Consider the following 67344-nt stretch of genomic DNA (forward strand, 5'->3'; position numbering starts at 1 on the left):
GCCCACGCGGCTCTACTTTCCTATATTTCCAAAACAGGCACGGGTCACAGCTACTGCCACCAATTCTGGGCACTTGGGAAAATCTGCAGTATAAATCAGGTTTGGTCTGAGCTTTTCCCACTTCGTGTTTAGGATTCAAGTTTCCTTAGGATGGTTTCTTAGTTAATATTTGCTTTCCAGCTCCATCAATTTTTTTTTTTTTTTTTTTGCTAATGGCTGTTTTTATTGTGACTTTATGCTTTTAAAAAATCTCTTTATTGTCACTTTTAATGGTATTCTAGGAGGGAATAAAAGTAGATTTGTGTGTTTGTCTTCATTAATTAATTCATCACTTTTTGGAAGCATTTTTCTTATCCTAATTTAAACTCTCTCTTCTTACCATTCAAATCCTTAGCTCCCGCATTTGTCCTTTGAACTAAGTATTTGAATAAAATATATATTTTTACTGGTAGGTCTTTGGATAAGAAATATTACTGTTGCATCCTTTAAGTGTTTTAAATAGCCAAAATGATCCCTTTTCTCAGCAGTTCAAAATGGGGATGGTTATACTTACACATATTCAAAATGATGTATATAGAAAACTAGCTACTGCAGCTTTGTTTGCAATACCGAAAACTGCAAAAACCCTAAAGTTCTATCAATAGAAATCTTGTTAAATAAAATGTGCCATCTATTTGGTAGTATATCATACAGTTAAAAAGAATGAGGCAGATCTTTATGTTCTGCTGTGGAAGTCCTCACAGTCATAATGGAGTAGGCATAGTATACTATCATTTGTTTAAAATAAATATATAATCTACAGTGCAGACGACAGTGGTAGTCTTCTGGGAAGGGAACTAGGTGAATGGGAGACAGGGAGACTTAGCTTTTCCTTGTTTATCCTTTGTACCATTTGAATTTTATACCACATTCTCATATCATTTATTTCAAACATATAATTTAAAGTATTAGTGAATCATTTTTGAAAGGGTGGACTCCAGCTTGCTTAGTATGTGTGAGGCCCTGGGTTCAATCCCCAATACTTGAAAGAAAGAAAGAAAGAAACAAAGAAACAAAAAAGGATGGGCTTCATGACCTTTACCTGAAATGATGCTCTGCACAACTCCAGCAGACTGCTCTCTTCATTTGCTCTTTTGCCCTTTGCTGGAAATTATTGTTCGTGTCAAGTCATTATGCATCTCTTTGTTATAGCTCTCCCATTTTTAAAAGCAGCATCAACATTTTGTACAAAAATCGCACCTCCCCACCACCACTTTTTGGTACCAGGAATTGAACCCAGGGGCGCTCAACCACTGAGCTATATCCCATACCTTTTAAAATATTTTATTTAGAGATAGGGTCTCACTGAGTTGCTTAGGGCCTCACTAAGTTGCTGAGACTGGCTTTGAACTTGCCATCCTCCTGCCTCAGCCTCCCAAGTTCCTGGTATTACAGGGGTGCCCCACTGCTCCCAGCTAAAATTCCCATTATGTGTTTTCATTTTTGTTTTATTGAGCCTTTTCAGGGTGCATTGTGAATACAACTTGCAAAGAAGAGGAATAGTGAGTGGAGAATATGTGACTGAATATGAGAAGAAAGTATATGGGAAGGAGTAGGAGGCTCCCATCATTTACAAAGTACAGATTCATTTGAATTAGTGTCCATTTTTTAATAAAATGTTAAAAGTCCCTGGAAAGGTAAAGCAGAACTCACAGAACTGAAAGAGCTTAAAGATCAACTAGTCCAAACCTTTATTGCATAGATGATGAAACAGATCTTGCCTGAGGTTTCAAAGCAAGATATCAGTAAAGTCTGGATCCAAATTCAAACCTTCTCTTAAATTCATTTGAGCAACTACACGGTCCAGCCTCTCAAAGATGAGGTCTGGCTCAATTAAAAGATGGAATCTTCTCGCATAAGACAGATATAGTGGGTTCTGTACCGGGTGAAGATGTGAGAGAAAGCAGAAAGTGGGAAAAGAGGTGGTGGACAAGTTTTGCCTCTTCCTAAATGTGTCTGGCGACAGGACAGACTGTGTCAATGGAAGTCTTCTGCATCGGCCGAAGCCCAGTTAAGATAATCAGAAATGGGGTTGGAAGGCTACAAACCTCAACTTCCTCTTCCCCAGCCTGGTCTCCCTACTTCACAAAACCAACTGTACTTTAGTTTATAACTCTTATGGACCCTTTCACATTCCCCCTTTCCACATGTGGAAAAGGAAAATTTGAAAAGGAGCATGCAATTCAAACATGAGAGAGTTCATTATTCTCAGGGTATTTTCAGTTGATTCCCCAGTATCTGCTGTGTCCGGAAAGTGAGAGTCATTTAAGGTAACCATGGAGATACTGCTGTCCTCGGTCTTGTTTCCTTCCTTTTCTTTGCTATTAAAATCTTTCACTCTCATTTCAGTAAGACACCCCACCTCTGCCGGCGTCTGGAATCCGCAGTTTCTCTCCCCCTTCGAGGGCATTCGAGTAGGGAGCAGGAACACATTAAAATACACACACACACACACACACACACACACGCACACACACATTTTTAGTTGTCGATGAACCTTTATTTTTATTTTTATGTGGTACTGAGAATCCAATCCAGTGCCTCACACATGCTAGGCAACTGCTCTACCATTGAGCCACAATCCCAGCCAAGGAACACATTTTTAGCCCAGAAGTGCGTGTACGCACAAGAACGAGTGAAGTTTTTATCCAAGGGGGATCAGTACCACCTACTAACTCCGGAGCCTCAGCCCCCAGGGTTCTGGCGCGCGGCCTCAGTCCAAACTACAAGTCCCAGAAGACCGCGCGGTGATGGTGTTCTTTATCATCCTTCCCTCGCTCTCCCGGAGTGCGGAGAGAAAGGTTCCGTGCGGGGTGCACTGCGCGTTGGTTTGTTTGCAACGGCAGTGACGGAGGCTGGCAGCCCGGCGGACTGCAGGCGGGGGCGTCAGGAGGCGGATTCCGCCTCCCTGAAGCACTGGGGGGCGGGAAGGAGGGGGGCTGGACCAGCGGCCGAGGACCCGGCCGAGAAGACAGTGCGCTGAGGAGATGGAGGGCGACGGGCTGCCGTGGGGCAGCGAGCCCGTATCGGGTCCGGGCCCTGGAGGCGGCGGAATGATCCGCGAGCTGTGCCGGGGCTTCGGTCGTTACCGCCGCTACCTGGGACGGCTGAGGCAGAACCTGCGCGAAACCCAGAAGTTCTTCCGCGACATCAAGTGCTCCCACGACCACAACTGCCCCTCCTCCCCTACCGGCGGCGGTGGGCCCGAGCCCGGCCCTGCTGGCGATGTCGCCGAAACCGGGCTGCAGGCCGGTAAGGAGGGCAGGCCCGAGGGAAAGAGGCAAATCGGAGGGCGAACCGCACCCCTACCCCTGTCCCTGCTCAGCAACCCCGGGAAGAGGCGGAAAGTGGGAATTGGGCTGCGTGGCGGGGCCTCCGGGCCTGGGCCGGCGGGATCCGTGATGCGGTGGGAGGGCATCCCTGGAGGAGGGGGACCGAGGGCTCCGCCGGGGATCTGGGAGCAAGGGGCGTCCCGAGTGCAGGAGCCACGACCCTGGGGACCCGGCTGTGCGCCGGCGGGACCGGGGAGAGTCTGTGTGGAGAGGGTGGGTGTTAATCCGAGGAGTGGGGAAAGTTGCTTTGAGTTGGGGGGTGGGTGGGCACTTGTGGGTCGGAGCCCCAGGTTAGAGATGGAGGAGAGGCAGTCGTCAAGGTGTCCAGAGTCTGAGGAAGCCTCAGGACTATAGCGGCGTGTGTGCGTGTGTGTTTAAGTATATAAAATGCTTGTACACCCTTCTTGAGGCAGCTCTGTAGAGAAGGAGTGTATTCTAATAGGGTCGGGTGTCGCCAAAGGAAATCATATCTGATGGGAGTCAGGGAATTGCCCAGAGATGTTGCTTGTGCTTAATGGTGAAGAAGTTAGAGGGAAGGAAGGGATGTTTTAGTCAAGCTCTTGGAGAACTAGCTACTTTTGCCCTTGTTGACATGATTCTTTCTGGGATGTGCCAGAGACCCCAGAGCACTTAAAATTGTGCTTGGTCTTTAGTCTTTCCTAACTTCTTGTTTTAAAGTCGTGTTGGGGGTGAACTGGAGGGTCAGTTGACTTCTGCGTCTTAATAGATATAGATTGAAAAGGGGAGACTGGCATTCCACGTAGAGATTTCAGGGACAACATCGGTTTAATTTAGTAATTGTTAAGCCAAAAATGCATATTAAAATCATACCAGTGGATGTTTCAGACTTTCTCTCAGATTCAGATTAAATAATTGTGGGAAGGGTTCGTAAAAATCTAATTAACATGAAAAGACCTCGAGATTCAGATTTAGAGGTCTGCTAACATTATCAGAAACATGAATTTAGATACTGATAGCAAATTTGAACTTGATGTTAAGAACTTGCAGGAATTGCTTTGAGTTTGTGTGTTGGACCTTATTTTCTCAAAAATGTGTGTTTAATATCTTGAATTTGAAATTCCAAAGTTGGTGATAAGAATGAGCTGGTTGCAGTGTGCACACACTTGAAATCCCAGCAACTGGGGAGGCTGAGGCAGGAAGACTGAAAGTTTTGAGTACAGCCTCAGAATTTTAGTGAGGCCCTCAGCAATTTAGGGAGAGACCCTGCCTCAAAATAAAAAATAAAAAGGGCTAGGGATGTAGCTCAGTGGTAAAACACCCCTGGGTTCAATCTCCAGTGGGAGCAGGGAGCTTATATGATTCTGATAGTGTCCTAAATGATACCATTTCATTTAGTAGGCCTGAATATCAATTAAAAAACTCTTATTTACCTTAGGGGATAAGTGGGATTAGGATGATGACTAGTTTTTCTGAAGTTGTGTTTTTGACATCTTATGTCCAGGGATTTGCTGTTCTAGAAAGAACTTGTAGAGGGAACTGTTTTCTTTGAGGCTATCAGAAAACAGCTGATGAAAATAGCTATGGCTTCAGAGAGGATCCCCAGAATGTGTACTTTCACCCCTTCTCTTAGTGGTGTTTTCCAGAATCTTGCCCTGCTCAGAAGTTTTTCTCAAAGCTTTTCTTAGCTATTGCTGTCTTATTTTAGTTAATTAGTATTTTTAAATTCTTAAAAAAATTTTTTTTTTCCTTTTTCAGTGCTGAGGTTCAAACCCAGGACCTCTGGCAAGCAAATGCTGTATCATTGAGCTACACCTCCATACAGGCTGTCTTATTTTATTTTATTTTACTTATTTTTCTTTGGTGCCAGGGATTGAACCCAGGGCCTTGAACATACTAGGCAAGTACTGCTGATCTACATCCCCAGGCCTTTTTGTTTTATTTTGAGATAAGGTCTCACTAAATTGCCCAGGCTGAGCTTGAACTTGCAATTCTCCTACCTCAACCTCAAGATTACAGGTGTGTGCCTCCTCACTCAGCTCCTGCTGCCTTATTTTACACAACTATTTTGGAATAACTCCTAAAAAAAAAAAATCAAAGAATAGAATCACCATAGGGAGATGCAAGTTTTTAAGCCAACTTTGTTGGCTCTTGTTTTTATTTTTTAAAAACCAACTTAAGCAATACAAATATACCTTTGTATTTTGCCTCATTGGCTTTTCTAGTTGACTGCATCATGAATTAGTTTTTGCATATTTAGCTCTCTTCATCCTCTGGAATCTATCCATCCCAAATAAAAACTTGAGAGGGTGCAGATGACAAGATTGGGGGCAGTTTGATTTGTTCCATAAGATGCTACCCTTCCTGTGAGTTGTCTTTGGGATGTAGGATACATCAGGGAAAATTAGATGGTTCTTACTATGTGTATTTTAGGAGTGCCATTTAATCAGCTATTTAGGTAATTACGTTAGAAAGTAAAAACCCACTGTGTAAAAGACAACTAGCTCCTGTTCTCTCCTTTTACAGCTATCTGTGTAAGGTCAATGTCATTCAGAGACTATCTCAACTTTCTTTTTGCTGGTTTCTGATTAATAGGAACCTGGAATGTTAAGGAAAGGAATACTCAATTCTTAACAAACCTCGAGAAAGTTTTAATCATTTCAGAGTGGAAGTAGATTCTGGGCTTGAGGCAGTATGCTATTTAAGCAATTGAAGATTAGGGACAAACTATAAATTTGAAATTGTTGAGCTATAAGGATGGTAACAATAGAAAAAAAATTATGTCTTTATGTACTATTTATAGTGCCATATAATGTCAAGAAATTTTGTTATTTCACTTTCAACCACAAAGGATTGTGAAGAACCCCAAAATAATAGTTCCCTCTTTTTTATTTTTCCTGATACTGAGGGTTGAACCTAGAGCCTTGCACATGCTACATGCCCAGTCATTTTTATTTTTATTTTGAGACAGAGTCTCACTAAATTGCCCAGGCCGTCCTCAAACTTGGCATTCTCCTGCCCCAGCCTCCTGAGTAGCTGGCTTTATGGGCATGCGCCACCATACCTGGTTTATTTCCCTCTTAATTTTGATTGTTGATAGTGTAGAGAATACATAATATATGTGATATTTTAGAAGTTAAAATTTAGAAGATTAAAAGTTAAAAAGTAGGTGGAATAGGACTCCAAAATGATTTTTTTAGAGTAGCTTGGTTTGTATAAAGAAAATGGAATTGTGAGTGAAGTTTCCTTGATTGCCTGATATATCCTACCTTTCAAAGATAGAGGGATGAGACCCCCTGTATCTGTTGATTTTTCTGTCAGAGGGTTCAGAAGTAATGAGATAAAGACTTCGAGCACTTCTTTTTTTTTTTTTTTTCTGATTTTTTTTTTTAAGTTGTCTATGGGCTTTATTTATTTATATGCAGTGCCGGGAATCAAACCCAGTGCCTCACACATGCTGGGCAAGTGCTGTACCACTGAGCCACAATCCCAGCCCCAACTTTGAGCACTTCTGAAGAAAGACTGGATAGAATATTGCAAAGCAAAGAGGAAAAAGTGTTTTTCTTGTTTTATGGTCCAGTAGAGTTCCTGATTTTGCAGTTTGTCATAAACCTCTGGATTTTAAGAAATTGGAGTGACTCAATTCACTCCAGAGGAATGCTGTTCTTTGTGCTGCCTGCCTTTCTTCCATCCTGGTTCCACTCCCTACTAACTGAATGACAAATTTCAACTGTGCCATTCCATAGTCTTCATCTGGAGAAGGGAATTTGAATAGTACTTACCTGTAGGATTGTTGGGAGTTAATATATGAACAGGTTTAGAACAGTGCTGCTCAGGTGCCATATAAATATTAGCTATTATTCAGTAAAAACTTGAATTCCTGGAATGTGTTGGTCAGTGTGCTATGCATGGGGGTAAAGAGTAAAAGATGTTGACTTTGGCTTTGAGCTAGTGGACATCAGTCTTTTTCTTCTGTCTTCTATACTTTTCTCCTAAGGAAAAAAAAATTATAATTATCCTCATTATAGTGTACTTATTTGTTTATGTTGGATGATAGATAATAGGACAAGGTAGACCTGAACTTGGTCCTCAAAAAAGGTGTAATCTAAACTAAACTTTACCCACCTGCAGCACATAAAGCAGGGGGGAAACCATAATGGTAAGGTGTGACTGATTAGGCATTTTTCTTTTTGGTACTGGAGATTGATCCCGGGGGTCCTTTACCACTTGCTCTACATCCCCAGATCACTTTATTTTTTATTTTGAGGCAGGATCTTGCTAAGAAGCTGAGGGTCTTGCTAAGTTGCCCAGGCTGGCTTGCAACTTGGTGATCTTCTTGCCTCAGCCTCCTGAGTTTCTGGGGTTACCGGTGTGTACCACTGTGTCGGCACCAGATTATAGGCATTTTATATGAATTAAAATTCTTAGGTTTTTATAACTCTTTTTGCCTTTGGTTAGCTGATAGCTATGTTTCCCCAATATTCTTCATTCTCTTTTTGGCATACCTCGTATAAACTGGTTGCCAGAATTTAAAAGAAAGGAAAAAGCATTAGTGCACTTATTTAAAACAGACATTGTCTTAGAAATTTGTGTGGATGATAAAGTTTAAGTCGCAGAGCACCATTTGGGGGAGGTACAAAACACTGGGAGAGAGGAGATTCTTTTCAGCCTGGTTTTGTGTACCTGCCATCTTTATGGGGCTAAGGGTTGGGAATAACATTGGGTTGTAGGGTAAAACCCCGAAAGCAATGGAATGGCTGTGCTTTCTAGCAGTTTGTGATGTATAGAAGAGCTGCCCATGCATTACAGGCTCTGTAGAGACGATCCTGTAGTTGAGGTATTTATTTTTATTGCCTTAGATTAGCAAAACCCCATCTTTTCAAGTATATCTGAAACTTTTTCAATTTTCTACATATGTGGAAGCAGCATACAATGGTTAAAAGCAAGCATGAGCGTTTAATCAGAGCTGAGTTTGTATTCTATTTTGTATGTATGTATATATTTATTTATTGGTCCTACGGATTGAATCCAGGGGCATTTTACACTAAGCTACATCCCAGTCCATTTCTTTTACTTTGAGATAGGGTCTTGCCTAGGTGCTGAGGATCTTGCTAAGTTGCTCATGCAGGCCTCCCTAGTAGTGGGGTTTGTAGGCATGTACCACCACACAACCTGTGTGACTTTGGCAAGTTACTTAGCCTATTTGAATCTTCTCTGTATAAAGTAGAAGTGATACACAATGCCACATGTTGTGTCATTCTATTTATATGAAATGTCCAAAATAGGCACATTTGTGGAGATATAAAGTGGATTAGTGGTTGCCAGGCAACGTGGGGAGAGGCAAGTAAGGAGTGACTGCTGGTGGGTTTGAGGTTTTGTTTAAGGTGTTGAAAATGCTCTGGAATTCAGTAGTAGTGATGGTTGTACAACCTTGTGGGCATACTAAATTCACTAAATTTTACACTTAAAAAGGGCTAATTGTATCAGGCACAGTGTCACACACCTATAATCACAGTGATAACCCCAAGGGACTCAGAAGGGAGGCTGAGGTACAAGGATCACACATTTGAGGCCAGCCTGAGCAATTTAGCAAGACTGTCTCTAAATAAAAAATAAAAAAGGCTTGGGGATATAACTCAGTAGTAAATTGCCCTTGGGTTCCATCTGAAGTACAAAAAGAGTGGGGCTGGAGGAAGGCTAATTATATTTCAATAAATAAGGTGGGAGTGGTAATGCCTACCTTACAAAGTGGTGACAATATATATTAAAGCTCAGGTGTATATTTAGTGTTAAATCTGTGGTTATGTGTGTGTATATGTGTGTGTGTGTAGTTAGTGAACACTGGATTAGGAAAATGGAGTTGGGGAAAGAAAATGAGGGCAAAAAGATGGAATATGGGACAGAACAATTTTGAGTGGGAACCAGATTTAGGCCCAGGTCTCCAGGCTCCCAGTCCAATTCTGCTTCTGTGACTCCTTGTTCTTTTCTGACCTGCCTGGCCATGGGAATACAAAATGCACTCTGCAGTGGAGAGAATTTGTTACAAATGAGTCATAACCCAGGCTCCATAGCTTGTCATGGAACCATGATTTACTTCAGTGGCGCCTGTTTGATTCAATGAGTATAGTGTGATATGGCCTACTCAGGCCTCTTATTCCAGTTTCCAGTCCCTGACTTTCAGGGCACCAGGTCCCCTTTTGCTGATTAGGAGCCTGGGAGGAAATGGCTTTCCAAAGCACAATGGTGCTTCGCACCCTTTCCCTTTTTAGCCTTTCCCCTTCCTAATCTTCCTTTCCTGGAAAAATCTGTTTCCCATGGTTCAGGGCAAGCCTGCTATTAAATAGGGTTGTCAAATTCTGCCAGCTTTTAAAAGAAAAAACGTTACTGCGTTTAAACTTATTATTGATTGCAATGTATTTAGTTTAGTCTTGAAAGTTATTACTTCAGGGGCTGGAGTTGTGACTCAGTGGTAGAGCGCTGCCTCTCACATGTGAGACACTGGTTCAGTCTTCAGCACCACATAAAAATAAATAAATAAAAGTTATATATCCATCTACAACTAAAAATAAAAATAAAAAAAGTCATTACTTCAGTATGGCTTGTGCTTCAGCCATGCAAGTGTTTTTTTAAAGAAAGCATCAGTTTAGCCAGGCCAGTGGTTTGTAATCCTAGCACCTTGGAAGGTTGAGGCAGGTGAATCACAAGTTTGAGGTCAACCTTAGCAATTTAGGGATACCCTCAGCAACTTAGTGAGATCCTGTTTTATAAAATAAAAGAGGACTGGGGATGTAACTTAGTGGAAAAGTGCCCCCGGGTTCACCTGAGTAATAAATAAATAAATAGGACTGAGGTAAGGTGGTAAAGTGCTCTAAGGTGTAATCCCAAGTACCCGCCCAAAACAAAATTTAAAAACCCACAGATTTTGATAAATATTCAGTTGTTAAATTTTTTAAATTTAAAAAAAATATGTATTTTTTAGTTGCAGGTGGACACAGTACCTTCATTTTATTTTTATGTGGTGTGAGGATTGAACCCAAGACCTCACACCTGCTAGGTGAGCGCTCTACCACTGAGCCAACTCAGCCTTGGTTGTTAAATTTCGTTTTGCTCTCCACTTTTCTCTTTGCTTTCTTCCTTTCTCTGTTCTCTGTTTCACTAGATTGAGAGAACAAGGCATCTTTCTGTGGTAAGTACACTTCAAAAACAATCTTTTAAAAATAAACTTCAAAGAATATTATTAAAGTAAAAGGGGGAGAGGAAAAAAATAACAGAATGAATCAAAAACTATTACCCTAGGTAAATGTATGATTACACAAATGGTATGCCTCTACTTCATGTACAAACAGAGAAACAAGATGTATCCCATTTGTTTACAATAAAAAAGAATTTTAAAAAAATAACGTAAAGGAGAAATATGAATTTCACATTATGCCTGTTGTTTAATTCTTACAGGCTATTATTTTTATTTACTTCTTTTTTTGGGGGGGCACAGTGGCTGTGAGTATATTTGTCTTACCCTGCTGACTAGGTTGTAAACCTCTAAGAATAAAGATTGTTTTATTTATCTTTGTATCCCCTGCACTGCCTACCATAGTGCTTTATACATAATGAGCAAATAAATATGTATTAAATTATGTCCATGACTGGTAGATGTTGGAATAATGTTTTGAAATTAAGTGTAACTTAATTCCCATTTCAGAAGTGTATTTTCCACGAGAGAAGATATGAATTTTTGTAGAATCACCCACATATTACTACTTTGGCCCCTAAAAAAAGAATAGTGATATATATTTGATAGATGATGAGTAGGCTGGCATTTGTTTTGTTTTATTTTGTTTTTGGGGATAAGGGTGCACCGTTCCTGAAGGTAGTACAAACCAGGTTGATGTGTGGGATGGATGGAGCAAGGTTTTCTTGAGATCGAGTCTAGCCTGGAACTCTAGGTCTGAAGTGATCCTGGTGCCTCAGCCTCTTGAATAACTGTGCCTGGCTAGGTTGGAGTTACATTCTATGCCAGTATCCCAAATAATGTTTTTCATGTCTCAGAGGATGAGTTAGTTGCATATAATACCAGGAGACACTCGTATAGGAAAGAAATCCTTAACATTTGTTAACTTAAGAAATTATTTAGGGGCTGGGGATATAGCTCAGTTGTTAAAGTGCTTGCCTTACAAGCACAAGGCCCTGGGTTCGATCCCCAGCACCAAAAAAAAAAAAAAAAGAAATTATTTAATTTCCTGGTTCTGTACTGGCACATGACATAGTAGTGAACCACCCTGTCCAACTAACAGATTATTAATTCCAAATCAGTATTATGAAAGAAGGATTGATGGATGTTTCATTGCATTCCCTCTAGGGGGTTGTCTATAAGTTAGTTATGTACTTAACCAACAGCTTTCTTTGGTGTGTTAAGGCACATGGGAATTTGTAAGATTCAGTGACACTGATAAGAATAGAAGTTGAGTGCTAGGGGTATAGCTCAGAGATAGTATGCTTGTTTGGTAGGTGTAAGACTCTGAGTTCCATCCCCAGCACTGTAAGAAAAAGTAAGAGTTGGGACACACTGCTGAGTGTCTGACCAAGTACAACAAAATTCACCTTCTTCTTTCTTTCTTTCTTTTTTTATAATAGTTTTAGTTATAGATGGACACAATACCTTTATTTATTTTTACGTGGTTCTGAGGATCGAACCCAGTGCCTCACACTTGCAAGAAAAGCACTCTTCCACTGAACCACAACCCCAGCCTAACCCTCTTCTTTCTTTTGTAGAGTAATGACAGTTGTCATGTTTATATGGTTCAAATACAGAATGCACTCATAAGGATTTCTTTCATTTCTGTGTCTTTCTCAGAGGTTACTCATAGAGAAGCCAGTGGTGAGTGTGAGGTGTGTAGGTGGATGTGATTTTTTTGCCTTAACATTTGTAAGACCTAAAGTTGATTTGCTCCTTCTTGTAGAAAAATAGTCAGCCCCTAGGGATGATAGATTTTTGCTTCCTACGTGGCCCAGGGAATCTGAGTGGTGTCACTTATAATAAGAGTACAGAGGATGAGTCCATGTGGAAGATGCAGTTTTTCTTTCTTACCTTTCAGAGTTCGACCTGAAGTCCCCTGTGAGGATGTGCAGTCTCAGGCCATTTGTAGGCTGGCAGATTGATTCAACTCTTTGCCAAATGAGTTTAGCGATGTTGGGATCTTGGAATTAGCACTTGAGCAGAGAATATATATATATATATATATATATATATATATATATATATATATATAATAGTGGCTGAGATCTGTGCCCCCTTGCTTTCTCTGTATCACTGAGAAAGCCTCCCTATGTATTATGTTCCTCCAAAGTTCAACCCAAAACTGTGAAGGAAGGTTGGGCAGAGCCTAGGAACCCATTGATCCCCTGTGGCCCATGGCATGCAGTGCATTCCTGTCTTCTTCTGGCAGGTGAAAGATTTGGATACGATCCCCTGCTGTATGTTGTGTGGCTGTGGGAACCTTCGGACCACCACTCTCTTTGGGGTTGGGTTTTATTATAATGTTCCGTTCCCTGGGTGCTGTTCTCTGGGCAGGAAAATGAGAAGTAGGACTTGAGGATTGTTTTGCTTTTCACTTGTCTAAACGATGCATCAGAATTGTCCCGAAGAATGATGTCTTGGTTATATATTCATAAAAGCCTTTGATTTTTTAAAAATGCACATTTATTTTTAAACACTGCTTTTATTCATTTTCTTTTACTTCGATGTAAAAGTGTCTAATTTTAGCTTCATCAGATTAAGAGCTTTAGTGCCTTATTTATGCCAGACAGATTTCAGTTTGGTGTTCTTTTACTCTTTCTAGTCCCTATGATGGGGAGAGAATTTCCCAGGATTTCTTTGCTTTTAATAAAACCACTTTGCAAGGATTAAGACCCTGTCACAAATGCAGCTAGGTTTACAGAACTTGTTTCAATAAAAATTCTCTCCAGATTAGAGGACAGCAACTGAACCAGTGTAAAACTTAGCTTTTAGGAATATCCCCCAAAATGTACTCTAGCCTTAGTGTTTAATATTATGGTGATACATAAATGCAAGGAGAAATTAGGGGAAAATAGCTAGTTAATAGAAGAAGTCATTCTTATTTTTTGGCTTACAATAACTCCACTGGGGAAGCCTATTTCAGTTTCTCCTGATTGAAAACTGTCTTGCTCTGCTGGTGTTCGTCCTATGAAGAGAAATGAGAAATTCTACTGTACCCACTTCAACAGTGGTTTTTGGCATAGAAGAAAAGTTGTTAAGAGTATGCTAAGGATGAGGCCTGCACTCCTGAAGAGGTGACAATATGTTCTCTTCCCTGAGTAAGCAGAAGAGGCCGCTGCGGACACTGCAAGATCAGGCTTCTCTGGTAGCTTCTTAACTGATGAGCTTGATGGTTGTAGGTTACCTTCATCAGAGTGTCCTGTGCATGGTGTTGGTCTAGGCTGCTTAGCTTTGTGAATTTAGGTTCTAAGTCTGACCCTGAACTACTTGAATTAGTGCCCTGAACTCCCCAGTCTCTGAATGGGCAACCATAAACCATCACAGGAAGACTAAAGACATGGAAGTAGTATGCAGGGCAAAAGTGAGGGCAGTAAAGAAACTGCTATTGTTCAAATCCTGTTATTAATGAGTTGGATGTATTTTTCCCTGCTGTTTTTCCTTTCAGGTAAAATTCTGCTTCTTGATCACTTTCTTCTGAGATCCAGAGCTGCATATGCTCTGGGTTATTAAATTTTTTTTGAGTTATGAAATTTTTTTTAGGTAATTTCAAACATGCATAAATGTTAGCAGGAAAGTATTAAGAGCTCTCATACCTGCTTCCGTGGATTTCCCAGTTGTTAACATTTTAATGCATTTGATATATAACCAACCCTTCCCCTGTATATATTATGCCTTGTCTTTTCAGAACCTTTGAGAACAAGATGCAAATAGGTTGTTTCATCTGTAAACACTGAACATTCTCCTGAACAAGGACATGTTTGTACATGTCAGTATCCAACTCTTCAAATCAGGGAATTAGCATGGATTCAATATTGCCACCAGTCCTCAGATCCCATTCAAGTTTTGCTAACTGTCCCAACAGTGACTTTTTTTTTTTTTTTTTTTTTTTTTTTTTGTTTTGGTCTAGAGTCCTATCTAGGAGCACATGTTGCTGTGTCTCTTCAGACTCCCTTAATTTGGAACAGTTCCTTGGCCTTTCCCTGGCATTTGTGCCTTCTGCAAATTTAGAGAGTAGGCCTTACCTTCTGTAGGAGGCCCCTTAACCTGGAACCATATGTTGTTTCCTCACCACTAGACTTAGGCCATGGGCTCTTAACAGCACTAGACAAACAGAATCTGTGATGTGCCCACCTCACAGAGTGTACCATGTCAGCCCTCCCTGGAGATGGTAAGCTTAGAATTCACCATTTTCCCCTTTGCACTTGATTAATCATTTGTGGGGAAGTGTCTGAGATTTCACTAATATCCTGTTCTCCCAAAAAACCTCCTTTCACTAGACCCAGTATCCACTGACAACTCCCACCTGTCTCAGTGGTTATATCTGTATTCCTTCTGTGTCTATTAGTTGGCATTCTGCTGGAGAAGAGCTTTCCTTTTCCCTTCTTTCTTTGTTTATGTCAGTGTGTACTAGTGAATCTTTTTCAGTGGCTTGTAACTCTTACTGTCGTTTTTTATTTTTATGCATATTTATCTCCAATTTGGTCAGTTAAGTCCACCTTGAGGCTCGTCCCAGTGTCTTTTTTTCCTCTAGTACTGAGGATTGAACCTAGTGGTACTCTACCACTGAGCTACATACCCAGTCCTTTTTTTATTTTCAGGCAGGGTCTCACTAAGTTGCAGAGGCTGGCCTTGAGCTTGCAATTATTTTACCTTAGCCTCCCGAGTCACTGGGATTACAGTCTTCCTTGTCTTTTTTTTTTTTGGGGGGAACCTATGGGCATTCTACCACTTAGCCACATCACCAGCCCTTTTTGGTTTTGTTTTAAGACAGGATCTTGCAAAGTTGCCCAGGCTGTCCTTGAACTTGCAATCCTTCTGCCTCAGCTTCCCAAGTAGGTGGGATTATAGGCATGCACCACTGTACCTGGCTCCAGTATCCTTTTGACACATTATCACTTTTGAATCATTCTCAGTGGATATAAGCTGTTATATACTGCCTTCCAAATAACGAAATCTGAGCCCTCTGTGAAGCGTGGGCTTGGTGTCTTTTGAGGAACCACTTCCATCTCTATATCCCATAAATTAAAACCTCATTTTCCAGCCACATTTATGTTCTCTTTGTAGCATGAGCAGCTTCAGGAGCATCTTCACCCAGAAAAGAACTTGTCAGCAGGCCACTGAGTGCCTTCTCATCTTATATGGCTCCTGGGGATTGTAAGCTGCCACAGAGTCTGTCTCCCCTCTTCCCTGATACCAGGACAATCTGCTTCTTAAAATCTGTTGGGACTGGGCACAGTGGCACATACCTGTAATCCCAGCGGCTCGGAAGGCTGAGGCAGGAAGATCATGATTTCAAAGCCAGCCTCAGCAAAAGCGAGGTACTAAGCAACTTCAGTGAGACCCTGTTTCTAAACAAAATACAAAATAGGGCTGGGGATATGGCTCAGTGGTCGAGTGCCCCTGAGTTCAATCCCTGGTACCAAAAAAATCTGTTGTTGGAAATCTGCCAGATAGTGGTGCACACCTGCAATCCCAGTGACTCAGGAGACTGAGGCAGGAGAATCCCAAGTTTAAGGCTAGTCTCAGCAATAACGAGGTCCTAAACAACTTAATGAGACCCTGTCTCAAAATAAAAAATAAAAAGAGCTGGAGATGTAGCTCAGTGGCAAAGCATCCATGGGTTCAGTTTCTAGTAGGAAAAAAAAAAAATCTATTAAGGATTTTTTTTTTTTTTTTTTGCGGTGCTGGGTATTGAACCCAGAGTCTTGTGCTTGACAGGCAAGCACTCTACCAACTGAGCTGTATCCCCAGCCCTATTGAGGATCTTAATGGCCAGCAGATAGGATAACTTTAGAAATGCTTCTGCCAGCTTGACTTTCAGATTCCAGCAAGAGCTCTGGCTAATTGACTGTATTTCAGTTTCTAATCTCCACACCTTGTCCCCTTCATCAAAATACCTTGTGCTACTTGGTCTTGAAGATTCTGAAAGCAAGACTACCTAAGCATATGGTTTCCTTAAATCATTTGCCTCCTGTATCACTCAGAATCTTAATTTTGCTGAAAGCCAGCAAGCTTGTTTGGGAATGAAAAGTAAATGTTTCTTGTCTATAATTTCTTCTCTCTCATACCCCCAGGAATTTTGTAGCTGAATACTTTGAAGTTTACAGTAGAATTGATTATAGTAGAAAGACTATGTAACATTCTTTTCTCAATTTAGCATTTGTCCTTTACTTTTGGCACGTATAGTTAATACAAAATGAAATGTTATACCTATTTGTGTAAATGCACATTTATATCACTGGTTACTTAAGTTAATTTTAAAATCCTTTATATTTCTTTTGCTTTTAGAGAAGACTTAAGATTGCTTGCCATAAAAGCACATATTGTATACAGGGAAGTTCAATGATAAAAGTGAGATTCAAAACAAAACAAAAAACCTCCTGGAAGAGGAAAATACCAGGAATAAGGATTGCAGTAGTAACTCTGTTGATACCTGAGTTAACTGTGAAGTCCTTGTTATCCTTGGGTTTACAGAGGTTGGAAAAATTGTATGACTGTCACAGGAGTCACAGCCCACACTACTGTGATAAAAGACAGGATAATAAGAGCAAAACATAACAAACTTATTTAGTCAAAGTTTTATATGCATGAAACCTTCAGAAAGGAAGCCCCCCGACTCCCGAGACCCAGGGGAAACTTAATGATCAGGTTCAGTAGAGAATGAGCGTGGAAGGGAGACAGAGAATGCAAACCTGTGGTGAGACAAAAGGGTGTGATCTAACGGTTATGGGCTGAGGTGGACCAGCAAAGCCTGTCCTGATTCTTCTTGGTCCTTCTGGTAGCCTTTTTTCCTCAGAAGTATAGGACAGGACCCCTCTGGGATCAAGAGAGAAGGAGAGAGTAAACTTTCTAGGTTTTGTGGCTTGCTTTGGAGTAGAGGGGTTCTAGTTTCTATGACCTGCCTTGTTAAAGAGGAATTCTGGTTTCTGTGACTCACTTTGGGGAAAAAAAGATTTTGGAGAGATTTCACTTCTGAGACCTTCCTTTAATTCAGAGTACTTGGCATACCAAAGTGCCATTTTTTGGCATATTGTCTTCTGAGGCCCATCAAGTTGCACATGTATAATGAGGCAAATGTGTAGAGCTCTACTGCATTACTCCAGGCATGGCACAGACTGCCACTTACCCTGTCCTCTGCTCACCTTTCATGAGCGTATTTTATTTATTGATTGGGATGGAAAATAGGCAAGAAGGGGAGTGTATTGATACAAATCCATTGCTATTGCAGCAGAACCCATTAATTAAGTATCCTAACAGGTCACATAGTGACATAAATAGGTCATTAGCTTTCCTTCCCTTGACCTCTCTTATTAGTATAATTTAACCTCAAATCCAAACAGTAATCACACTGAGTGATAAGAAGAATGTTAAGAATTTCTCCAAAAAGCGCCTACAGTTTCTTTTAGAAAACAGACTAGAGATCTTAGATAGAACAACAGTACCAATTTTGAAAATGCACCAGCTAGTGGTAATTCTGTTTTTATCTTCACACTGTCTGTATCCCTTGTGGTTTGGGGCAACTTCTACTTTAAATTTGGGTCCTCCAATACTAAATTTTGTGTTTGGCTCCAGATTGAGAAATGATGTGGATGGTAGGGGGCATTGTCTGCTACTGAGTGTTAACCTGGCTCCTGAGACTTAGGGACATCTCCTGTACAGCCCTGTGTTTCACCTTTTATCTCTAAGTAGAGAAAACTGGGCTGTTTTTTGGTTCTGAGTTTTAAACTTATGGTTCCTCATTTATAAATGAGAATAAGAAAAGTCTTTTGTAAAGTTGTGAGCATTAAATGAGATGAGGCAAACAAAGTGATCAGTGCACAGAAAGGGTTCAATAAATGGTACCTAGAACAAATAAGCAAAGTGACTTGCTCCTTTAGTTGGTATTCTCTTCCTCTAACTTGAAACCTTCGTTTACAAAAATAACCCCAGTCAAGATCATCTATATTTAAGAGCAGCCACCAAGCAAAGGAAAAACAAAAAGAAACAGAAGGCCTTGGTTTGCACTTAAGACAATTTGATATGAATTTTTCTGCAGCCAGAGTTGGCAGGGTTAATGCGCGCCAGCTGAGAAGTCATGCTGTTACCTTCTGGCAGCCCATACACAGATGCTGTTGTATTAATTACAAAAGAAAACCTGATTAACTCAGAAGTCCTCTAACTGTCAGAGAGGCAGCTGCTCCATCTCTGAAACAGGTTTCCTTCCTCCCTCCTACCGTCAGTCTACAGCTTTTGATCTCTTCTTTAGAGAACTGCTAAGACTGCACTATTGGTCCTCAGAGCTCCTGGCGAGTTCAGTCAACTTTTTGATCTGTAGTTAGAGAAGTCCAGGGGGAGCTTGCATAATTAAATTCACATGTAAGTTAAAGTAAAATAAAAACAACCAGACCAACCTCCCATCTCTTTCCCATCCTTACTCTTTCAGCAGTTAAAACTGACAGTATTTTAGATGTTAAAGACTCCCAACTCCCTCAGTTTACAGATGAGCAATTCAAGGTACAAAAGGAGCAAGTGGACTGCCAAGGTCACAGAGCAGTCAGTGGTAAAGACTGGGATCAGAACATCTGCCCTCACTCTAGTGCTATTCCCCTTCTGTGTTGCACACTTCATCATTGACCAGTGTGCCCAGAGAATGTTGTTTCATTATGAAACAACAGCTTTTATTATAAGAATTTAAAGGTTGTCAATGTAAAGGAGTAAAGCCACCTGCATTCAACTTCATTTCTTAGCCAGGCATGGTGGCAAATGCCTTAATCCCAGCTACCTGAGAGGCTGAGACAGGAGGATTGCAAGTTTGAGACCACCCTGGTAACCAGCAAGATCCTGCCTCAAAATAAAATGGTCTGGGAGTGTAACTCAGTGGCAGAATGCCCTGAGTTCAATCCCCAGACTGCAGGAGGGGGAAAAAAAAGAGAAGCAATGATAATCTTCATTTTTCATGTCCATGTTCAAATCTCATAGACATGTTGGAAATCAATGAAAAAACTAAAGATATGGGGGAGAAACAAAGGGCTTAGGTAGCGATATATTGAAAAAGAGACAGATGATGATGTCCATCTTGAAGACCTTTCTTCAGTTCAGTAGGCTGCGCTTGGAACCTTTGCAGAGTGCCTGAAAACAGAATTAGAACTGGGCTCAACTTCAGCCTTGCCCATTGCACTGGTTGTTTTGACCGTGGCAGTTTTATTTGTAGTTACTGTTTTTGTGGGAGAGATGGAGCAAGGGAGGTGATAATTTGGTCAGATGAATAATGGGGTGTGTCTCCTGTGGATCTGGCTGATGCTGTGAGTTTTATTGGCTTTCCTGTAGCTAACACTTGGTCCCAGAGGTGTTGAGGCCTCTCCTTCTGCTCCTCAAAAGTAGTTTAGTTGGTTTTCTTCTCTATTATCTCTTCTCCTAGTAATATCAGTAACAAAGCTCATGTAAGTTTGCTGTTTTTATTTTTTCATTATGAAACAACAACTTTTATTATAAGAATTTAAAGGTTGTCAATGTGAATTGACACCTAGATACTCACATGAAAATCTGGGGGTGGGTCATGGGAAAAGAGGCAAGCTGGGAAGAGTAGATGAGAGTGAAGACAGTTTGGCTGGACTTTGCAGGCTCAGGCTGACACTATGGCAGTTAAATTCTGCCAGGTGATTGAGGAAGTGTCTGTTTTTTTGTCCACATCTACTTTCTGGGTTGGGATAAAGGCTTTTTTTTTTTTTTTTTTTTTTTTTTTTTTAAGGTTAATAATTCCCTTGAACTGTTCTTCATGATACCGCACTTTTTGGAATACTTTATGGATTCACTTATAGCTTTCTATAGACAGTTCTCTATGATAAATGGATTCTGACCCAGAACAAACAAAAGTATAACTTTAAGCACTCCTATTTGTCAGTCATTGTATTGGATGCCAAGGATACAGAGAGAAATAGGATTGTTCTTTGTATTCTTGATAAGTATAAATAAATAATTAGAATAAACTATGATAGGTGTATATTTATGAACAAGGTACCTTGTACACAAATGGGACTAGCTCAGTGCTCCTTGCTAAGTGGTTACACAGATAATTGACTGAGCACCCTTGCTTTTTTAGATGATAGGTCAAAGATTAACCAGTAGCCTGATATTTTACTCTCATGCTTATTAGTAAATATCTTGTACAGAATTAAGCACTCAATGAATACTCTTTGATTTTTCTGAGGAATCCATCTCTTTCCCAGAAGAGTGGATTTCCTTGTTTCAATGTCTGGTATTGCTAATGTATACGCACAGGCCAGGGTGATGCTTGTGTAGACAGGTGTGAAAGGAAGGGCCTCTGTGAAATGCATAGAGAGACCTGGGTGAACACAGACCTCTTTAACCCTTTTGGTGGTGCCACTGTGGAAGAGCAGGAAGCTTGAAGGTTTGAAAGAGTAGTAGGGTAGGTTCATCCTGAAGTAGAAACACTGTTGAAGTGAATCAGGCCTCTTGCTTCAATTTTATGAACAAAACAGTCAGCCTACGAGTGGTTTAATGTAGTTTATGGTAAAGTGACTAAAGCAAATATTATTTCAGTTAGTAGTACTGCCCAAAACTTCAATTATGATGTATGTGTTTGGCTTGAAGATTGGTCTTCCTGAATCTTAGGCAGGCCCTGGAGCTGAAAAAGTGGGCAAGTATCAAGTTCAGGGAATTAACTTCTAGTTCTTTCTCTCCAAATAGAAGTTCTCATGCTTTAGGAGGATTGTTGGCTGTATTTAAGTTAGCCATTCAGATCAGTGGTGGTTGTCCTGAGAGTATTTTTGAGGTAGATCACTCTCTTCCTAACTGTGCCTAGATTTTATCTCCACAGGCAGTTCTTACTCAGGGTGTTGTCATCCATAAACAGAAGGAATATGACTTGATAGGAACTATTGATCTTAATTGAGCACCTGATATTCTAAAAACAGATGACTTAGCATCTGGGATGCTGTCACCAGCTATCAGAGGAGATGAACTGGAAAACAGTCTAGAGCTCATGCAGTCTTGAAAAACTTTTCATTTCACTGTATGTATGTATACAGATGAGCCTGAATATTTAGTTACAAAATACGTCATAAATGATGAACATAAGCTAAAACTTCATATGGTAGAGAAATTTGACAGGGCTGTACATGCTTAACTTTGGGTCTTCTTCAGAAGGAAGGTTTTAATTTTCACATGCTGAGGTATAATTTCTTCTTGGATTCTTGTCCTAGTAATTGTCATTTTAATGATTTTGTGTTTCTGATTCAGTTCTTGTAAACTTCCTAGGCTGTCCCTCCACTGGATGTAAAAAAAGTGGGGAGGAGGGATCAGGTCACTGACACCTTTAACAGCTTGTTTCCTGGGGATCAGCTGGGAAGGGGAGCTCTGTTTGGTATTTGAAGAATGTTTTCTGACTGGGATGTTCTCCTGATATCTCCTTTAACTGAAAGTCTCCTAGAAATTTTTCTTTTAGGTCCTGACATCCCGAGTCTCTGTCTACTCTTCCTCATTCTTCTCTTTACTCCTTTTTCCTCCACTCTCCCCTTCCCTAACCAGGCCAGCTGAGCTGCATTTCCTTCCCACCTAAGGAAGAGAAGTACCTCCAGCAGATTGTGGACTGCCTCCCCTGCATATTGATCCTTGGCCAGGATTGTAATGTCAAGTGTCAATTGTTGAACCTGCTGTTGGGGGTACAGGTGCTTCCTACCACCAAACTGGGCAGTGAAGAGAGCTGTAAGCTCCGGCGCCTCCGCTTCACCTATGGAACTCAGACCCGTGTCAGCCTGGCACTCCCTGGACAGTACGAATTAGTGCACACGCTCACTGCTCACCAGGGCAACTGGGAGACCATCCCTGAAGAGGACTTGGAGGTTCAAGAGGACAGTGAGGATGCTGCTCATGTTTTAGCTGAATTGGAGGTGACGATGCACCATGCCCTCTTACAGGTACCAGTCTTGTATATCAGTCGTACACATACATACCAACTTTTAGTTGGACTTCTTGAAAAAGTAGTTTGGCAATATATACTCTGGACTCTGAACAGCATCTTGTGTAATCAGAGGAACAAAATCTAGAAAGATGAAAAGAGATAAGGGCATAGCATCACCCATCCCTGCTTCTACTGCAAGGGAGTAATTTGCTTGTCTCCCATTCTGAAAGAAAAGGAATATGTGGCTGGTACATGGTGGCTCATGTCTCTAATACCAGCATCTTAGGAGTCTGAGGCAAGAAGATCTCAAGTTTCAAGCTAGCCCAGGAAACTCAGTGAGACCCTGTTCAAAATAAAAAGGGCTAGGGATGTGGCTCAGTAGTAAAGTGCCCCCAGGTTTAATCCCCAGTACCACTCTAAAGAAGAGAAAAGAAATATGTGATAATCTGATAATCACATCTTGGTAAGCTTTTACAGAATCGTTATCAAGGTTGGAAAAAGTTTTTTCATTTCTTGGTAAGAGGATGTTGCTGGAATTGTCTCTTTCAAAAATGATAATAGATAATTAATACTCTTATTAGAATTGAGACCATGTGAAAATTTCTGTGGATTTTTCCTTAGATCTAGCCATTAATTTAGTAAGTGGGACAGCTCATTTCTCTTGCTTTATAAGGAATGCAGTCCGGTTCAATGTATGGAGATATAGTAGTCCTGTCATTTGAAGAATAACTTGGCTTCTCTCTTGAAGTGGCCTCCCTAAGAGAGCACAGGTGCAGTGCCATCTCTTAGGAGATCATACTGTCTGTTTAGCATTCTTACCTCTACTTAGGAAGGACTCTGCTTGTGCCCTGGGCTTCCTTTGGTCTGGGATGGCTATGACTAGGCCATTTGCCTAGACCAAATGGTGGTCAGCAAAGCATGTGACTATGCTGAGGGTCAGGAGTGGGTAGGAAGAAAAGAATGCAATGATATTCAGATGGGGAATTTATCATCTGGGGTAGCTATGCCAGGACTGGTTTGGCAAGATTTGGGAGAATGTTTTTTTTCCTTTCTTATTACTTCTTCATCTACTCTTCTTGGTCTCTCAGTCAATGAATGAACCCTTTAGCGTGACTGTGGCCTATGATGCTGTAGAAATAGAATCTACCTTCTCATTTCCTTCCACATATTTATTTTATCTTTATATGGTAGAGGGAGCTATGTAACAAGCTCCCACTTTTTCTTGGCTCAGTTTTAGTGGTGTGTTTTCTCTGTATTCAAACTGCAAGCTTACGCTTCTTAGCTCCAGGTCAGTATGAGAATATTTTGATAACTCTGACAGTAACTCTGGCAGTAATCCTTGTTTGTTGACCAAGGCATGTTCAGTTGACCCATGAACTTCTTCATAGTTCATCAGTATTTGATTCATATATAATCTCTCTGTAATATACTACAGTATTCTAAATTTTTTAAGGTTCCATTCACTCAGCAGTTTTCAAATGTTTTTAGATTTTAATTCACTGTAAGAAATACAGTTTTGGTCCGCTGTTTGCCACACATGGATGAACTTGGAGGACTTAAGTGAAATAAGCCAGTCAAAGAAAAAACAATGCTGCATGATCTCACTTAAATGTGAAATCTTTAAAAAAGGGTCAAATATACAGAGAGAATAAAAATGGTTTCAGGAGGTGGGAAAGAGTGGAGGTTGGGGGGAGGAAATAAGGAGATGTAGGTCAAAGGATACAAGGTAGCTAATACTGGGCTGGGGGTTTTGCTCAGTGGTAGAGTCCTTGTATAGGGGCATCGGTCTTGGGGTTTCATTGTGAGGTGTAAGGTGGTAGGTTTAAAAAGTAGCAGACATGTAGAATGTAACAGGTCTAGAGATCTAATGTTAAAGTTAATAAAATTGTTTATAATGTTTATTGTGTTAGTTAATAAAATTGTTTATACTGTTTATAGTTAATAAAATTGTATTGTTAGTGATTAAAAAGTAACTATATTTTAGCTGCTTTTATCATAAAAAAGTAACCATGTGAGATAGATATGTTGATTTGCTTCACTATAGTAACCATTTTACTAACTATGTGACCCATAACATTATGTTGTACTCCAGAAATATGCACAATAAAATTGACATTAAAAAAAAAGAGGAAAGAAATATATTTTCCATCAGGATGCAGTATATCCCCACACACATATGCACACATGCATGCACATACATAGATGAATGCATTTTTGAAATGGAAGCTCAACAAAGCAATACAAAACTTTCCCGAAATGCACACTGATATTTTCTTCTCTATTTGATTTGATTTTTTAAAAAATGATGACAGCAACCCACTAAATTGATGGCATGACCTGATGCTCTGTGACCTGTGTCTTAACAAACACTGTTACAAGCTGAATGCTGTGGCATATGCCTATAATCCTAGCAAATGAGGCTGAGGCAGGAAGATTGCAAGTTCCAGGCCAGCCTGGGCAACTTGAGACCTTGTCTCAAAATAAAATAAGAAAAAGGCCTAGGGGAGTAACTCAATGGTAGAGCACTTGCCTAGCATGCATGAGGCCTTGGGTTCCATCCCCAGTACCAAAAACAAACAAAAAACCAAACCACTCTTCAAGAGCTGAAATGACCCTGCAATGTTTGGGTGGTGATTTTTCCCTTTTTTGCTTTATATTATAGTCTTGGAATGTGAACAAAGTCGTCTGCAGAAGAGGCACGTTATTCGATGTCTCTGTGTCCTTTCATTTAAAATTTTTATTTTATTTTATTATTTTTTTATTTATTACCAGAGATTGAATTCAGGGGCAGTCGACCAGTGAGCCACATCCCCAGCCCTACTTTATATTTTATTTAGATACAGGGTCTCACTGAGTTGCTTAGTGCCTTGCTTTTGCTGAGGCTGGCTTTGAACTTGAGATCCTCCTCCCAGGTCGCAGGAATTACAGGTGTGCACCACCATGGTGCTGGCTTGTCCTTTCATTTTAAAGGTTTAAATCTCCTTCCTCCCTCTCCCTCCCATCTCCGCCCCCCACCCTCCCACCCACGCAATCCCTCCCTCCCTCTCTCTTTCCCTCTCTCCCTCTCCTTCCGTTTTCCTTTCCTTCCAGGTGCTGGGGATCAAACCCAGGGCTTCTCTCATGCTAGGCACGCCCTACCACTGCACTACACTCCCAGCCCTAATTGGTTTAAATTTCTAATGTTCATTTACTTTTGTTTCATGAGTTGAAGTGATCCAAAAAGTGCAAACTGGGACTGGAGTTGCTGCTCAGTGGTAGAGTGCTCGCCTAGCATGTGTGAGACACTGGGTTCCATCCTCAGCACCACATAAAAATAAATAAATAAAATAAAAGGTATTATGTCCATGTAAAACTAAGAAAATACACAAACAAAAAAAAGTGCAAACTGTTCCCCAAGTGTTTATCTAAGTGTTTATCTTACTAAAAGTTCTCAGGGCCTTCTCCTGATATGTGCTAAGCATGCAAACTGAGGTTACAATTGATGAGGAATTGGAATTACAGTGTCAAATCAGTTTTCTCTTGGCTCACTTAAGATGTAGATTCTCATTCTTCTTGAAGAATTCTCTTGCCTCTCATGTCATTTCATGTGGTTGGTGGGGCTTCCTTAGCCAGTGTTTCTCCGGATCTGCTTTATTCTCCAGTGGTTTTGATGTAAAACTGGTAAACAGACCTTAGTGGTCTAAGTTTAGAACCCCTTGATGCTGAGCCGCAGAGGCCTTTCCAGCCTTTGTGGAATTCGGGCACTGCCCTTTGGCCATAGTTGGGCTCCTGTCTCTGTTAAACACATCAGAGATGCCTCAGCTCACTTCTGGGATCCATGCATGGCTACCTGGAAGGATTGTCATGCCAGTGAGAAAGATCTTTTGTTTAGCTTCAGTTATATTTAGGATCACTGAGTTTACTCTAAACAGCCCTTCTATTTGGTTTGTAAAGGGGGGTGGCAAAAAAAGGAAGCATTTAGCTAAAGGAAATGAAGATTGAATTAGGGGAAATGGGATGTTCATTTTGAACTGTCAGATTATCAAAGCAGAATTTCCCCCTGTACTCTTGTACAATGGTCATTCTTCTAATACGTTATTTTAAAGTCCTCATAAATTAGCTATTTTCATTTTGTTTCAGAAGAGTCCAGTTCACATGGACCTGCACCGCTTGGTATTCCCAACTTTTTAGTCTGGCTCCCCTGAGATTCTTGGTTCATAATTCAGTAGCAGAGGGGCACTGTCAAGCCATTAGTTTCTGAAACCTGGTTTAGTGTTAAAATATAGCATTCTTCCAATTGTAGCACCTTTTGCCATTCCCTGTACTCACTCATCTATCTTTATGTACAAAAGTACATAAAGTACAAAAGTACTTCTTCCCCACCCTCAATCCCTCTTTCTAACACCTTCTACCTATCACCTCCCTTTTTAATTTCTTCTAATGGTTTGATGGAACCATTGTTGGCCTCTCAGTTGCTCAGTCTGTGTGCATCTTTTTCTTTTCCCCTGGAAGCACCTGTAAGAGAAGGAATAAAAAGGTACAAACAGCAGCAGAGGTGGTTCAAGATGCTTCGTCTAAGGCTGCTGTAGCCTGGCAGTGGTGCTCCATGTGTGACAGTTAAACAACTTCAGTTCTTCTGCCCTCATCAGCAGTCTTTTTACCCCACCAGGTGCTTTCTGGCCTTTTGAACAAAAGTACATGTCACCTGCGTCACATAGCTGCATGATTATTGGCTCCTGGTGATACCTAGTCCGGTATTTTTCAGGGAACTGATGAAGACTAATATTTCCAGGCAAGGTTAATGATTTGCATATAAACTTATTTAAAAAATATTTTCAGCTCTAAACTAGGTGGAGTAGTGAAGTTTTCTCTTTATCATGCTGAATAGCTATCAGTGGAATAATATCTTAATATCATATAGATATTGATTTTGACTTTTAAAAATTTTGGTGGTTAATGCTTTCACAATCCATAATGATCATAAAGAGATTGTTTTGTTTTGTTTTGTTTTTTTGAGACTTGGGTGTGTGTGTGTTTTTACTACAGTGCCCATGCTGACCTCGAACTCTCAATCCTGCTAGTTAGCTTCCTGAGTGACTGGCATTACAAGCATGTGCCACCTTGCACAGTTTATATAAGATCTTAAAATGAAAAAACCTTACATAAAATTTTAACCCCCAAATTTTCTAAACATTGTTTGTTGCTAGAAAATTAGCTTCTCAGTTTTTGTCTAGTTATTGGCATTTAATATGGTGTCTTACAAGACAAATTTTAGGTTACCTTTAGTTAGATACCACATTGTCTCTTGAGTGTAGCTAGACATGAGGGTTGATAGGTAAGAAGTAGGAAAGAAGGCCAGGTTTGACACACACCTATAATCCCACTGACTTGGGAGACTGGAGATTGGGAGACTGGAGGATTGTAAGTTTGAGGTCAGCCTCAGCAACTTAGTGAGGAGGCCCTGCCTCAAAATAAAAAAATAAAGGACTGGGGAGCTGGGATTGTAGCTTAGTGGTAGACCGCTTGCCTAGCATATGTGAGTCCCCAAGTTCGATCCTCAGCACCACATAAGAATAAATAAATAGAATAAAAGTATTGTGGAAAAAAAATCTAAAAAAAATAAAATTAAATAAAAAAAAAGGCTGGGGTTGTAGCTTAGTGGTAGATCATCCTTGGGTTTAATTCCTACTAAAAGGGGCAGTGGGGTGGGGATGGCAGCTGTTTGAAGTCTTCAAGGCAAGAAGATGGTCATGGGAAGAGGGAAATATATGGAATTAGGCTAAAAATGGTTATTCCAAAGGAAGAGAAAATAGGGTGTGGTAATATGCACAAGGCAGAGAAATAAAGAATGAAATTTTAGAAGTATAATTAAAATAAGGGAACTATTATTTTATGGGTCAAAAAAAGGGAAACTGAAGTGACGTGTTAAAAAAGGTTTGGGAAATTCAGGCAAATGCTGAATTATAAATGCCTATGGGCAGTAATCCTATGTTCTTTAACATTTCTTTTACCTTTCTTCTAACACACACTAGTATATATAGTGAAATGTAATCACCCTGCATACATTGTTTTGTCAAAGATAACCTAAGAATACAGTTATAGGTTAATATGGCTATTAGGGATGTGTGTGATTTAGAGGCAAGATTTTTTTTTTTTTTTTTTTTTTTAAATACAAGGAATTGAACCCAGAGGTGCTGAACCATTGAGCCACATCCCCAGCCCTTTTTATTTGGAGACAGGATCTTGCTAAGTTGCTGAGGCTGGCCTCCAACTTGAGCTCCTCCTGCCTTCACCTTCCAAGTAGCTGGGATTACAGATGTGCATCTCTGTGCCCAGCTAAGATTTTTTTTTTTCTTTTTTCCACAGTGCTGTGGGTCAAACCCAAGGCCTCAGGTATACTAACTACACAATCACTGAGCTACACTCCTAGCCCAAGTTTTGTTTGGTTTGGTTTGGTTTGGTTTGGTACCAGGGATTGAACCCAGTAGTGCTTAATCACTGAGTCACACCCCTAGCCCTTTTTTTTGTTTTATTTAGATACAGGGTTTCACTGAGTTGCTTAGGGCCTCTCTAAGTTGCTGAGACTGGCTTTGAACCTGCCTCAGCCTCCTAAGCTGCTGGGATTTTCAAAAAAATTCTAAGCTCATCATAGTAGCTTTGATATCCCTAAAGGAACAGCCTGAAACTGGGACCATCTTTTCTTAATTCACTATCAGTCATTCATCTTTGGCCTTCCAAAGCTAGATCTTAGGGAGAAAATCTGAGATAGTTTATAACCTTCATCTTCCTTTTTGGTCTTCTCCCTTTGCTAGGACCCTCTCCCTATTTCCTGCACACAGTGGCCTCCTTTCTATCCAAAAACTTACTCCCATCCACCTCTGAGTAGAGGCTAGTGGAGGTAGGGAGTCTTTCTCAGCTCAGAACTTTTGTTGTGGCTCTTAAAAATAATTTTTTGGGGGAGTACCGGGGATTGAACTCAGGGACACTTGACCACTGAGATGTATCCCCAGCCCTATTTTATATATTATTTTGAGATGGGGTCTCACTGAGTTGCTTAGCACCTTGTTTTTGCTGAGGCTGCCTTTGAACTCATTATCCTACTGCCTCAGCCTTCCAAACTGCTGGGATTATAGGCTTGTGCCACCTCACCTGGCTTAAAAATATTTTCTTTCTGATTTCTTTTATGATGTCTCAGCCAGTCCTTGTTTTTTTAGCAGAGTCTTTGCATATGCTTTTTATTTTATTTTGTTTTATTTTAATTAACTAATTAATTTGCAGTACTGGGGATTGAACCCAGGGGCATTCTATAAGTGAGCTGTGTCTCTAGCCCTTTTTATGTTTTATTTTGAGACAGGGTCTCTCTAGGTTGCCTAGACTGGTCTGGAACTTGCAATCCTCCTGCTTTAGCCTCCCACGTTGCTGGGATTATAGGGGTGTGCCATCATGCCCAGCTTAGCATATACTTTTAAACACAGAACCCTCAGAATGTAGGAATTTCTAAAATCATCTTGTCCATCCTTTACTTTGCTTTCAGAATTTGCCTGACAGTGGGCCTTCAGGGCTGATTAAATATGGTCTTTATAGTTATGTGGACTTGGGTTTATATCCTGGGTTTGTTATTTAGCTGTGTGACTCATTTGTATGATGGGCTAGTAGTCCCTATTGTTTAGGATTGGTGTGAGGCCAAAATGAGTATGTCTAAGGCATCTAGCAGTGTCTGGCACATAGTAAGCCAGTTCCTTTTTTCCTTTGCTTGGATATATCAGTGTCCTTGAGAAGAGGGATTTCTACTCTTTCAGCCACTCTTCCCTTCTCATATAACCCATGTTGGAAGTCCTTTCTTTTGTCAAATTTAAGTCCTTCTTGTTCCAGCTAACTTATAGTCACTGTTCTATCTTGTTGGAGGCAAACATCTTCATAACTGATTATGACTTACTTTTATAATAAAATGAAAGGAGAAAGATGTCACAAAAAGATGTCATTAATCAGAAGTATACAAAATGTAAAATCTACCCTCCTTCCTCTTTATCTCTCCTTCATTCTATTATTTTGTCTCTCAGTGATTCTAGTAAGTGGTAATAGAATAAAACTTCAGATCCCTACATTGATTTGCATCTGTGGATTTCTAGATGGATGTTTGTCCTCAAGATAGAATGCACAGAGGCTATTCAGTATGTTCTTGCCATCTTGTCTGTCTCCTAATTCATTGCAGTACAAAATGAAGAGAAGATAATTCTGATCCTGAAATGCTTTTGGTATTTGGGATTGTAAATCTGTTTTCTTTGCACATGATGGTTCATGCTTTTTGTGGCTAGTTGAGGGCTGTGGTTGTGATTATTTTTTTCCAGGTCTTGTGTCTGGCCTCTGAGTAACCACATGATGTTTTTACTAGGTAGAGAGATGAACTTGTATCCATTCGGTGTTGACTACTGGGATAAAACTCCTGGATGGCTTCACGTTAATCCCAGTTTCTCGTGAGGCATGTTATGGCCTAGAAGCCCATCCAGTCGCAGCTCGCCCTTGGGAGAGTATTTGTACCAGTGAGAGTATTTATACAGTGTCATAAGAACAGAGAGGTATATTATTTGACATGTATTTAATATTTAAGATTGAAAATGAGTTCTGGAGAACCAACCCTGTGAAAAACAAACAGGAAAAACTTCTCAATTGCTCTGCAAGAATGACATGGGAGGAGAATTGGAAGTAAAGATGGCTAGGGTATGGGGATGGGGACTGAGGTTGATGCTGTGTAAATTGCTGAGCAGAGGCAGGACTGTTAAATAGTTGTGTACTCCTTTTTTGTGTGTTATAAACCTAAGACTTCAGAATGGTAGAGAAAGCAAAGACGTCTTCTTACTGACTTTAGCCTGAGTACATCACTGTTTTCTGTTTGAATCATCAATTAGTATAGTCAACCCTTTGCCACAATGGAGTTGGTAATGTGCTGTGACCTATAGAGTAAGGAGTCCTTACCAATAAGAGCCAGTATTCTCAGAAAGCAGTCAGTGATTGCGTGGCTGCTTCTTGGTTTTTAAAGTAGTGTCATCTTACATTAAAAAAACAAAACCAGATCATCATTCTGGTGTTTGGAGAGTAGCAAGCACCTTTCTGTTACATTCTCTTAATCCTGCCAGGAAAATTGATGGTAGCAGATCAGCTGCTGTACATTCCATGGAGTTGTACAAAATGCATTTTGTAAGAGAAATCTCTTAGGATTTGACTGTGATTCAAAATGGGAATTAAGGGATATTCTCACAATTCCCTGAGATTCTTTTCCCTTGATAAGAACAAAACACTAAAAAAAAGAAAAGAAAAAAAAAAAAAACTCACAAGAACAAAACACTTACTCACTGCTTCATTCTTGGAGTGGAGGCAAATAGCAATATCAGATAAGTGTGTGGGATAAGATGTGAGGGATGTGGATTGAAAGAAATTTTACATATGATGGATGGTTTCGAGCAAGTAGTAAAGGCATCATTTCTTTTTTCTTTTTTTTGGTACTGTGTATTGAACTCAGGGCACTTGACCACTGAGCCACATCCCCAGCCCTATTTTATTTAGAGACAGGATCTTGCTGAGTTGCTTAGTACCTCCCTTTTGCTGAGGTCAGCTTTGAACTCTCCATCCTCCTGTCTCAGCCTCTCCAGCTGCTGGGATTACAGGTGTGCACCACTGCGCCTGGCTCAAGGCATTATTTCTTTATTAATTCATTCTACGTTTATTTACTGCATGCTTACTAAATGCCAGGCACTGTACTGGGCTATAGGAAGGGTGGTCTTCTGAATAATAATCTGAGGTCAGACTTGCACTTCAGGTGGCTGTAATATGGCCCAGGACAGCTCTGGCTCATCCTGTCTGTATTAATTATTATTTTTTCACTCCCTGTCTCCAGGAGACAGTGCTGGCTTCCCTTTTTGTTTATAACCATCAAGCATGAGTCATCCCTTCACTGTGAGTATTGCAGAATCACATATCACATTCCAGTCTAGTTTGTACTATTGCCAGGGTCTCAGCCTGCGGCTCTTTGCCTGTCTTCTGACAGTCATGATAAAACAGTGAGACCAACTGCACAAATGACTTAACTGGGAAGGGAGAAGAGAGCATGATACCTGTTTTTCATCCAATTTTGTTTAGTACAAGATATATTTAGGAATGAACATCTTCTTTCTAGGTGCTAGTATATCAGACCATACCCTACCATTAGATAGCCTAGAATTTTTTTTTCACTCAAAATTTTGCATCTATGAGCAAATAAAGTCAACTGATCTTTTAAAAGGGTATTGGTTATATAGTATTAGCTGCTGGTTCTTTTGTGCATACAAAATGATCCTTTGAGAAAAACTTGAAAATGTATTTTAGAATTTAAAAAAAAATCAAGTAAACAAGCGAATAAAATTCTTCCTGTAGATTTTCTAAATATACTTTGATTTCAGATATTTAGTTTTTTTTTATAAGTTTAATCACTTGATATCTTTGAAAATGTATGTATTTAGGGAAGCTTTATAATATAAAAATCATTGTCACCAATAATTCTCTACTTAGTATAACTGTTTCCATTTCTTGGGATTCCTTTTTCTTTATCTAATTATTATATGTGACTATAATGTTGGTTTTTATGCAATCGTATGTTCATTCTAAATCTTGAAATTTCTTAAGTGCCAACTTTTTAAAAATGCCTCTCTGAAATGACTCACACATCAGCATTTGTGACTCAGGGTAGTGAAAGGGGTTGTTTTGAACAGCAAGATGAGCGTCAGACTAGTTTTTCAACCAGAATACATTCTCTGCAGTTTCAGACACAGATGAAACAGCAAATTCCTCTTGGCCTGGCCTTGGGTGAGGAGTAGGTGGATTTATGCAGTGTTTGCTCTGATTACAAATGGGGAGATGCTAAAAGCACTTTAGTTTTTGGGAGTGTAAAGTGGCTAGCCAAATGAGCATGATGTGACTTACCTGAAAATGAAGCTTAGTTCTTTGTCGGAAGAATGTGAGACCTTTGTGCTTTACTCTTGTGCTTTGCTTATAGTGGAGAAGATAAAAAACTACATGCATGCACCAAGCGTCAGTGTCAATGGAAACAGATACTGGGTGTAATAGGCTGGCATTTCCCAGTTCTTTCTTATCTAGAGAAGAATATCAAAAACGAAAGGGGCTCAGTTTTTTATTTTTTTAAAAATCTTGTATGTTCTTGTATGTTTTTAAAAATCTGATGTTCTGGACTGGGGTTGTGGCTCAGTGATAGAGAGCTTGCCTTGCATGCGTGCTGTTTTCGATCCCCAGCACCACATTAAAAAAAAACCTAAACAAATAAAATAAAGGTATTTATTAAAAAAAAAAAAAAAAAAAAAACCCTGCTGATCAAATAAGGTAAGGAGTGAAAGCAGATATTAGTTTGAAAGGAAATAAAATTGCATCCATTTTAGGTTTCACATATTCAGTCTGAGAACTGTTAAGGCCTTAAACTTGAACAGATGTGTGTTGAGTTCTCTTATAACTCAGAAAAATCTGGTAGAGTGCTGTGAAGGGGATTGTTTTTGAGTTTGCAGACCTCTGAAGACATCAGGAGTCTGTGTACCTAGGATAGTGATGTGGGCCTGAGTTCCCAGTTTCCCCTTTATGTAGACATTTTCAGAAATACGAAGAGTAACCTGTTCAGTGAATGGAAATAAATGCTTTAAAGTGCTTTGAGACTTCTCAGGGAAGAAATTAAAAAAACAAAACAAAACAAAAACTATAGGCTTGGAAAATGACTTGTGGAAGCTTTGTTTCTAAACTTAAGATCATTCTGGAAACTCACTTTAGAAACTTGGGATATAGATTAAATTGAATTCAGTTGTGTGTAACATCATCACACAAAAAAAAACTTTAGTAAGGCAGTGCTTAGTTTTTTTCTTTATGCAAAAGAAAGCTACAGCTGGGCAGTTGAGAGCCTTTTTGCTTCATGGTCCTTAGTGCTGCTCTCAGCCTCATATTCGCCTAGGTCTACAGCTTGATCTGCTGCTCTAGCTATCATATCTGCACTCGGGCAGGAAGATGGGCCAGGCTAAAGGGCGTGCTTCCTGGTAGAATCACCCTCCCCTGAAGAGCTTTCCTGGAAGCCCCACTCAATCTGTAGAGGACATTGCCTTCTCCAAAATATAGAGCCTAGATATTGGCTAGGTAGACCTTGATCTCTGACATGCCAAGTGATCATATTCTTAAGGGTATTACCAAGACTTAGTTGGCTAAGACTTTGGGACACCTGCAGAATCTTAGAATAGGACAGTAATGTTAGGTGAACTTAGCTTTTAGTTTGCTGCATACTTGATTGGTTCAACAGTGTTGAGGACTTACTATGTGCTTGACACTGAAGTTAAGAAAGTGAACAAGATAAACATGGTCTTTGTCCTCAAAGGGCTAATGGAAAACAAAATGGATTTTAAATAAGTAAATTATAAATGTGTTGAACATTAATAAGGGAAGTAAAGAGTGTTTGGGATTATATAATGGTAAAGACTCTGTAAGGCTATGACATGGCATATACATCGAGATTTAAAGGTTTCTTAAGAATTATTAGCCAGGTTAGAAAATGGAAAGGGGGTTTGTGAAGAGCAAAAGAGGGAGGAATTCCAGGCGGGCTCACTGTCAGGCTAATTGCCATAAGAGTTCCTTTTCCTTTCATTATTTGTCTTATTTCTTCATCAGTGGGAATTTCCAAGCAACAAAGGAAGGCAGGGACTAATATTCTTTTTATCTGAAATGGCTAAAGGAACTGCCATCTTTCTACTTGCTTGTTTTTCACTCTCTCTAGATGAGTGCCTGCCTTCACAGGCTGTTCAAGGGAGTGTTGGAAACTGAGGAAGGAGGTGGACAGATGATTGGGGTGCACTGAAGTCCAGTTGCTCCACCATAGATCTGGATTTTGGTCTCATTTGGGACTTTGGGGAGGCAAGGATTGGTTCTGACCCTGAGGTGCTGATATGACCCCCTTCCCCTTCTAGGAGGTGGACATTGTGGTGGCACCATGCCAAGGTCTCCGGCCCACAGTGGATGTTCTGGGTGACTTGGTGAATGACTTTTTACCTGTGATAATGTATGCACTCCACAAAGATGAACTCTCTGAGAGAGAGGAGCAGCAGCTTCAGGAAATCCGAAAGTATTTCTCCTTTCCCGTGTTCTTTTTCAAAGTGCCAAAGTTGGAGATAATAGACTCCTCTGTCAGGAGAATGGAGAGTGAAAGATCACCGCTATATCGCCAACTAGTTGACCTGGGTTTTCTAAGCAGCAGTCACTGGAACTGTGGGGCCCCCAGTCAGGACACTAAACCTCAGAGCATGTTGGTGGAGCACAGTGAGAAGCTGAGGCACTTGAGCACGTTTTCTCACCAGCTGCTACAGACCCGCCTGGTGGATGCGGCCAAGGCCCTGAACTCGGTGCACTGCCACTGCCTGGATGTCTTCATCAACCAGGCCTTTGACATGCAGCGGGACCTGCAGATTACTCCCAAACGTCTGGAATATACTCGAAAGAAGGAAAATGAGTTGTACGAATCATTGATGAATATTGCCAACAGAAAGCAGGAGGAAATGAAGGACATGATTGTTGAGACACTTAACTCCATGAAGGAGGAACTTCTGGATGATGCTGCCAACATGGAGTTTAAAGGTAAGTCTCTGCTTGGGCTGGGGTTGTGGCTTAGTGGTAGAGTGCTTGCTTGCCTAGCACGTGTGAGGCACTGTGTTCGGTTCTCAGCACTGCATATAAATAAATGAATAAAATAAAGATCCATCAACAACTAAAAATACATATAAAAATAATTTTTAAAAAGGTAATCCCTGCAAGCTTGGTGTGGTACAGGAATATAAGAACTCCCCTTTTTTAGCTGGAAAGTGAGTTCATTAATTCTTACTAGCAGGAACCTCTCTTAAATCACGTAGCCCCGGAGGCCTCTCTTGTTCTCAGGACCTTGGAAGATTCCATGTCACTCCTTCCCAGGGCTATTAGCCCATGTTTCAGTAAAATCATCTTAAAAGCTCTCTACCCTCCACTTTCCATTTGTCCCTGCACCGTAAAGGAGCTGGAGAAGAGCTGCTTGAAGAAGTTTACTAGGTCATGCTTTAACCTTTGCTCTGTCAGTGTGGCCTACGCTTCTTCTTGGTTCTTTTTGTCTCATGGTCTCGTTTTTTTCTTTTTTCAGCTGCTCCTGAAACTCAGGTCAGGAGAATTTCCCAAAGTAATGTTTTTAGCTTTTCTGGCAGTCCCATTCTTCACAAATGGCTTTTAACAAAATTGGATGAAAGTGATTGGTCAGGTCTTTCAGTGTCTGAGGTTTAGATGCTGCTGACTTTGTATACTAACTACTGTATATGAACCTCCACATGTGAACGTTAACTCTGCTCCCTTTAATTGAAATGATTCAGTTTGCAAGTTGCTCTTTAGATCCTCAATCATGAGTAGATATTCAAATCCCCTGAGAGGCTTTATGAAAATACTGGTACTCAGGACTGCTAAAGACCACTCCAGACTTAATCAGAACTTCTGATGTGGCACCTAGTATCAGTGTTTTCCTGAGTCCTCCCTAGGTGGATTCCACTTGTTTCCATTTTTTAGATGAGGGAACTAAGGCTTAAAAGGATTAAGTTCTGTGCCCAAGGTCCCACAGCTAGTGAGTCACAGAGATAGGCTTTGAAGCCAGACAGCCTGATCCCTCAGCCCATACTCTTAATTTCCATGCTTTACTGCTTCTTAATCACTTTTTAGGTGCTGACACCACCCTCTTCTTGATAGCCAGCTTCCACACCTCAGCAGATCTTTTTAACTGTCATCTTTTAACTGTCCCCTTGTCTAACCAATTGCCAAGTATTGATGAGTCTTCTTCCAAATTCGTTATCTTTTCTGTTCCATCTTCCTTAGTCTAACTGAACTATCTTTACCTGACTTCTTTCTCTTCTTTCTCCACTTCATCTTTATTGGCTCTCTGTTCCTTTAGAACAAGTTTAAACTCCTCAGCCTGGCATTGCAGGTCCTCCAAAGCTGAGCCCTCACCAACTTTGCCAGTCTTATTTCCCTCTCTGCACCTGCCTCTGGTTTTTATCTGGGTTGGTTTTAACTGCATACTGTCCTCAGTACACTCTTCAACCTTTTCTTTGTTTGTGCCCTGCCTTAAACCTGAAATGTCTTTTACTTGTCTGAATTTCCAAATCCTACCTATCCTTTAAGGACTTTCTAGGTGCCATATTTTTATGAAGTCTTCTTTAATTTTTTTTTTTTATACCTACTAATAGTTGCAGTCATCTGAAATGCCCAAAGCATTTCATCTGTAACTTATTTCTTATTTTTGGTGTATTTGACTTTCTTTTTTTTGGAGTGGGAGGTCCTGAGAATTGAACCCAGGGGTCTCTACCACTGAACCTATCCCTTTTTATCTTATTTTGAGATATGGTTTACCAAGTTGCTAAGGCTGGTCTTGAACTTGTCGTCTTTTGCCTTAGCCTTAGCCTCCCAAATTACTGGGATTACAGTTGTGCACCACCATTGGGGCTTCACTTTCTGTTTTAATATAAGTATTTATGTTCTTCTGACTATTTTCTAAAATCCTGGAGTTTAAGTAGAATAGATCTGGGTCTTATATCATCATACCCCTTGTAGCAAATAACACTTTTTTATTTTGTGGTTCTAGGGATGGAGCCCAGGGCTTTGCACATACTAGACAAGTATTTTACCACTGAGCCACATCCCCAGCCCTGTCACAGACTCTTGAATACAACAGGTCTTTGAAGAATGAAAGGATTTATAAATAATGGTATCTAGTTATGTCACACTTTTTACAAAGGAAATACAGTTGACTTTAACAAGAACAGGATGTCTGATTTCTTTTTTTTTTTTTTTTTTTTTTTTTTTGCGGTGCTGGGGATTGAACCCAGGGCCTTGTGCTTGCAAGGCAAGCACTCTACCAACTGAGCTATCTCCCCAGCCCCAGGATGTCTGATTTCTTATAAGTCTTTCTTAAGATGAGCAAAGGTACATCTTTGGTGAATTCCCACTGCAGGAAGGAATGGCTGAGAAATGCTCACTTGCAGTAGAAATCCTCGGAAGTCCTCTCAATATTTAATTAAGGACATTGCTAGTATGGGTATGATGAAGGAAGATCAGGGCAGCTAGGTTAGGCAGACAGTGAAATATTTCATTGTACTATGCCAGGCATACCATGTTTAGTGCCTGGGATATAGTGATTAGCTAAACAGACATGGGGTGATTGGGAATAAGCAGATCAAGCATCTGACTCTGTCAACTACCTTGTGGATCTACTTACCTAGATGGCTGTACATTAGACACAATTTTTTGTTTCACATCTTTTTATGGTATTGGGGATTGAGCCCAAAGGCCCTGAACCACTGAGCCACACCCCTATCCCTTTAATTTTATTTTGAGACAGGGGCTCACTAAATAGATGAGGCTGGCCTTAAAAGTGCAATTTTCCAGCATCAGCTTCCCAAGTCATTGAGATGACAGGCAGGTACCACAGCATCCAGCTTTGTTAGACACAACTTATATGTCCAGTTCTTACTTTTTTTTCATTTGAAGCAATGATAAATAGATTTAAAGGAGAGCTACCACATATCTTGTGGAGGCAGATTTCTGTTACTGGTATTTTTCTTTAAATAAAGGTAATGAGAGGAGTGTGGCTCACTGGGAGAATGCTTGCCTGACATTTGCAGGCCCTGGGTTTGATCCGTAGCAACACAAATAACAAATAAATAAATATATAAAGGTAACACATGTACTCTGGGTATCATAAAATACCTACTTTATAGAATTTTTTTTTTTTTTTTTTTTTTGCGGTACTGGGGATCGAACTCAGGGCCTTGTGCTTGCAAGGCAAGCACTCTACCAGCTGAGCTATCTCCCCAGCCCTAGAACGTTTATATTTTTAAAGGATAAAATGTACAGATATGCTACTTAATTCAAAAGTACAAAGACACTGTCCCCAACCATTCAGTTTCCCTCAATATATTCTTTTGTACCTTGCTGTTTCACCTTTTCAACGTTTATCTTAAGAGAGCTTTTTCCATAAATATGCATACAAATTTGTCTTCTTCTAATGGACATTTATTTATTTACTTATTTATTTTGGTGCTGGAGATTGAACTCAGGGCCTTGTGCATGCAATGCAGGCACTCTACCAACTGAGCTACATCCCCAGCCCAGCATATCTTAATTTATTCAACTATTCTCTTATTGGTGAACATTTAAGCTATTTCCTTCTTTCCCCTTTTTGTTGTTATAAACTTTATTGTGTTAGTCATCACTGTACATAAGTGTATTTCAGATTTGTAAGGATACATTTCTAGAAAAAGGATACCTAGAAGCAGAATAGTTAAGTCAAAAGAGTATGTGGATTTTTCATTGTTGGTTAGTTTAATTCCCTCTCACCCCCATATTGGGGATTAAGCCAAGGGAGATGCTCTACCACTGAGCTACCCAGACCTTATTTTTATTTTTGTTTTTGTTTTTTCCATTTTGGGTTGCCCAGGCTGACCTCGAACTTGAGATCTTCCTGCCTCACCTTCCCAGGTTGCTAGTATTACAGGCATATGCTACCACACTTGGTTGGTTTAAAATTTTGATAGATATTGCCAGACTTTCTCTGAAGAGGTAGTACCAGTTTAAGTTTCCACCAGTAGATTTGAGAGTTCCTTTCTAGGAGCAGATCTTTTTTGACTTCTCTTATGTTTTTCTGAAAACTGGCCTATGATATAGATTTTTAAATTCTGAGAGGTAGTGACATGTAGGGACAATAGTTAATTTCACTATTTATTTAGCAATTGATTAGTCTAAAATTTCTGACTCTTGGATTCTTCTCATTAATATATTAGGCAGTGAGAAATACTACAAAGACACTAGACTTTGGAATCAATAGGTTCAAATAGGGGTTCAAATGCTACATGAATTACTTCCTAACTATACCATCCCCTTTCCAGGGCCTACTTTGTCCTCTCTCTGAGGCTGTTTCCTGATCTAAAAAATAAAACTAGTAATATACCCACCCGTCAAAGTTATTGTGAAGATAAATTAGATTGTATACGTTAAAATGCTTATTATTGTGCCTTTCTAATATTTAGCATGCAATAAATATTTTTCATCTCCTCCTATAAATTTAACATAAAAGCTAACAAAATCAACAGACTTGTTTTAGACATGATTGTTACTTCTCAGGATCTTAGTGACCGTAAGTAGTTGAGCATTATGTGACTCTGATCATGCTGAGGGTCAGTGTTCGTCAACCGGTGGTGTCTTTTTATAGCCATTGTCATGTGGTTCATTGGCTCCAACTTGGGAGAGGCCTTTTTGAAGTGTCTGCCCCTTTCCCTCACAGCTAAGTAACTTATTTTTTTGCCTCCATAGATGTCATTGTCCCTGAGAATGGAGAACCAGTGGGCACCAGAGAGATCAAATGCTGCATTCGACAGATCCAAGAACTCATCATCTCCCGGCTTAATCAGGCGGTGGCTAACAAACTGATCAGCTCTGTGGATTATCTACGTGAGAGCTTTGTTGGAACCCTGGAACGGTGTCTGCAGAGCCTGGAGAAGTCACAGGATGTCTCCATTCACATCACCAGTAATTATCTCAAACAGGTATGAAAAGAATGATTGCTAAGATACTGGGTCAAAAATAACACCTGGAATAATTCACACACTAGTCCAACTTCAAATTAGCCAAGAATTTCCCTCTCAACTTTTTGCTTATTGAGTTTGAATTTCATTTTGTTTTCCTATCAGTGACAACTGCCTGTGGGAGGTGCTGGTGAGCTGTAAAATTATAGTCAATAAACATGAAGAGGAAGTAAAAGGGCCTACCTAGTTATAAAACAGTTGATCAACTTGAGTTGACTCTGTGTATATATTGAGGGATAAATTTGGAAACCTTGAGACGGGTCTGTGTTGTTTTTTTTTTTTTTTTAAGTTGTCGATGGACCTTTATTTTATTCATTTATTTATGTGTGGTGCTGAGGGTTGGCAATGTAGCTTAGCGGTAGAGCATTTGTCTACCATGCACAAAGCCTTGGGTTTAATCTCCAGGACTGAAAAGAAAATAAAAATGTGATGAATCTATGTGTGGTTCTGAGAATCGAACCCAGTGCCTCACACATGCTAGGCAAGCACTCTACCACTGAGCCACAACCCCAGCCCTCAACTGTGTTCTTAAAGTAAATATCATTTATTGGATTTCTGAATAGCCACTCTACTCAAGACATATTTTCTTTGTATTGTTCTCTTTCAGATCTTAAATGCTGCCTATCATGTTGAAGTCACGTTTCACTCAGGGTCCTCGGTTACAAGGATGCTGTGGGAGCAAATCAAGCAGGTAGGTGTTGCTTAGAGGAACAGTTTCCAGTTCCACGTTGGCTTACATGGATCCTAATCTCTCCAGTAGAGAGCACATAGCTAGGATCTTCTCTTAAGGTAGGGTGACCTTGTGTTCTGATTGGCCTGCCTGAGAGAATTCTGTTTTATGCTTATTCTTAAATAATTAGCAGAGGTCCCTTACATTCTTAAAAATGGTTGGTTTAAATGATATTTCATGGAGCCAGAAAACTCTACCTCACTAGTTTCTTCATATTTCTGTTAACCAGACTGAATGTTTTCTCAGAATTAGTGGTGGTGTTGCGACAGGCCAAGAAATGTAGTTCCTGTTCTGGAATTGAGTCTTGCTGTTATGTACTTATTTACTGCTTCATATTCAGATACTCCCTGACACTGCATATAATGTATTGAGGATTTGTGAGCATGTAAACTAGGCCTAGTATTCATTTTTGTTTTTGCTTAGTGTTCTTTGATACCTTCCTCTGGGCTGAGCCCTGATTGTGGGGTAGAGAGGGCTAGATGGAATTAGAGAGGAACCTTGAACTTCACAGGACTCTTATCTTAAGAACTTTTTCCTAATAAGTGGGTAACCCAGAAAAAGAAGGGCATCATTGGGACCTTCTAGTAGTTCTTTTCTCCATCCCTCAGTGATCTCACTGTTCTTATCTTGGCAGATCATCCAGCGCATCACATGGGTGAGCCCACCTGCCATCACTCTAGAATGGAAGAAGAAGGTGGCCCAAGAAGCCATTGAGAGCCTCAGTGCCTCCAAGTTGGCCAAGAGCATTTGCAGCCAATTTCGAACTCGGCTCAATAGTTCTCATGAGGCTTTTGCAGCTTCCTTACGGCAGGTTGGTATGTAGGAAAGAAGATGCAGCTAAACTAAGCAAAGAGCTTCATCAAGAGGAGAATATTTTGCTCTTTGCTCTCCATATCATTTTGAAAAAAATCACCATTGTATTTTTCTTTTATTTTGTTAAGGCTAATACTATATTATAGGGAGTTTCACCAATAAAATTTTCATGTGGCTATTTTTCGAACTGTAGGGAGAATGGAAGGAGCTCAGTTAATTTCTCTCCATTTCATGAATAAGGGAAAAAAGATGCAGGCTGGTTTCCATGGCACACACCTGTGATCCCAGCTACTAGGGAGACTGAGGCAGGAGGATTGAAAATTCGAGGCCAACCTGGGAATATTAGCAAGACCCTTTCTCAGAATAAAAATGATGAAGGGCTGGGGTTGTAGCTTACTTGTAGAGCACCCTGGGTTCAATCTCCAGTACTGAGGAAAAAAAGAAAATAGAGGTATAGAAACTTTCTAAGTTTATATAGTATTTTTAGTATTTCCAGGAATGAATGAAGAAATGAATTTCCAGCTTCCATTCCAGTTCAGTTTCATGACTTAACTTGTGTGTGTAGTGTGTGTAGAGTGGATAGATGTGACTGTGTATCCAAGAGGAAAAATTATTTATTGAATGTTCTCTATGTAATGGTTACCATGCTGAACACATCATGTACATGTTATTTCTCAACAGCTACCCACTGAGTTAGATATCATTATTCCTGTATAACATGAGGAAGCTGAGCCTGAGGGCTTAATGTGTCTTTTGTCATGTGTCTTTTCTCTGTTTCCCTCCTAGCTGGAAGCTGGCCACTCAGGCCGGCTGGAGAAAACTGAAGATCTGTGGCTGAAAGTTCGGAAAGATCACGCCCCACGCCTGGCCCGCCTTTCTCTGGAGAGCCGTTCTTTACAGGACGTCTTGCTGCATCGTTAGTCCTTGTTTTTTGTTTTGTTTTGTTTCTCTGGCCTCGAGAATCCTACTGTCTCCAGCTACTTCCTTGCAAAGTTGCCTAAGCACTTACTGATGTGACTTTGAATTCTAGAAGTCTGTTTGGTCCTGCTATTTATTATAGTTTAAATAATATTACCAAAGTTAAAGTAACCTGGCTAAGTTACTTTCTACTGGTTTAGAATGACACTAAAATTTCTTCCCCTGGCATGATTATGACTTCTGGCCTCTAGGCAGGCCCACATCTAAGAATCTTACAGAGGTTATCCAATAAGTTCCCTTCCTTCCTTTCTTCCTTGTCTCTGTCTCTGTACCCTATAGGTAAACCTAAACTGGGACAGGAACTGGGCCGGGGCCAGTATGGTGTAGTATACCTATGTGACAACTGGGGAGGACACTTCCCTTGTGCCCTCAAGTCGGTCGTCCCTCCAGATGAGAAGCACTGGAATGATCTGGCTTTGGAGTTTCACTACATGAGGTGAGTCCTAGTCTCATTCATCTCTGGGAAATATCCAGAGAAGAGGCCAGACGCCTGGAATAAGTGTTGTACTGATAGCTACAGCTCCCTCTGTCTATATACCTAGGTTTCAAAATGTTACAGATATAGTGTTTGTGACTCTAACCTAGCCATAGGTTCTCTTTTTAAGGCCTTTACTGTCCTGGCTTGCTCTTTTCTCACCAGTGTAAATTCTTTCTTAGACTTCTCATTCCATTTAACTTGTTTTTTTGGTACTGGGGATTGAACTCATGGGCATTTAACCACTGGGCTAACATCCCCACCTTTTTATTTTTAATTTTTTTGAGATGGAGTCTTGCTGAGTTGCTGAGACTTTCTTTTTTCAAAATATTTTTTAGATGTTGATAGACCTTTTTTTATTCATTTATTTATATGTGGTGCTGAGAATTGAACCCAGTGCCTCACACATGCTAGGCAAGTACTCTGCCACTGAGCCACAACCCCAGCCCCCTGAGACTGTGTCTTTGAACTTGGAATTCTCCTGCCTCAGCCTACCAAGTTGCTGAGATTACAGGCGTGAGCCACTGTGCCTAGCTGTTCATTTAACTTTCTTAGAAAGAACTTTCTTTTCTTAGAAAGCATCAAGGCTTGTCAATTTTTAGAATCCATGATTCTTTTTCCTTGGTGGAGAGGTCATTCTGTTAGCACTCTTTCTACACTGAGGGCCATTCCCTCTGGGCCTAAACTAAGCACGATCTTAAAGCTATTCCTTCCTACATTTTGACATGTCATGCAGGATTAGAGCCCAAGTATCGTAGCCTAGGTCTCTCTTCTTCCCACAGGTCTCTGCCGAAGCATGAGCGATTGGTGGATCTTCATGGTTCAGTCATCGACTACAACTATGGTGGTGGCTCCAGCATTGCTGTGCTGCTCATTATGGAGCGACTACACCGGGACCTCTACACAGGTCTGAAGGTGAGACTAAGCAGGGAGAGAGCAAGATCCAGCTGGGGGCCAGAATCACTACTTTCCTTTTGACCTTTCATCCTTTCCTGTTTATTCAGAGCCTCTCACTTTCATAAGATATTGTTGGAATAATCAGGCTTTATTGCACTATGGATTAAAAACCTTAAAAACTTCTCAGAATCTTTTTTTTTTTTTTGTCCCAGTATTTATATCTAGAATACTGTCATTTACTGCTCTGACCTCCTGTGGTAATGATGAAAATGTAGACACCTTAGAAGAGCAGAGAAATTTCCTGGAACTCTCTTCTTCTCCCCCTTTTTTGTTCTTGGTAGATAAAGCCAGTTTTTATTTAGTCAACAAATATTTATGTATAATGCTCTGTATCTAGAACCCTTAGGGAATATCAGAAAATATAATTTCCAGGAGCTTTCAAAGGAATCACAGTCAATGAATATTTCATGAAGATGTGGAGTTTGAGTTTGACACCCATATCCTGATGGGCAGAATTTGGGCAGTTGGAAAGATGAGGCCAGGCGTAGGGAAGGAGCAGCATAAGATCTTGTGCATTTGAAGGTCAGCGAGGATATTTGGCTTATTAATACAGGCATTTTGGGAATGGGGAAGATGCTGTGCAAAGAGATATTGGGAACAAATTATACAGGATGCAAAATGTTAAGAATTTACCATAGAATTCAAATTTGTTTTAGACAATGAGAAACTACACAATCTACACATTTTAACACAAGCTCCAATATGATTTAGAACAGAAATATGATTTTGATTTTTTTATGAATTGGGGTAGTCCAACGAAAATAAAGTTGAGTGACGATAAAACTCTCAGTTGGGTGTTGAGTTTTTTTCACCTAAAACCACCACTAAAAGGGAGGTTTCTTGGAACTGGGAACATAGCTCAGTGGTGAAGTGCTTGCCAGCATGCACAAGGCCCAGGGTTCAATCCCTAGAACTGAGAAGAAAAAAATGGAAGTTTCATTTGTTTTTCCCTACATTGGAGCCGAGAAGGAGAGAAAAGCAGATCTCAGAGTATCTACATAGGTCCCTTCTTACAGAGTCCTCCTCTACAATTTTATATAGAAGCTTCTAGAACTAGGACAGAGAAAAACTTAAATGCTCCTAGGAGTCAAGAGGAATTGATGACGAAGAAAATGACTTAATGACCAGAATGTGTGATGCTTTTGTATATGTGGACTAGGCAACCACACTTGATCTCTTGGATAAATGATACAATATTTTCCAAAATCCAAGAGACCCTAAACTAAAGTAATATGAGTGTTATCTGAAGTCATAAAATACAACCTGGGTTGACCAGGCCTATAAAATAGCAGAAGTAAATCTACCTCATCAGTTCAAATGTTAAATCCAGGCTCATGAGAAATTATATTCCATGTATGTATGATGTGTCAGAATACATTCTACTGTCAAGTATAACCAAGAAGAAAAAATAAAAAAATGGGCTCATGAACTGGGTGCAGTGGTTCATGCCTATAATTCCAGAAGCTCAGGAGGCTGAGGCAGGGGGACCACCAGTTCAAAGCCAGCAACTTAGTGAGGCCCTAAGCAACTCAGTGAGACCCTGTCTCTAAATAAAATATAAAAAAGGACTGGGGTGTGGCTCAGTGGTTACATACCCCTGAGTTCAATCTCTGGTACCAGGAAAAAAAAAAAAAATGAAGTGGTGTGGGGGCAGGGGCGGCTCATGGCTTTAGTCCTTTGGCTGCACCTCTCCTTGTCACTTCAGGGCATCATCCAGCTGGCCTAGCTGCAGTCCCCAAGGAAATTTACTGGCTTTGTGTCCTTTTCAGCTGGCACTTCCTTGCTTTTCCTCCACTTCCTTCTCCTGTTTTCCTCTTCCCCTTTGATTTCTACTCATTTTTCTGTCCTTGTGTGTCCTGATGTGGTCAGTTTGTTAGTTCCTCAAAGAAGGATGTCTCACTTGTTCAAGCAAGTTGGATTGAGGAGTTGCCCTGTTGGTGACAGTAAGCTCTTTTGTTTCCCCAAGGCTGGACTGGCCCTGGAGACGCGTTTGCAGATAGCACTAGATGTGGTGGAAGGAGTCCGCTTCCTGCACGGCCAGGGACTCGTCCATCGTGATATCAAACTGAAAAATGTACTGGTAAGTAGAGCTGTTTCCCCAGAAGACACCCTGCTTCTGTGCGTGGAGAATGCACAAAATGGAAGTTTGGTCCTAGGAAAAGTCCAAATGGAAAGAAGTAGAGTTAATAGCATGGTGGGTGGATGGTATGTTTGAATTAAAGCTTAGTCTGGAGTTGAGTACAGACCTACCTTAAGTATGGATTTTTTTTCCCTCTACACTGTTGAAATATTTTGACCTCATAGAAAAAGTTAAAAGGGTAGTACAGTGAAAACCTATCTATCCTTTTTTGTCTATTAATTTAAGATGTTGATGAACCTTTATTTTATTCATTTATTTTTATGTGGTGTTGAGAATCAGATTCAGTGCCTCACGCATGCTAGGCAAGCACTCTACCGCGGAGCCACAACTCCAGCCCCAAAGACCTCCATATCCTTTACCCAGATTCCTCTTCTGTTTCTTCTAGCATGCTCACTCACATTCTCACTCTTTATATACACTCACATGCACACGCATACTTTTTCACTGAACTTGTGAAAGTAAGTTGCAGGTAATACTCCATTTCTAAATATTACAGTATATATCACCCAATAAAAAGGCAATTTACACATAATAAAAATGTCATTATCACACCAAGAAATTCACCATCAATATGATGTTGTTATTTAACATGCCATCTGTATCAACAGTTTTCTAGTTTTCCCCTCATAAATCCAGTTACTCCAAATATGGTGTGTTTGTTTGATCCAGGATCCAGTCCAAGTATCATATAGTACATTTTGTTGTCATGCTTATTTAGTTTCCTTTAATCTAGAACAGTCCACCTTTTTTTGCTTTTTATGACATTGATATTTTTGAGGATTGCAGGCCTTTGTTATTGCTTAGGGTTTGATCAGAGATATTGGATAAGAGCTGAGATAACTAAATATAACTTAAAAGGTAAGATAGTCATGAACTCACTAGTCTAAATTATGTTATCTAAATTATGAAGAATAATTTGGACTGGGATTTTGGATGTAGTTCAGCAGTAGAGTGTTTACCTAGTGTGTTCCAAGATCCTGGATTCAATCCCCAGGACTTCAAAAAAGAAAGAAACTTTTGACATATTCTACTTTTTTTTTTTTTTTTTTTTTTTTAATTTGGACATACTCCTCCTAAAAAGAATCTTATTTTGTGGTGCTGGGAATTAAACCCTGCTCCTCATGCACATTAGCAAGTGCATTACCACTGAGCTACACCCCGAGTCCTCTCTTGGATCTTTAGGAAAGGAAATACCAAAATTTCAGGAAGCCCTTAGGCTGATCAGATGCCCTCAGCCTTCTACTCTGGGGTCGGAGAAGAATCAGGAGCTGGAATGTTTTCCTCACTGTCCTTCCAAGACCTTCACTCATGCATTCTTCCAGGTTTTGTGAAGATCTTCATAGGTGCCACGCTCTATGCTAAGTGCCAGGGATACAAAGATAAAAGGAATAGTCCCTGCCATCAGTTGCTCAGTCTCTGAGGAGAGCAGTAATGGGGAAGAGTGTGAAGAGGGGCTAGTTGGAGGCAGATTTTGTTAAGTACTACTTTGAGGTACCTATTTTGAACCTGGTTATGTGCAGGCTCAGAGACAAGGTGACTTCTTCCCCTGCTTTGTTGGCAGCTGGACAAGCAGAATCGTGCCAAGATCACTGACTTAGGATTCTGCAAGCCAGAGGCCATGATGTCAGGCAGCATTGTGGGGACGCCAATCCATATGGCCCCAGAACTTTTCACAGGTAAGACCTGGAGGGCAGGGAGTGGATTTGGGCAGGGTCAGAACTTTAATCCTGAGTGCTACCCCTCAGACTCAGTGATATGCATAAGTACTACTGGCAGGTCTGGCTGACTGGGTAGAAACCAGAGCAGGGCAAACCTAAGGCAGGAAGGGAAAAGTGAAGAGGTACAGAAGTAGAAAGAAAAGTGCAAATGAAAGTTGGGAAGCATTTTTTTGGATTTATCCCTGGGTTATTATGCCACAATTGCTATAATCATTTATTTGATCATAAATTCTAAATCAAATAACTCCTATATAATAGAAGTTGTCCTCTACCATTAAAGAAATTGTAACTGAGAGATATATTAAGAAACATTAAGAGAGGTAGAATAATTTGGAAGCATTATCAAGCTGCATGCAATTTAATACTAAATGAAGGGCTATATGATGTACTGTTTGTGTTCCACAATGGGAAAAAGGAAGTTTGAAATGTTTGATGGTTTGAGTTAGAGGTGAAATTTTAGGTAGAATTTGAGTCAGATCTGGAAAAATGGTATGTGGAAAGGGAACTCATTTATGGAGTATATACTTTGAGGTAGACAGTGTGTGCATGTTTTTATATATTTTGTTTCTTTTAGTCCTCAAAATTATGTGATAATGTTGATGCATTTTTTTTTGCATTTCCTAGACAAAGTTAAGACCAGATTGGTGAAGTAACTCACCCAAAAACATTGAGATAGAAAGTAATAGACCTAGGATTTGAATCTAGGTCTTCCTGTCTTTAGAGTCTAACCATGATCATGAAGGAGAGAAACTTTTGGAGGTTGGAGAAGGGGAAATATTGAGGAATGTTGTAGAATAGAAATAAGTATGACAGGAGAGAAATTCATTTGAGAAATAGTGACAAGCGAGGTTGGAAATGAATACTTTGAGCTTGAAATTCCGGCAGAGGAGGTAGGCCTACTATGCAGGGGGAAGAGCTGCTGAGCTTTGAGGGAAGAATACAAAGAAGATGCTTATGGAAGATTAGCTCAGCAGCAGGAGGTAGAGGGGATTTGGGTGAGAAGAACCAAATAAGGAGACTGGTTAGGTAAGTGGTTATCTCCAGGATTAGGTTGGTGTTAATGCCAAAACAAAAACGAAACAGATTGGAGATCAATTCAGAGGATGGAATAGATAAGATTTTGTTATTCATTTCATGTGAGTGATGAACAGGGAAGAATGAGTAAAAGATGCTCTAAATTTTTGAATGGGAGTGAGTAGAAAAGAGTTGCACTTTGTCAGGAAGATGGAAAGGTAATTATAGGTCAGACTGTAATGACTGAAATACACTGGTAATAGCTGAAATTAGCAGTGTAATTGGATTTCTTTCATTTTGTTCACAAGTCTTCCTCCAATTCTTCATCAAGTGATGCTCTTAGGATTAGGAGTTAGGTAGATAGCTGTAGTCCTAACCACATCTGAACCAAGTGGTCATCATTTTCCTTTCCCTAAACGCTTTTTAAACATATTTCTATTCCTGCCACTATTGTTCTATTTTGATTACTTCATATTCAGAGTCTTTTTATTTCTATTGTAGTCCACTCTATTTCTGTTAGAATAATCTTTCTAAAATATCATATTTTTCATGTCACCTCCTGCTCTAAAGTGTAAATGACCTCCTGCTGCCCACTGGATCCAGACTCCTCTCGGACTTAAAATAATCTATTATGTTCTAGTTCCAGTGTACACACCCACCTGTATTTCCCTGATGTGACCTTTTAGGATTAATTTTGTAGTTACCCCATGAAAACAAAGACCCTGTTTTCCTTTTCCTTTGTCAAGTTCATGTGTTGGCATGCTCTTAGCTTTGACCTCCCAGAGCCTTAGTATTCTTATTATAAATGTGCCCTGACCTGAAGGACTGTTTTAAAAGACAGTGGACATTAACAGCTCTGGAAAAGGTGTAAAAAGACCTGCTGATGCAAGTGGGTGGCCATGCTGCCGCCTTCCCTCTCTGGCTCACTAGTGTTTATCCCTTCTTTCTGTAGGAAAGTATGATAATTCTGTGGATGTCTATGCTTTTGGGATTCTCTTCTGGTATATCTGCTCAGGCTCCGTCAAGCTCCCTGAGGCATTTGAGAGGTGTGCTAGCAAAGACCATCTCTGGAACAATGTGCGGAAAGGTAAGAGCCACAGCGCTGCCTTGCCTAGCCAGAGCAGAGGCCAGGCCTGCCCCAGGACTCTGCTTGTTGTCCTCTCATACTACTCCACAGCAGGGCCACAAGCATATTTAGATCATCATGGAATCCAGAAAAGATTTAACTCAAACTGTTGCTTCTAGGCAGCATTGCGTTAAACCGTGTCAAAAATGCTTTTTTTTCCTTTGAATTTTCCTTTTCAATTTCCTATGCCAGTGGGTTCCAGTTTTTCTTCACTGTTCCTGTTAGGTTCTAACCTAGATGTTTGCAGTGGAAACCACAGCTCCTTACACTCTAGTTCCCTGAGACCCGGCTGGTCTGGGCAGCTGGTCGTGTTGGGCCCCCTCATACTGACTGGTCTGATATCCGTGCTCCTTTCTCTAGGGGCCCGCCCAGAACGTCTCCCTGTGTTTGATGAGGAGTGCTGGCAGTTGATGGAAGCCTGTTGGGATGGTGACCCCTCTAAGAGGCCTCTTTTGGGCATTGTCCAGCCCATGCTCCGGGGCATCATGGACCGACTGTGCAAGTCAAATTCTGAGCGGCTGAACAGAGGACTAGATGATTCTACTTGAAAGCAAAGGCCTTTCTCCTCCATTCTTTGTTTCTTTCCTTCCCCTCACCTTTTGGCCATGGGGAGAATTTGACATTGTTTTCATTATAGGGAGCTCCCAAGGAAGTGGTGCTTGCTGGGCAACTTAGGACCTTCCTAGGCAGAGGTGGCTCCTGGACAGTGAAGAGTTGGATGACTGAGCATTCTGAGCAGGTCACAGATGCCCCACCCTATCCCTTTGGCAAAAGATTGTCTAAGATGTATAAAAGCTGCGGAATGTTACGTTCTGGCCTCAGAACTAAAGGAGGCGATTGTTACCATTATCTATTCACTGTATTATGTTTCTAAGACAGTAAGTGGGACACTGCAGTGGCAATAGTATTGAAAATGTATCATTTTCATGATTTCAGCATTAGGAATAGTTTGATTCTACCCAGTGGTAAGGACCACTTAGAAAATTTTTTAGGTCAAGATTGTGTTAACATAGGGACAAACAAGACAAAACTTGTGGATGCCTGGATCCTGCTATCTGAAACCAGGAATCTCAGGTTGTAATGGTCAGAAGCCCCAACAAGGAAGCTAGAAACAAAGCTGTCTTTTCCTCACAGTGCCAGTGTGTTTACATTTATAGGGTTACACGTCCCTGATTTCTGGGAGGTTTCACTGTTACATTACCAAGAGGCCAAAAAAGAAAGAAAAGAAGAAAGTGTGCATATGTCTGTGTATATATATATATACATATATAAGCTATTGGATTTTGAGTTATTGCTAACTCCAGAACAGAATCTGTTGGGTCTTCCTCCCACCCCTCTTCCCTCTTTTGGTCTTAAGGTGGGAAAGCTCCAGATTACATGGTACTTAGGATTCGGAGAGCAGAACTGACCCAGAGTGAAGCATGTGGGTAAGACCTGAGAGGTGGCAATGATAGGGAACCTGGCCTGCATACAAGCCTACTGGAAGTGTGCATACCAGCTTGGTCTCAAAACTTAAATCAGAAACTCTTTGGGGGTTTGAATCTAACACACTAATGTTTTAAAAACTTGACCAGTGGTTGAAAAGCCAAGGTTTCTTCTGTCCCTTCTTTATCTTATTTTAGATATAATCTGTTAGAAGTAAAAAGGAACCAGATGAAAGAGAAGAAGAGCCCTGTGGTAGCTCTGTGTGTTAGTGGCTGGAAGCACTGCTCCCTTCCGAGTGGAAGGTGGAGGAGTGGTAGTCTTTGGAGGTGTTCTTAAGAAGTATACATCAAGACAAAGATGGACAATTCCAGTCAGAGGAAAGGGGAACAATTTGCCATTGGTGCATCTCAGGGCTTGATTTCAAACCTTCTTCCACCAAACTGTTTCATTAGTTTAGAAACAGAAGTAGATGAAGAAATAGATAGTGGAGGTGAATAGCCTCCAACCATCTGTCCAGTCTCAAGAACTCTGGTCTGGCCCTTTGTGTTTATCTCCAAAGTGTGTGAATCAGGTCCCCAGTAGGTGTTTAAGATGAGTGTTAAATTAGCTGCTGGGATTTTCTAGGGTCGTCTGTAACTGTATGACCGTCTCTTACATATTAATGGAGTAAGTGGAGTCTATAAGACACTTTTATGTAACTTTTAAAGTTCGCTTTTAACTTTAGCTACCCTTGGCTCTGATTATGACACATTTGAGCATAGAAGCCCCTAAGCACTGCATCCTTTCAGAAACTCATGTAATGCTATAAACTTTTTTATTTGCAAATGATAAAGGGGACCCAGTGTCTTTGGGTTCACTGGCTCCAGCTTTGTTTTGGTGGAATGTTCAGTTTATCTCTTAGAATCTGAACACCTATTTAGTTACATATTTCAATACATACTTCAAGTCACTATTCTCAGCATGAATTTGTTGCCCTCTGGGGACGATGATGGGGCTTATAGGAAGCCAGGTGGTTAAGTTAAAGGAGAAGTGAGTAGTCTCTACTTGGGTGAAAATCATTATAAATCTGTACTGTATGAAATTTCAAGAAAAGTCTTATATGTTAGTTCCCTTTGTCAGATTTTTGTCTTCTAACTCTAGCTGGAATCAGGAGTCTGTACTTCCATTGTGGAGACTACATTCCTAACATTCTTGCAAAGCCTTAGCTCATACCCCAGTCACACATGGGATGTTAGATTTTCCTACCCAAGTTCCTTTTCAGTTTATCCCCTGTGGCTTAGTCTGCTCTGATAACCAGTTTTCTAGCAGGTTCTCTACATTTTTTGCCCAGTGGGAGGGAGTAAGGGAGAAACTAATGCTAAGTCAGGAGTTGTTTTACAGTTAATTTTTAAAAAGTATTCTGAGAAAAGGTGCAAGATATTCCTGAAAGTCCCCAGGCCAGCCAAAGTCCACATGTGGATATTTGGGAGCATTATTTAAACACTCAGCAGGCTGAGTGCAGGAATATGTGTGTATGATGTGTGTATATTTTACTTTTGGTTTATAACGTTGTTAGCTAATTTTGAATTCTAGTTTGCTGGCACCCATTATTATTAAAGTGATGGTATGCCATTAAATGTACTGTATTGTATATCACTTGGGAAGACACTAGGCATTCATAGAAGTGTTGCAGCACTTGGATGATAGAGGGCTCAGTATGGCTGAAGAGTTTACTTCCCAGCTCTAGTTAGTTGTGTGTCTGAGTGGAGAGGTGAGATTGTGGCTGAGGGAGGAAGAGAGGCATGAAGAATTAGCCTCACTGCATACAGTCCTTCTAAAGAATTGAATGAGGGAAGTTTACCCAGCCCAAAATGTTCACCTGGCCTTTTTAATGAATGAGCTTGAAGTCTGATTGCTCATTTTGCTTAAGAACTGAGTGAGAGGCTTCCTGGAGAGGAATGATGGTGACGCCTGGGACCCTGGGATGGCTGACCCTGTGCCTAGAGAGCTAGCAGCAACAGGGCTGCCTGAGAACTGCTGTTTCTGGGAGGTGTCTAAGGCACCCCGTTTCCTCCATCCTCTGCAGAGAGCAACTTCTCAATTGAACAGCCTGGTACTGTCCAGGAAGGAGGACTGTGCTGGTTGTTCCCAGACCAAAGAGAGTCACTTTTGACTCCATCAACTCTAAGGGGACAGAGCCGAGGCAGCAGCTGCTCCCAACTTAACACTAAAGCTGGAGGAAACAGTGGAGGAAAGAACACATTACTAAGGGGTAGAAATAGGGCAATGACCTGTATCTGTGAACTCCCAAAGGCATTTTTGTATCTTTGCTTGGGCTACCAAAGAGAGTGGGAGGGCTGCGGGTGGAGCTCAGTGGTAGAGCATATGGCTTACTATGCTCCTGGCCTTGGGTTCAGTTCCCAGCACAGAAAACAAAAAAAAAAAGAGTGTTTGGGAAAATTTTTCCTGACAGAAGTAGCTCAGGGTGGCAGGGCTGCGAGTGACAACCGCACTAAATGACACTTTATTTTTTGGCTTATTGTTTAGCACTGAGAAGCCCCGGGGAGTAGTGATTACAGTAGCACTTTGGGAAACTGAGGTACTCTCTGGCCGTGCTTTAGAGAGACACCATGCTTCTTATTCTTTTGGGCTAATCAGGAAGCCTTCAAAGTTCATGTTGTATCAGAGCGGAATGAATAGCCCTGGAAAAGTCCATTGCCAAAAGGGGAGTTACTCTGAGTTTTCAAATTTTGATTCTTGGATTTGCTGGATCAAATAACCCATTTTTTCTTTAAAAGAAAATGAGAGATTTATACTAATGATGGGTGTGGGGTGGGTTAGAGCTAGTATGATATTTAAGTGGGTAAAAAAGGAGTGGTCTTAAGGCACTTGCATTGAAAATTCCCCTGGAGGTTTCAAGTAGCACTGTTGTTCTTAAAAGAGGTTCTGTTGTTAACATCATCTGCTTTGTTGATTTCTAGTCCAGTTGAGAGATGGCAGAGTCTGTGAGAATACCTGACCCTGGGGAGGCCAGCTTGCTCAGAGGGTCCATACAGAAAATTGCCTGGACAGCTTATTGTCTTTATGCAATGTTTTTTTGTTTGTTTTAAAGAACTAATGTTTATTACAGTGTTAAATAAAAGTGTAACATACTAAGTGTGTAGAATAAAAGTGCAATAACAAAAGAAAATTACTTTGGCACAGATGTCAGTCTCAACTCCCTCCCTTCTTGTACTGTTTGGCTTTTTCCACATATTGTTACAGCACGACCACATGTGTATTTTTAAGAGATGCAACTAGGGGTCAAGTCTTCATTGTGTACTTTTGAATGGTCAGGTTTGGTTTTATAGAGTATTCTGTATAATTGTTAGGATGCACAAATACCAGATGTGCTATATAATAAAGATCATATTAACATTTTAGTTTTATATCTGTTTGACTTTGGCTTTCTTTTATTTCACTACCCATGTGAACTGGATGCTCCCTGATGTATTCCATTTCCACTGTGACCTGCATCAAGTCTTTAACTTTGCTTTAGGGGAGACTGATACCACATGCAACTCCTCTAGCAGGGACCTTACTCTGTCATGATAATCACCCTTGGTAACCAAATACTTAGTATTATTACTACTAGCCATGTATTTTCAGACCCTTTCCTGGGGTGACACCCTTTTCTCCAGTTTTCAGCACGAATTTGCAGCATTCTGAATTTATGCATGAGTCTAGTTATTCTGTGTTACCCTGTGAGCTAATTTGGGGCTGTAACCTATGTACCAGTTTTTCCACATTTGGAGTATTTTGAGTTCATATAGGTTCACCCCAATGTTCAGGTTTGCTTGTTCATCAGAGCCTGACAGGTACCAGTGTGGGCCAACACCTAGAGCAGCACCGTCTAGTCCTCACGGATGGTCAACACACAGCATGTCCCTCCTCCTATTGGTGTGTTTGTTTCAGTCCGTTTGGGGTGACTGTGTCATGTTGAATTTAAGAGGCTGGGTGAGTCACTGTTGGCTGTAACTGCTTGTGATTTGACTACAGCACAAGATTGGCCAGAAGATGGCAGCACATCTTAGAGTTGGCGTGTTTCTACGTCTTACGGGAAAAGTTGAAGGTGAATGTCCAGTTGGTCCCCAGCCTATGCCTACACAGAAGTGGTCACACAATGCGGGTAGGCCTCTGATGCTGGTGAAACCCCATGAACTCCAGGCGCCCTTCACAGCCAGTTATTCGCTACCTTGTATGCACATACTCTGCATTCTCCTCATAGGAAGTTCAGCGTGACTGAGTGTCTTAACCTCTCCCTCCCACTGCTCCTTTGGAAAACAATTACTTGTGTTATACACATTTTTAGATTAAACATGCTTTTTCAAGCAGGACAACTTGCTTGAAAAAGGGCAACTTGGAGTAGAGCAACTTGTGTGGCCTTCCTGGTCCTATGTTTGGGTGAGGCTCAGAGAGGAGAGGCTACCAAATTTCTGAACATTATTAAATTCTTCAAAATTTCTAACTTTAGCAGAACCCAAGAACTCTAAGAGTTATTAATTGAATAGCCTCCTTTTGAAATAGTGCATTTATCGTGAATGATCACATGCTGACTGAGACTCTTATGACCCTTCTAGGGATAGATTCTTCTTTAATATACTCTGAAGGAAGCACTTCAAGTTAGTGGGAAAAAATAACTATTCAATAAAACTGGCTATCAACCTGTCTGTTCCTTTAACAAATACCACAAACTGGGTGATTTATAAATAATATACACTTACTTTTGATAGTTCTGTAGGCTGGGAAGTACAAGTTCAGGGGATTAGCAAATTTGGGATTGGGAAAGGTTGTTTCTAAGATGGTACCTTGTTGTATCCTCTAGAGGAGACTAATGCTATAGGAGCATTATGGAAGCACAGAAGGGCAAAAAGGGACAAACATGTCCTTACATGGTAGAAGAGATGGAAAGACCAAGCAACTCTCTAAAGCCTCTTTCATCCCATTCACAAGGGCAGAGCCCTCATGGCTTAGTCATTTGAGTGCTAGTCAGGTTTCTGTTACTATAACAAATGTTGGAGATTATTAACTTATGAAAAAAAAAGGTTGGTCCTGGCTCACAGTTTTAGAGATTTTTAAGTCTGTGATTCGCTGACCCTATTGCTTTAGGTGAGGCAGCAAAATCATGATGGGAGCATGTTGCATAGCAAAACCACTTACCTAAGGGCCAAGAAGCAACACGAGGAAGAAGAAGGGGCCAAGGTCCCACTGGCCCACTCTAGGGCATGCCTCAGTGATTTAAGTATGCCCCACTAGCTCCATCTCTTAAAGCTTCCACCACATCCCCTAATCACTACACTGGGAACCCATAAGCCTTTACCACAGGGATTTTGGAGAATGCCCAAGATCCGAACTATGGCACCTCCCAAAGTTCCCTAATTACCATCACCTTGAGTTTTAAGTTGCAACATATTAATTTTTGAGGACACATACATTCAAACTATAGTACCATCTGAGAAAAATAGACTCAAATCCTCATTAAAACAAAAACCTTAAAACATTAAAACAAAAACCTAGCAGGGTAAAGTGGCACACACCTGTAGTCCCAGAAACTCATCAGAGGCAGGAGAATTGCAAGGCCAGCCTGGGCAACTTAGCAAGTTTGTCTAAAAAATTAAAAGGGCTGGGGATGTACACAGTTGTAGAGCACCCATCATTCAATCCCTGTACCAGAAAGAGAAAAAAGAAATCATGAAAATAAATTCATTTATAGTTTTGGGACAGAGAGGGATTTCTTTGAATGTGATGAGAAACCCAGAAACCATAAAGAAAAAAATGATCAAAATTATAAAGGACTTACAATTTTATAATCCAAGACACCTGAACCAACCTTAAGAGGATAATTGCAGTACATAGCAAGTAAAAGGTTCATATACCTAGTATTTGAATAAATCAATAAGAAAATGCCTGAAAATAGATCAGCTAGTAATTATTTGAAAAAGATCTTCATCCTTGCTAGCAACTGGGTAAATGCATATGAAAACTTTTCTTAGAGTGCTTGCCTTGCAAGCACAAGGCCCTGAGTTCGATCCCCAGTACCGCAAAAAAAAAAAAAAAAAAAAAAAACTTTTCTGTCTATTAATTAACTAAAATGTACATACTTAAAATCTCTTCATGGGGGTGTAGGGAGGAGCACTTCCCTATGTTGAGAAGCTGCCAGAGTGGCAGAAGGCAGTACCCATAAACATTTTAAATGCCTACTGTATCCTTTGTCCCATTATGGTTTCTAGGTGGTCCAATCTGTAGACATGTTTGCAGAGGGTGCAAATCTATATAAGGGTGTTTATTGCATCATTATTGGTTGTATGGAAAAGTTATAGGCAATATTAATGCCTGGCAATTGATGACAAATTATGGGACTCATCACTTTCTCTTATAATTTAAGAAAATGAAGTCTGGCTGATCAAGGAGAAAGGAAGTTTATATTGGAAAGATATTAGGAGTTCACAAGATCAATAGGAAACAGATCAGGATCACAGAATCGAGTAGGAAGTAGGGCAGCTCTGCAGGCTGTGGCAGAGACCTCGTGCCTATGATGACCTGTCTTACTCCCTCATGGGACACTTTGGAGGATGTTCCCAGCTGACCCAGCATAGGTCCTTGGCCCATTTCTAAACCTGCGTTAGTTCAAAACTGGAAGGATTTATCCCCTTCTGATTCCATGGTGGTGGTGACAGTGTGGGACAGACATCTCAGTTTGCCTGCTTGCTAAAAACTGCATTTAGTGGAGATATAATTCCTGAAAGGTAATCAAAGACAATTAGAAAAGGGACCTACAACCAGGACAGGCCCTGGTGACAGATGGCACTACAGATCACTTCTTGGGCAGCTCCACACCCAGTACTCTTCTGGCACGACTGTGGGGCAAGATCATGAAAGATTGATTGGTGCCTGTCATGGAGAGGTCCCAAGTTGGTCTATGAAAAGCGCCCTGCTAAATCTTGAGTTTTTTCATCGAAAGAAGACCTGTTTGCTGGGCACAGTGGCATACACCTGTAATCCCAGTGACAAGTTTGAGGCCAACCTCAATAGCTTAGGGAGACCCTAAGCACTTAGCAATACCCTGTCTCAAAATAAAACATAAGAAGAGATGGGTATGTAGCTCAGTGGTAAAGTGCCCCTGGGTTCAATCCCAAACAAAAAATTCCACATTTCAGCTGGGCCTAGAGCAGCTAGACTCTGTCTCAAAAGGTAAAAATCAGGCATGTACACACACGTAATCCCAGTAGCTAGGGAGGCTGAGGCAAGAGGATCACAAATTCAAGACCACAACTTAGACCTTAAGCAACTTGGTGAGACTGTGCCTCAAAATTAAAGATGGCTGGGGATGTAGCTCAGTGTGGAACACCCCTGGATTCAATTCCTAGTACTACAAAAAATAAAATCTATTTTGTCTAATAATGATATGGTCATTATTATATTATTTGCATCATTTTACTTTCAGTTTCCTTATGTTTTCTTTTTACCGACTCTTTAATTATATCTCTCCCAAAAAGTGAATAGTCAAATTTTTAGAATCCAGTCTGGAAATATGTGAGTTTTAAATGATCAGTTTTGTGTTTTTCAGTTGTCCTACTTATTTTGAAAGAAATTTTTTTATCCATTTGTCCCTTCTATGTGTTTGTAAATTGTACTATCTCCAGGGATGGTGCATATGCCTGTAATCCCAGTGACTCAGGAGGCTGAGGTATGAAGATCACAAATTTGAGTCTAGCCTCCACAACCTAGTGAGACCCTGTATCAAAATAAAAAATAAAAAGGACTGGAGGGCTGGTGTTGTGGCTCAATGGTAGAGTGTTTGCCTGGCATGTGTGGGGCACTGGGTTCAATACTCAGCATCATATACAAATAAATAAAAGATCCATTGACAGCTAAAAAATAAAGAAAAGAAAGGACTGAGGATGTAGCTCAGTGATAAAAGCATTGCTGAGTTCACTCCCCACAAATTCTTTTACTCTCTATTATTATTCTTTTGTTAGTTTGTCCTGATATTTTACCATGTATATCTGATATAAAGTTTAAATATATTCTCTTTATTCCCTTCCCAGACCACACAAAGATACAAAGACCTTCAAGTGCCTTAATTTCAGAATACTGTCCTCCTGATATATATACACTACATGTTTACTAGTATTTTAGTTCTCTTTTTTCCTTTATTTCTATAGCTGTACTTCAGAAGAGTAATCTGTATCCATATTCATTTTCTAAATCACATATCAGTGTTCTTAAACATGAGGATGGAAAAGTTAGTAAAATTTGTCAGGGTAAATTCATCATGGAAATGCCACCATGATGGCAAGAAGATTAAACGAAGAAGCAAACCTAATCGGGAGTAGGTGTGTGCACTGGGGTGCGAAAGGCAGGTAGGTGTTCAGCTCAGGTAGGTATCACACTAACAAGAGCCCAGCCCAGCTGAATTCCCCAGCCGTATGTGAGAGAAAACTTCTTAGTTACAGCTAAAAGTCCTATGGAGAGGGACCTGAGAGAAGAGAGGCCCTTGGATTTAAGGATATGGGGGTCAGTGCTTAACAGCGTGCCAGGATGGATGCCCAGCATTTCTACAGCTGGCCTTTTACCTTCTCTTGATTCATTGATCAAAGCCCACTTTCCTCTTTAAGACTGTAAGCAACAAGAAGGCAAGTACACTGAACAGAAGTTTTGTTCAGTGTCTGACACATAACAGGGATTTTACTGAGTGCTGTCCATTTGCCCCTTGAATCTGCTCTTCTTCCACCTTTTCATCCACCTCCGTGCCTCAGTGTGCTGACCTGTGTGGTCTACAGCTTTTGTCTTGAGGCTTCCAGTGGTTTCATTTGTACCCACTGGGGATATGGAGTGTGGCAGAAGGGAGGGTTGGGGAATTTTCACTCTAGCTCACTCCCAGCCAGACTGTGTTGATAATGATTGCTTTCTTCCCTAATGGTCACAGCTCCTCTGATGGCCCTCTCCTGCAGCTGCATATCTCACAGTACTGATTCTAGTAACCATTCTTCCCTGCACCCTATGAGGCCTAGGACTGACAGCTTGCCCGTGCTGTTAGTCCTATGATGCTTTGTTGAATTTCCCATAATCCTGCTTGCTTATTTATTTAACTGGAGATTAAATCGGGGCATCATGCACGTTAGCTAAGACTTCCTACTACTGAGCTACATACCCAACCTTTTTATTTGTTTATTTTTTTTGAGACAGGTCTAAGTTGCTGAGGCTGACCTTGAACTTGTGTTTCTTCTGCCTCAACCTCCTGAGTCACTGGGATTATAGACATGCTCCACCACATTTGGCTTGCTTATATCTTTTACAAATAGCTTCCTTCATTAAACTTTCATCAGTTCCCCCTTTTGCATGAGCTATCTTTTTCCTTCCAGGACCCTGATGCAGTAGCAAAATTAACACATATTTGTGGTATATATCAAGTATGTGTGGTATACAAATATGTATGTATGTTGTGGCAATATTCAAAGAATCCTGTTGAACCTTAAAAAAGGAAGGAGATTCTGATACATATTACAACATGGATGAACCTTAAAGACATGATGTTAAGTGAAACAGCCAGACACAAATACTATATTGTATGATCCCCTTGATGGTATTGGAAAAAATCAAATTCAAAGAAACAAAATAGAAAGGTGGCATATTAGGATTCTTCAGAGAAGAATCGTGTGTGTGTCTGTATGTGTGTATGTGTGTAAAGAGAGATACACTCTTTGGGCTGGGTTGATAACAACTCACATGATTATGGAAATTGTCAAGTCTCAAATCTGCAGGTGGGCCAGCAGTTTGGAGACCCAGGGAAGAACCCATGCTGTAGTTCAGATTGGAAGCTGCTGCTTCAGATTGGAAGGCTGTCTGCTGCCCAGTTCTCTTGCCTGGAAGGTTGGGGTGGGATCAGTCCGTTGTGCCATTCGGGCCTTCAATTGGATGCTCACCCACATTAAGAAAGGCAGTCTGCTTTACTTACAAGCCACTGGTTGAAATGTTAATCTCATCCGAAAACACCCTCACTGAATCACCCAGAAAAACGTTTTACCATGTATCTGGGCACTGTGGCCTAGCCAAATTGGAGATAAAATCCACCACCATAGCTGGTTATGAGAGGGATGGGAGAAAATGAGCAGTTTTTCAATGTGCATAATGTCAGTTTTCAACATAAAAAGACTCTGTTGTGCAGCAGCATGACTACGCTTAGCGCTACTGAACTGTGCACTTTTAAGTGGTGAATTTTAAGTCATGTTTTTTTTGTTTTTGCACTGGGAATTGAACCCAGGGGCATTTTACCACTACATACATCCCCAGCCCTTTTTATTTTTTATTTTGAGATGGAATCTTGGTAAATTGCTTAGGGCCTTGCCAAGTGGCTGAGGCTGGCCTCAAATTTATGATCCTCTTGCCTCACCCTCCCAACTTGCTGGGATTACAGGCATGTGTTACCATACCCAGCTCCTGTGTTATGTGTTTCTCCCACAACTTTTTTCTGTATGGGTGTGCTGGGGGTCAAACCCAGTACCTGCATGCTAGGTACACCTTCCACCACTGCATTACCCACCTGACCCCAGCCCTTAACTGCAATTCATGAGGAGTTGTGAAAGGAGGAAGAACAGGAAGGTAAGGTTTGTGCAAGGAAAGAATTACACTGATGGACCACAGAATCTAAGCTGGGTAAGATGAGCAGAGAGAACACAAGAGGACCAGCAGAGAGCAAAACTGGACTGGAGGTCATGGAGATCTTGATGAGACTGAAGACTTTTTGATGGTGAGTCCAGAGTAAGTGAACCACAAGAATAGGATGTGGGGGTTGGAGAATGGGTTGCTCGAAATTGAGATTTCAAAGGTGGTCCAGTTATTGATACAAGCATATTGATCCTGTGAGAGGCTGGAATGGAGTGAAGGAAAAGGTTTGCTGGAAGAGAGAGGGCAAAGAACTTTCAGACCAAGGCACTGGGTGAATTTACTTGGGTATGGAGGTCACCAAGAATTGCAGTAGAATATAATAAATAAATAGGTAGGAAGGAGACATAAAGGAAGGACAAAGAAATTTTAAAAAAAAATTGGTATTGGGGTTGGAACCCAGGGGTGCTCTACCACTGAGTTACATCCCCAGGCCTTTTTATTTTAATATAAGGTCTTGCTAAGTTGCTGACCTTGAAGTGGTAATCCTCCTGCCTCAGCCTCCAGAGAAAGAAGTATAAAGTTCTGCATACTTTACCAGGCCTGTTGCTCCCGAAGCCAGATTCTCTCCTAAGCCTGTCACTCCCACATTTCTGGGAATTGCACCGTCAATTCACCCATCAATAAATAGATTAAGCAAAGGGAGATATGATACTTTGAAACACCTGTAACTAGGGGGCTTTCCAGCATTATCTATTCATTAGACATTGGAGACTATGTCTCCAATCCTCAAAATGACAAGACTGCGTAAACCTTGTTGAGATCACCAGCCTGATGTCATTGTTACATATCTTCTCATATCTACCCCTCACCAAGTTTCTTCTAAAAGGACTGGGAACCCTGAAATGTGTCTCTCTTGTCCTCCCTTGCCAGGGCTCTTTCTCTCTGTCATACCGTTATCCACTCAGAGTAGCTTGTTCATTTACTTCCCTCACTTACCTCTTTCCCAGGCAGCTGAGCTGGTGACCTCTAACAAAGAAAACCACTGATAAAAGTGACCATGTAAAGGTCCTAAATGTCTGCAACATAGTCTCAATCACTTTCCATGTCTCAGAAAGTTCTTTTTTTTTAAATTTATTTTTATTGTAAACAAATGGGATACATGTTGTTTCTGTTTGTACATGGAGTAACAGCATACCATTTGCCTAATCATACGTTTACATAGGGTAATGATGTTTGATTCATTCTGTTATTTTTTCCTTCCCCCGACCCCTCCCACCCCTCTTTTCCTTCTATACAGTCCCTCCTTCCTCCATTCTTGCCCCCCTCCCATCCCCCATTATGTGTCATCATCCGCTTATCAGTGAGATCATTCACCTTTTGGATTTTTGAGATTGGCTTATCTCACTTAGCATGATATTCTCAAGTTCATCCATTTGCCTGCAAATGCCATAATTTTATTATTCTTTATAGCTGAGTAATATTCCATTGTATCTATATATACCACAGTTTCTTTTTTTTTTTTTTTTTTTTTTTTTTTTTTTTGTGGTACTGGGGATTGAACTCAGGGTCTTGTGCTTGCAAGGCAAGCACTCTACCAGCTGAGCTATCTCCCCAGCCCATACCACAGTTTCTTTATCCATTCATCAATTGAAGGACATCTAGGTTGGTTCCACAGTCTGGCTATTGTGAATTGAGCAGCTATGAACATTGATGTGGCTGTATCTCTGTAGTATGCTGATTTTAAGTCCTTTGGGTATAGGCCAAGGAGTGGGATAGCTGGGTCAAATGGTGGGTCCATTCCAAGTTTTCTAAGGAATCTCCACACTGCTTTCCAGAGTGGCTGCACTAATTTGCAGCCCCACCAGCAATGTATGAGTGTACCTTTTTCCCACATCCTTTCCAACACCTATTGTTGCTTGTATTCTGGATAATTGCCATTCTAATTGGGGTGAGATGGAATCTTAGTGTAGTTTTGATTTGCACTTCTCTTATTACTAAAGATGGTGAACATTTTTCCATATGTTTGTTGATTGCTTGTAGATCTTCTTCTGTGAAGCGTCTGTTCATATCCTTAGCCCATTTGTTGATTGGGTTATTTGTATTCTTGGTGTAGAGTTTTTTGAGTTCTTTATATATTCTGGAAATTAGTGCTCTACCTGAAGTATGAGTGGCAAAGATATTCTCCCACTCTGTAGGCTCTCTCTTCGCATTGCTGATAGTTTCCTTTGCTGAGAGAAAGCTATTTAGTTTGAATCTATCCCACTTGTTGATTCTTGCTTTTATTTCTTGTGCTATGGGAGTCCTGTTAAGGAAGTCTGGTCCTAAGCCAACAAGGTGAAGATTTGGACCTACTTTTTCTTCTATAAGATGCAAGGTCTCTGGTCTGATTTGGAGGTCCTTGATTCACTGTGAGTTGATTTTTGTGCAGGGTGAGAGATAGGGGTTTAGTTTCATTCTGTTGCATATGGATTTCCAGTTTTCCCAGCACCATTTGTTGAAGAGGCTATCTTTTCTCCATTGCATATTTTTGGCCCCTTTGTCTAGTATGAGAAAATTGTATTTATTTGGGTTTGTGTAGGTGTCCTCTATTCTGTACCATTGATCTATCTGTCTATTTTGGTGCCAATACCATGCCGTTTTTGTTACTATTGCTTTGTAGTATAGTTGAAGTTCTGGTATTGCGATACCCCCTGCTTCATTCTTCCTGCTAAGGATTGTTTTAGCTATTCTGGGTTTCTTATTCTTCCAGATGAATTTCATGATTGCTTGCTCTATATCTGTAAGGTACATCATTGGGATTTTAATTGGAATTGCATTGAATCTGTATAGCACTTTTGGTAGTATGGCCATTTTGACAATATTAATTCTGCCTATCCAAGAACATGGGAGATCTTTCAATCTTCTAAGGTCTTCCTCAATTTCTTTCTTCAATGTTTTGTAGTTTTCATCGTAGAGATCTTTTACCTCTTTGGTTAGATTGATGCCCAAGTATTTTTTTTTTTTTTTGAGGCTATTGCAAATGGAGTTGTTTTCCTCATTTCCCTTTCAGCTGTTTCGTTGCTTGCATATAAAAATGCTTTAGATTTATGTGTGTTGATTTTATAGCCTGCTATTTTGCTGAATTCATTGATGAGGTCTAGAAGTTTTCTGGAGGAGTTTTTTGGATCCTCTAAATATAGAATCATATCATCAGCAAATATCAGAAATTTCTTAAAAATTTTGGGTTATGGGCTGGGGTTGTGGCTCAGTGGTAGTGCGCTTGCCTAGCACGTGTGAGGCCCTGGGTTCTATCCTCAGCAACACATAAAAAATAAAATGTTGTGTCTACCTACAACTAAAAAAAAATATTTAAAAAAAAGTCTTGGGTTTGCAGGTGGCACACTTGAAATCCAAGCAACTCAGGAGGCTGAGTCAGGAGAATCACAAGTTCAAGGCCAGCCTGGGCAATTCAGTGAGACTCTTTCAAAATTTAAAAAAATTAAAAGTGCTGAGGGCGTAGCTTAGTGGTGGAGTCTCCCTGGGTTCAATCTCTTACTGGGGAGGTGGGGGAAAGCACAATAGGTTCACAGATGGCCCAGGTATCTCTAATGGATTTTTTGGGGGGAGGATGAGGGTACGGGGATTGAAATCAGGGGAATTCAGCCACTGAACCATATCCCCAGCCCTATTTTGTATTTTATTTAGAGACAGGGTCTCAATGAATTGCTTAGTCCCTTGCTTTTGCTGAGGCTGCTTTGAACTCATGATCCTCCTGCCTCAGCCTCTGTGCCCACCACACTGTGCTCTAATGGATATTTTTATAAACTTCCATCTCCTGCTGGGTGCGATGGCACATGCTTGTAATCCCAGCAGCTCAGGAGGCTAAGACAGGATCACGAATTCAAAGCCAGCCTCAGCAACTTAGCAAGGCCCTAAGCAACTCAGCAAGACCCTGTCTCAAAAAAGGGGGGTATTTGGGGATGTGGCTCAGTGTTTAAGCACCCTGGGTTCAATTCCTGGCATCAAACAAACAAAAAACAAAACAAAAATCCCACCAACTTTGATTTCTCCCACAGCTATTAGTCCAGTTTCCACCCTCTCTCTTTGGGGGTTAGCTTTTTTTTTTCTTTTTTTTTTTTTGCGGTGCTGGGGATCGAACCCAGGGACTTGTGCTTGCAAGGTATGCACTCTACTGACTGAGCTATCTCCCCAGCCCTGGGGGTTAGCTTTGAAAGTATATAAATATTCCCCCAAATCACTAATTTC

At 40.6% G+C, this 67344-nt stretch overlaps 1 protein-coding gene across 1 annotated transcript; it reads left to right on the top strand.

The window, feature by feature from the left end:
- The first annotated feature begins 2943 nt into the window (after window positions 1–2943).
- Dstyk (dual serine/threonine and tyrosine protein kinase) lies at window positions 2944–55888 on the top strand. Its single transcript, XM_047521171.1, has 13 exons — window positions 2944–3291; window positions 22090–22478; window positions 35422–36085; window positions 40826–41058; window positions 41705–41788; window positions 42462–42638; window positions 43427–43556; window positions 43898–44054; window positions 44876–45008; window positions 47017–47130; window positions 48752–48866; window positions 50875–51009; window positions 51409–55888. Exons 1-13 carry the CDS (start codon window positions 3027–3029, stop codon window positions 51594–51596), a joined length of 2784 nt encoding a protein of 927 aa, XP_047377127.1. The 5' UTR covers window positions 2944–3026; the 3' UTR covers window positions 51597–55888.
- The last annotated feature ends 11456 nt before the right edge of the window (window positions 55889–67344 follow it).

This window comes from Sciurus carolinensis, chromosome 12, assembly GCF_902686445.1.
Source record: "Sciurus carolinensis chromosome 12, mSciCar1.2, whole genome shotgun sequence".
Lineage (NCBI taxonomy): Eukaryota > Metazoa > Chordata > Mammalia > Rodentia > Sciuridae > Sciurus > Sciurus carolinensis.

Coding starts and splice junctions, on each gene's coding strand:
- Dstyk (XM_047521171.1), top strand. CDS start 3,027: ATGGAGGGCGACGGGCTGCCGTGGGGCAGCGAGCCCGTATCGGGTCCG. Junction 47,131..48,751: donor TCAAACTGAAAAATGTACTG/GTAAGTAGAGCT, acceptor CTTTGTTGGCAG/CTGGACAAGCAGAATCGTGC. Junction 48,867..50,874: donor GGCCCCAGAACTTTTCACAG/GTAAGACCTGGA, acceptor TTCTTTCTGTAG/GAAAGTATGATAATTCTGTG.